Raw genomic sequence first — 72,089 nt, forward strand, 5'->3', positions numbered from 1 at the left:
ATTTTTAGCCCAAGGAGTGTTTTTCGTGAAAAACTAATGCTTGGAATGGATTCAGAATCATGAAAACACCCTAGTTTGACACGTCACATGCTACTTAATTAAATTAGGAAATGTAGAACATTTTGCCTCATTATATTGTATGGCACCCCAACTTTCAAAAATTCCCCTAGTGTGGTTGAAGAAAATTCTTGGTAAGAAATGTATTCCCAGATTGTATGAATATCCCTGATACAATAACACAGCCTGCAGGCACACCGGGTTCACTACATGGCTTTCGCTTTCCTATTTAATTTGAGTTGCGTGTTCATGATTTTCCTGGAAGTGAAACACTAAGTTTCTAGACTATAAAACGAAACTATACAAGACGTAGGCGTAGCTATCTGCACACTGAACAGCTGATCAGACATGCAGGCTATAAACAGCGGTGTCGGTCATCATCATGCCAAAGGTTTCTATAGCTGCTGCACTGATAGTAGCACTCGAGTAGAGCTCTCTGAGATCTCTCTTCGTCTTTTTCCTGTGATTGGTATAAAGATACAAATATTTTAAGGCTCCTCATTAAGGTGAGTTATTATAATTTCATTATTACCGGTAATAGTTACATTGTTGTCATTTAGAGGTAACTGAATAGATCAATGAAAAACACGTGAATAGAAAGGGATATTATAGAAACAATTATAAGTTCAACTATTGTTTCTAATATCCCTTTCTATCCCTTTCTATTCACGGTGTTTTTCAACTAGCCTACATACAACTATTATAGTTGTATTTGTAGAATTGTTAGGCTATAGTAGCCCAAGCCAATGCTGTAAAAATGTATTGTCATCATATGAAGAAAGTGCCTTAAAGTAGACGAATTATCATATGGTAGCCTATGGTGTTTTCAATGTTTTCACCTTTGGTGTACGTCCAAACAAATAATTGCTTCCGCCTTCCCGATAAGCTCGTGCATTGGTAATATATTTGCTGCTGTATCATTTGCAAGCTATTTCTGGTGAAATGAAACCTATTCACTTGCATTTACTTATGGGCTCCAGCAGGTGCCGCACATGCCCCTATAATGGTTGAGTCCAAATCATATCACTTCGTTTTTGTTATTTTTCTCTGGCATCTGGTGCGTGCAGTGCTTAATATATTTAATACAGCATAGCTGTAGGCTATAATACAGTCCACCCTCCCTGGAGTCAATTTGTTATGCACTTCAGATATAATACAGCAAACTGAGAAAGATGTTGCTCAATTGTTCAGGGACCCCATGGAATTGGGTGGCAGCCTCACCATCCACGTGCCTCCTTGGTGCCTATTGGCACTTTCTTCTGATTTAGACTTGAAAATCTGTGTTTGTTTTGTATGTATAAATGTTGAGGCTGTCCTCTTTCTTCACTCACAGATTGCCCGTGTGAGTGTCCTTCAAAGTCATCGATCTTTAAAGGTGTGGACAAACGAGCAGTGGTGAAAGTAACTGAAAAGGGGGAGAGCTATACAGATGCAGGCTGGAGGGAGAGGCAGAGGAGGAATGGACAGAGGGAGAAGCAGAGGAGGAGTGGACAGGGGGAGAGGCAGAGGAGGAGTGGGCAGGGGGAGAGGGAGAGGAGGAGTGGACAGAGGGAGAGGAAGAGGGTTTGGAAGGGGAGACAGAGGAGGAGGAGGCAGTGGGGGACGGGGAGAAAGAGGCAGAGGAGGTGCAGCGAGAGAAATGGATGGAGGATGGGGTAGCAGTGTAGCTGTGAGAGAAGGAGAGAGAGGGGGCATGGGGGCTGCAGGGGGTCGACGTGGTGGTGAGAGAAGAGATGGCGATGCGGGTGGAAGGCACGCCGGTCATCGGCTGGGCTACAAAACGTTAGAGGAACTCTCCGGGAAAGATCCAGCCCAGGTGGCCATCACCCTGTCCTCGAACCCAGCCCTCAAAGCGATGCTGGACGAGAGAGAGATGAGGCAGGACCTGGTCCAGCTCCTGTGCTTCGTCTTGGGCAAGGCCTTTCAGGCACAGACGGACAGGGCCACCCTGCAGCACCTGGCTGACACGGTGAAGAACTCTGGCTTCCTCCGCACCATTCTGCCACACTATGTGGCCAGCATGGCCTCAGAGTCCAATCCCGACCGCAGGGATCAGTACCCGCTGCATCTGGACAACATCCTGGCTGTTGTATTTGAGGTAATTACGTCCTTTGTCTTACAGAGGTTTGTAAAACGGCTGTAAAACGTGCAAAATTGACCTTACAAAACTTGGATTATATATTTTCTTTTTTGTGTGTTGAATGTTGAATTATTGTTTCTCCTTTTAAGCTTGACATCCTCTGCAGTTTCCTTAACTACATCCCCGTCCACTTTGTTCCAGGTGCTCAAAACCTTCCCTGCCAGTTCTGTCCAGTCGGTGTCCATGCTGGTCATGCTGCTTCCAAACTCCATCAACACCCTCAGGGCGTCAGGGGTGGACATCAACCCTCAGACGGATGAGAAGTTGCAGGAGCTCCAGGGCCTGGTCAACCATCTTCAGGAGAAATCCAGGGAGGGGACCCTACGCTCAGACAAAGACACCTATAGCCTTCTGCACGCTGCTGGAGAGAACCCTGGTAGGTAATGTCCCCTGCTAAGGGACAATCATAATGAACACTGCTGTACTCCTTTATATTGACATTACCGTTTCAATATAATCCTATTAAAAAGGCCAAGCTCTCTCTCTCTGTGTGTGTGTGTGTGTGTGTGTGTGTGTGTGTGTGTGTGTGTGTGTGTGTGTGTGTGTGTGTGTGTGTGTGGGCGCGTGCGTGCGTGTGCATGCGCGTGCACGCCATCATCACAGTCATAAACAAGCTGCACAAACACATCAGGGAAATGCGATGTCAAACCAGTTTAACCCATTTTGAACAGGAACCCCTTTTGGTGTTAGCATTACGTTATGCTTTAGCTATTTAAAAATAGCAGATCTACAAGCTCATATAGCGTGCCACCGAGTGGCGCGCTACGAGCTTGTAGGTCTGCTATTTCTTTTTTAATCGAAGAGCGACTGGACATAGAAGACATTTTTTTTAAATCTGATCTCAGGTCAGAATGAAAACTGTCAGGAATCTGTAGAAGACATTTTCAGAATCTGATCTCAGGTCAGAACGGGTTAAAGGAAATCTACAGTATAGCTGTGTATACCTTTTCTGCCTCCTATAGGTGCGGAGGAGGAAGAGCAGCAGGACTTCAGGACCCTGCCCATCTACCCCACGCCCGAGGAGTTCCAGGAGGAGCAGAGGCCTTTCCTCAGACCCAATCTCACCTCTCGCCGCTACGCCAGCACCCGCGTCTACCTCGACACGCACTTCCGGCTGCTGAGGGAGGACTTTGTGCGGCCGCTTCGCGAGGGCATCCAGCAGCTACTTCGGAGCCAGAGGGACGTGGGGGGAAGGAACGACGCGAGGAACGCTGCGCGCTTTGACGACATCAGATTGTACCTCGACACCCGTCTGGTGGTGCCGAAATGCACGCTGGACGGCATAGCCTTCATCGTTCAGTTTGACCCGCAGCCTCTTAAGGTCAGTTATATACCTGGATGGATTTACACAAACGTTTTCTCCTGGTGCTTAAAGGACAACTTTAGTTTTTTTTCAACCAAGGTTCATGTTTTAGGTTGTTATTAGAGAAACTAAAAGGTGAGTGTTCATTTTCTTTCATTTGCTGCTTTCTTTCGTTTTAGGGATTTTAGCAGTTTTTGACAGGGGGGCGGGGGCATTAGAGCATGGGGCTAAATATGTATTTTTTAACACAATTTTATGGTGATTTCTTTTTTTATGGTTTACTATAGTCCTAATAAACGCCAGGAAATTACATCTGGCCACAAAAGATCACGGGATCTATTGAATGTGACAAACTGACATATTGAGCCTATACACACAGTATAAGCCTTCCCCCAGTAGGCTACCTTCACATTCAGTAGATCGTGATCTTCTGTGGCCAGATGTAATTTCCTGGTATTTATTAGGACTCTAGTAAACCATAAAAAAATAAATCACCATAAAATTGTGTTAAAAAATACATACTTAGCCCCATGCTCGAATGCCCCCGCCCCCCTGTCAAAAACAGCTAAAATCCCTAAAACGAAAGAAAGCAGCAAATGAAAAAAGATTAACACTCATCTTTACTTTATCTAATAACAAACTAAAACATGAACCTTGGTTGAAAAAAACTAAAGTTGTCCTTTAAGGCCTTCGGTGGTGAGTTGACCACCGAAGCGGTGGTTTGGATGTCGCCAATGTTGTGGTTGGATGAGCGGTGGTGAGTAAAAAAGGGCTGGGGAGAGCGGTGGTTTGCTCTTCACCGTGGCTCAGTTGTAGTTGCGGTGGTCACCTCACCACCGAAAAGCCTCTATGAAAGAGCCTTTACACGTTTGTCACATTTCTTTATGGAATTGCTTATAGGGCGCCTATTGACTTTATTGTTTTTGATTAATAAAAAAAAAAATCAAGAAACACTGAATCAACGCAAAACAATGCTGATTGACTTTTAATTATATCAATTAAATCAATTAGTCTGATTATCCACTTAAGCCGTATTTCATTTATACTTTGTTGTATAATGGTGTCATGCAAAAACATACAGCAAACTGGCAACTATTTTCGGCATTTAAACATGCTCAAAGAACCCCCCAATTAAAGTTTTTGTATAATTATGAATTGAATCCGAGTTGTTCAATTATCTGTTGCACCTCTAGAATGGATAGATATTGACAGACTGTATAAATGACAATATAATTGGCTAATATGGTACACGCGCTACCACATGTTCTCTTTCTCCCGACAGTTTGTACGCTGGGAGAACTCAAAGAGGCTTATCTACGGGTCCCTGGTCTGTCTTTCGTGTGACAACTTTGCGACCTTCCTGTTCGCCACGGTGGCACAGCGCGACCCTGAAGAGCTGCGGAATGGCCGGGTCCAGCTCATCTTCTCTAAGGAGAGCAGAGACAAGCTGGTGACAATACAGGTGAGACCCTACAGTGTGTCTAATGGAGGGCAGAGACAAGCTGGTGACAATACAGGTGAGACCCTACAGTGTGTCTAATGGAGGGCAGAGACAAGCTGGTGACAATACAGGTGAGACCCTACAGTGTGTCTAATGGAGGGCAGAGACAAGCTGGTGACAATACAGGTGGGACGATACAGTGTGTTTAATGGAGGGCAGAGACAAGCTGGTGACAATACAGGTGGGACGATACAGTGTGGGGGTGTAATGAATGATAGCAGGTATTACATACATTTCAACAGCGACACGATACGCATCCCGATAACATGGTTAACGATACGATACGATATTGGTTCATTCATGGCCATATGATCCGATGATTTAAAATTGATACAGTAACTATTTAGCAAAGAAATTGAATCTGTGTGAAACGTGCGGATAGTGCTGCTTTATTTTAAGGGAAACCTTTATTAGTATGGATTCCCTGGCAAATCCACGGACATAGTATTCGAACACATATGGACAAACCCTTGACATGAACACAGAGAATACACACTATGTATCGATAGACCAAGTGGCTATATATTATTTTCTTCTTAAAATTGCTAAATACAACACGCAAGTACTTAATATCGATACAAATGATACAAGGTCAAACAATACGATATGTTGCTATTTACAGCTATACTTTGATATACTTTGATTGTTGAAATTAAAATTGATCTTTCGATACAGTATCGTTACACCCCTACAACAATGTGTTTAATGGGCTATGATAAAAGGCATGTCCGGACAGGCTTTTTGACAGTTGCTAAGGATGCATGAGGTCACCAACAAAGCACTGTATTAACACTGTTTCATTCAAATCCTGGCCCAGTACTGTTCTTATCTAAAGAAAGATTCAGACAAGCTGTGTAATGAATGTTAGACAGCTTATACATTGTAGCACCACTGTTGCCTGACAATACGTTTTCTGCTGGGGAAAAAAAAATGTCAACGCAAGCACAATGTGCCATTTTGGTCAAGTGAAAAAGTATAGCATTTGCCTTAACTGCATAAAATGCCTCTACTTGCTGCACAGTTGCTCCATCCTTTAAGATGTATTGTTTGGAATCCAGGAGTTCATATTTACCTGACTATATACAACGTATCATATAGAATAATTATGGTATAATTATGTTCCAGGTGGTCCCCAGCTAAATGATGTAGAGTTGGTAACCAAATGGAGCCTTATATAGCTTAACTCTTAAAGATGGAGTGCCACATTTTCAAGTCAAACGGGCCAATGAAATAAACAGTAATATAGTGACACCACACTATCAGCCCCTCCCCTAACCCCCCAGCTGTTGGTGCGGCTTCAGTTCAGGTGGATCATCACCCATCACCACCACCACCAGGCAAACCAGGCATACTTAATGAACTGAAAATAAAAACAACATTTGAACAAATGCTGTACACTTTTTTGAAAAAAATGATACCTCCTTATATAATAATAAGACAATGTTTGCCTGTCGTCTCCTAATGGTACCACATCAATACCGCATGGAATTAAACCTTATCCAACGACAACAACATATTCAAAGTATTGGGTCTGAGAGGCTATACATGGACATGGTCCGTGGCTCAAATGCAGAGTAAATAATGGACCTCGATATGAAAAAGGTTGAGAAGTGGCTGCTATAATATAGAGTATAACACAAATGATCTGATCCCTCAGCCAGACCAGTCGTTCCTGATGGTGGAGACCACTGCCTACTTTGAGGCCTACCGCTATGTGCTAGAAGGCCTGCAGGAGCAAGAGGAGGCCCACATGCCCTTTCAGAGGTGCGTGTGTGTGTGTGTGTGTGTGTGTGTGTGTGTGTGTGTGTGTGTGTGTGTGTGTGTGCGTGCGTGTGTGTGCGTGTGCGTGTGTGTTGCTATTATTCATTTCCATGCAGGTCTGACATTATTAAAAAAATGACGGTCTCAGTTTTCCCTCTACAAATCAAACATACCGTACACAAAAAAGTACATAAATCCTACATAAAGAGAGAGATAGAGAGAGAGAGAGAGAGAGAGAGAGAGAGAGAGAGAAGTCAAGGTCGCGGTCTCCATTATCTTCTATGCTCACTTTGGCTCTCTGGCACACATGGATGGGTTCGTAGGTTCATGCACCTTGTCTGCACTCCCTGTGCCGTCCAACAGCTATACATTACCCTCAATGAGGGAGTATCTGTGTGAAGGCAGTTCATTTGGATTCTTGTCTCCCAGTCTCTGCTCTACTCACCATAGCATGAGCCATAACTTTAAAACCACACGTGTATATTAATCTCAAAAGGAGAACAAGTTATAGCTCAAATATAATTATGTTAATATTGACTAATATTGGTTGTATTAGTGTTTTTCTCCAGTGAGCATTTCTTTAGCTAGACTTTTCCAATCAATCCACACTGTACAATGTATTCAAAATCTAAGTTTATTCTAATTCCTTACAAAAAATTACTGGAATCCAACAGCTGGCTTCGTCGTCTTGTAAAATGAGTAATAAATCAGTCATGTCCAGTTCACCAAGAGTTATAATCAATAGCCAGGCACACATGCCAGCCCACAAGTGTGATGCTTTAAGTCTCTTCATTCCCATTTCCTCATAAAATGAAAAATAGTCCAATATTTAACTTGATTGATTGATTGAGTGATTAATAGTTTGCAGAATTACAGTACATTTCAAGCACAACTCAATACAAAAACTGTGACTGGACGACACCATAATAAAGCATTACACTTGTTTACAATAGGGCCCGCCGTTTTCAATTCATCAAAACATTTAGAGGCGTATACGAAGATAACCCATACTCTTACATGTACTGCACATCTCTCACAGGTACATAGTGGACTGCAACTCCGATGTGCTGCCCCCGGCCTATCTGAACCAGAACGATTCATACAATCTGTCGGACATTGCTGTTCCTGAGTACAAGGGCACGATTCAGCCCTTCCACTGTCTGAAACCAGAGGCCTGGCCCAAAATGGAGGAGTTTGGGCTGGACGAGTCTCAAATGAGAGCCCTCCGGCTGGCCCTCACCAAGGAGCTGGCCATCATACAGGGACCCCCTGGCACTGGTACGTGGCATTACGTGGCATTTCCAAAGTTTTGGATGGGAATAATTAAGTAATGGGTTGGAAAGGTATTGAAACTGAATTAAACATGAGCCTCTGGGTTGAGTCCATGGCACTGGCTCTTTAAGGCCTCAAGAATACCCATGATTGAACGATAGCATTATAATCGTTAATATCTGCTATTAAGTTGGGGTAGTTGGAACTAGTGAAGGAACCTTTAAATATTAGATGCTTTGATGAACAGAAAGGAAATAAATTGAAACACCTGATTTTAAAATGCATGCGCGTTCACTCCCGTCTCAGCACGAATCATTTGGGTTTGTAACGAGAGGAACTGGTTGTGAACCGGTTCTTACAGGTGTACGTTATACAGTACAAAAGTTTTTACTTTTAAACAAAATGAATGGGATGGAATTCTTTATAGGGAATAACCCTTGAGACAAACCATCTTGTTTTTTTATTTTTTTATTTTTATTTTTATAATTTTTATCCCACGATTTTGTAACCCCTTTTTCACCCCTGTGTCAATCATCTAATGTGATCCTGGGCTCTACACACCCTCCACCAACCTAGTCCCCATATATGGGGGACAAGGGGAGAGCAACGGACTTGAACTCATGCTTCCTTCATGCCTGAGTGTCCAAGTTGCTCCTTTACACCTGACAGGGGGCCGTTTCCCTGGTTGGACGTAGCGCGTGGAAGGAACACGTTATTCCAACCAGTTCCTTTCCCCTCCATCAGGCCAGCCGGGGCGGCCAGGAGGAGGCAGTTTAGAGACCAGGATTACTGCATGTTTTTTGTGAGGGTACCTACCCTAGGGGACACATGCAAACTACACACACCATCTTGTTTTCAAGGGGGTCCGCATTCCGTAATACAGAAAAGAAATCACACCCGTGTGAAGTGATGGGCGCTAATATATTAACCCATTTAGGCCTGACCTCAAAATTAAAAACAAATCTTCTAAATCCTCCAGTTTTCTGAAATAAATATTTTCACGATTTTTCTAAAATAGCAGACCTACGAGCTTGTAGATCTGCTATTTTTCAATAGCTAAATTATAACATAATGTTTAAAACACCAAAAAGGGTTCCCGCCCCAAAATGGGTTAAAGTCTAACTCATGTTTAGGTGATGTAATGGTGATATAAAACAAACAGTGCAAACACAAACATTAAAAGCCATTAAACAATAAAGAGACAATATGACATTAACGACACACAGTTTCCCTTCATTGTCAATGCATTTACAAAACAAACATTGAACTAAAGACAAACATTAAACCAATAAAAGGTCACATTGCACGAGCAATAAAACAAAAGCGTATTTGTTTTACCACTGCTGAGGGCTCTTTACACAGACTAGATTATAATATCACAATCTCCCTTTATGCCCTTCTCTGACACGTGTACACGTACGGTTCAGCGTCAGAACACACACACACACACACACACACACACACACACACACACACACACACACACACACACACACAGGTAACATACTTCATTATATCATAACATCACGTAACAAATCACCCATTGGACTTGCAGTCAACAAGGTCCCGTAAAGATATCGTGTATCTCCCAAGTGTCGTTGCCGCAGTCACTTACGTATGCCCCTCCCACTAATATTGCCAGCCAATTACAATGTCGCGTCACCCCTGTGATCATGTGTAAGTAATTCGGATTTAACCCCCCCAAAAATCATGGATGTGGTTGACATCATCAAGATGTGACTCACCATGTTAAAGACTTTTTTCAGACCTCCAGTTCTAGGAAACACAGAATGGGGGGGACTATTTTTTTAATTATTTCCACACACCAGCTCTAAGGTATATTAATGACATAGTCAAATGTTGAAAATGAGTGGAATGTCCCTTTAACTGGAGGTTCGGGCCGCCCGTATATTCCCATAACAATGGGCATGCCCCCTTTTGTGCCCATATATGGAGCTGACTGATTTGTTTGCGCCTGATGCAATGACTTTGAGGTTAGACGCACAGACACTCCATATTTGGGCGTATAGCTGCCATTGGGAACTCCTTAAAGGACCACTTCACCACTTTTCAACCTATCTTCATATACTAGGTCCTCACTAATAATCATGATAAAATGGCACGATTCTTTTCTACTCAGTCTGTGTCTCATAGGAGGGCTGTGGGCAGTTCAGAAATCGTCTTCCAGTGACATCATCATTGGACAGATTTTTTTTTAAACAAGATATTTTTACAAAAATGTTAAGATTTTCATTATCGTGAGAACGATGGCTTCCATTTTCTCATTGCAACTTTTCAGGCCTAGAAAGCCTGCAGTTTTTCCCCCATCGATGATGTCACTGGAAGACGGTTTCTGAACTGCCCACAGCCCTCCTATGAGACACAGACTGAGTAGAAAAAAATTGCGCCATTTTACCATGATTATTAGTGAGGACCTATTGTATGAAGACAGGTTGAAAAGTGGTGAAGTGGTCCTTTATTAAGCCAATTTTAACATAGGATATTCCCTTCCTCCTCTGTCTCCAGGGAAAACCTACGTTGGCCTGAAGATTGCTCAGGCCCTGTTGACCAATAGCAGCCTTTGGAGTAGTGAGCTGCTCGGTAACGCCCCCATGCTGGTGGTGTGTTATACCAACCACGCCCTGGATCAGTTCCTTGAGGGTAAGTCATTCAGTGATTGGCCGGTCTCACAGCCTTTCCACGCCCCCCTTTCCAGACCTAGTGGTGTTGACGTGACGTCACTCCATAGACATTACATGTTCAAAGGCCTACATTCAGAAACCATAAACAACGCTTATTCTGAAGGTAAACTTTATTCTATTTGGTTTGGCGGTCTTAACATCTTGTTTTCTTCTTTTTTTTTACATTTTGGAAACGGCCTTAAAGGCCTTGCAGGTAGGTATGTATAGCTCTGGTCCATAGCCTTATACTCATAGACCAGAGCTACATCCCTACCTGCTTTCTCTGCACCGTTTAAGGCCGTTTCCAAATGTTAAAAGGTAAAAGACCAATATTATTATGAAGAAAACAAGATGTTAAGACCGCTAAACCAAATAGAATAAAGTTTACCTTCAGAAAAAGGTCTTTTAACATGTAATGTCTATGGAGTGACGTCACATCAACACCACTAGGTCTGGAAAGGGGGCGGGGAAGAGCTGTGAGATAGGCCTATTGCAACCAAGTGAACCACTTCGAGTACCCTTTTATGCTTGGCTGGATTCTAAAAACAAAACAAAAAATATATAATGTAATAATAATAATAATATTATAATAATATTAATATTAATAATAATGTAATATCTCACAACGTGTAAGGGGGCTAGTCGAAATAAAGCGCAGCATTGTTTTGCAAGTTCCTGACAGTGTGCGGGTCCTATTCTTTGTCATTCAGAGATCCCCCATTTACAATATAATGCACTTTGTCCTACGCAGCCTGTCACCAACCTTCCGAGGTGTGCATCAGCTGCTTTCTAATAAAAAAACATGTTGATTTGATGAGCCGTGAGCATAACTAACTTTACCTAACGTAGCCTAATACTCCTCTGTAAACACAGGTATCCATAAGTTCCTGCCAGACGGCATTGTCAGGGTAGGAGGCCGCAGCAGCAGTGAGGTCCTGAAGCGCTTCAACCTCCGGGAGCTCACCCAGTCCTTGAAGTCCAGACGCATCATGCCGCACCACCTGAGTTCTGCCTACAATGAGGTGAGTTGGTTGGCACGTGAGGACATTATTGACACAGATGATTCTGTTTAACCCATTCTGACCTGAGATCAGATCCATACGAGGTTTCCACTGGACACACACTGGTCTGATTAACCCATTCTGACCTGAGATCAGATTCTAAGAAATGTCAGTCGTTCTTCGATGTTTCAAAAATAGCAGACCTACAAGCTCGTAGCGCGCCACTCGGTGGCGCGCTATGAGCTTGTAGATCTGCTATTTTTCAATAGCTCATAACATGATGCCAACACCAAAATGGGTTCCCGTTCAGAATGGGTTAACATTACTCTACCTGCCACTGATACAAGGTCTCAGGGCTCATTTGTCCCTCAATGTAATCACCTATGTTCACATTAAGAGAGCTCACATGTTGCGAGCTAGTCGATCTTGTCAATCTGCAATTGCATTTCTATACGGTATGGCCTTGTAGGAGATTTCTTACTATGTTTTCCTTTTATATCTTTTATGGTGGTTCCCAAAGTTCCCAAGGTGGGGTCCGTGGACCCCCAGGGGTCCTTCGGGGAGTACCAGCTGGGGGGTCCCCAGCTAAATTATAGTTTGGAACAAAATGGACCCTTATATGGGTCTGTAACTCTGAGAGTGTACAAATGAGAGAATTTTGGTTCCTATACTACTGCGCTGAAACTGACACAGAGGTTATTAGTGAAGACGGACAGGAAAGTGGGAGGGAGAGACACGCAGCAAAAAGTCGCCATGAACGGGACTCGAACACGTGATGCGCTTTACAGGCCAAAGCCTATATATGTGGCATGCGCCTGGACCACTTGGCCAGCGGGGCGGGTGCCACCAGGACTTTTACTTTTAAAGGGATTGTGACATTAAAAAAAAGGTTTTGGAATTGTTCTTATTTTTTTTTAGGTTTTCTAATCTCAATTGCACCCAAAAAACATGAACTTTTAACATTCAGTAGATTTTCTGTGATCTGGGGTTTTCTGGCTCAAACAGGTGCTCTGATTTGCCGGCAGTTTGTGATGTAAGAGCCTGCAAATCCCATATTTGTCAATGGGATTTGCCAGCAGATGTCACTGTTTTCACTGTGTTGCCTGTTTTCATTGTAGCTCAAAAGGCTTCCAAACCCCAAAGAAAACTTCAGACCACAGAAAATCCACTGAATGTTCAAAGTTCAGGTTTTTTGGGTGTAATTGAGGTCATAAAACCTAAAAGAAAAAAGAAAAGGAAAAATAAATGAAAATTAATGTCATAAAACCTTTAACAGACTATACACAGCTGTATTGATACTTCCCCACCACTGCACTCAGAGCCCGTTGTGGTGTTTGTTTGGCTTGTGTTTCCCTCAGATTTACAGCGACCTGCGTCAGGAGGAGATGGAGATCCAGAGTCAGGCGGTGAAGCTGGAGTGCAGTCTGAAAGGGGTCATCAGAGAGCTCTTCCTGGAGAGGTTCATCTCCGAGGAACACTGGGGCAGCCTGCACCGCTGCCCGGCCGTGCATGTGAGTCACAAAACAAACAAACACACACACACAAAGGGAAAACAAAGGAAAATTTGCCTGATTTATAGACAGTCGTGTGGGACATTAATTAAAATTGCATTCTCTTTTGCCAAGACGTGGATGATCAGTACAAGACAAAATACATTTACGTGAAAGTCAGTTATACGATTGTAATAATATATCTGTTCAACAGAACTGTTTGTGTAATGGTCCTCTGCTTAGGACCAAGATGAGTTTGAGATTATAATTCTTTTTTTTTTTGGAATTAAAAATAGTGTGGATTCTGTCTGAACACAAACATTAGTCTATGGGCTTTAGAGTGAAGTTTACAGCATGCATTGGAGTCTATGGACTTTAGAGTGAAGTTTACAGAATGCATTGGACTCAAGTCTATGGGCTTTAGAGTGACAAGCAGGTTACATGAACCACGTGACCGGGCCGTTTTCTCCCGCATCATTGGATGGACCACATGATCGGGCTGTTTTCTGCCCCCTCATTGGATGGACCACATGATCGGGCTGTTTTCTGCCCCCTCATTGGATGGACCACATGATCGGGCTGTTTTCTGCCCCCTCATTGGATGGACCACATGATCGGGCTGTTTTCTGCCCCCTCATTGGATGGACCACATGATCGGGCTGTTTTCTGCCCCCTCATTGGATGGACCACATGATCGGGCTGTTTTCTGCCCCCTCATTGGATGGACCACATGATCGGGCTGTTTTCTGCCCACTCTCTCTTTCTGCAGAACTCTCCTTTAAATGGCTCTCTGACATGGAGTTCCACAGGGCTCCTTGTGTCTGTCATTGACGCGTTTGCTTTAAGCAGTGACGTCAAGCTCCAATGCCCAGCTTTGTGTGTTTGTGTGTACCACATAGTGATGATTTAGATTGGCTGAACATGGAATGTGTACCACATTTGTGATGATTCGGATGGGCACGGAATGTGATGATGTATGAAGATATGAGCGCCCCTATTTTCTTTAATGAATTATGAATTATGAATGAACTCTGCTTAGAACCAGGATGAGTTTGAGATCTCTTTTTATTTTTATTGAACTCTGCTTAGAACCAGGATGAGTTTGAGATCTCTTTTTATTTTAATTGAACTCTGCTTAGAACCAGGATGAGTTTGAGATCTCTTTTTATTTTTATTGAACTCTGCTTATAACCAGGATGAGTTTGAGATCTTTTATTTTTATTTTTATTGAACTCTGCTTAAAACCAGGATGAGTTTGAGATCTCTTTAACTCTGCTTAGAACCAGGATGAGTTTGAGATCTCTTTAACTCTGCTTATAACCAGGATGAGTTTGAGATCTCTTTTTATTTTTATTGAATTCTGCTTAGAACCAGGATGAGTTTGAGATCTCTTTTTATTTTAATTGAACTCTGCTTAGAACCAGGATGAGTTTGAGATCTCTTTTTATTTTAATTGAACTCTGCTTAGAACCAGGATGAGTTTGAGATCTCTTTTTATTTTTTATTGAACTCTGCTTATAACCAGGATGAGTTTGAGATCTTCGGTGAGAAGAAGAAGAAACCCTGTCTGATAATGGAGTGGCTGGGGATTGGTTCCACCGTCTTCCAGCAGAGGGCGACAGAGGAGGCAATATTCACAGGTGAGCTTTTAAAGGGCTGCCATTCCTGAACAAAGCAGGCTCATATGAATAAGGCAGGATAATTTGAGTGGTGCAACCACTCCAAGGAACAGCAATGTCCGTGTTTGTTCACCTATGTATGTGTTAATGAGCACGAGTATGACTATTAGTACTATTAGTTAGTGAAACGGAGAGAGATAGTACTGTTGCCTGCTAATGAGAGAGAGAGGAGATGGGGGGGGGGGGGGGGGTTTCACCATTTAGTTCATCTCATAAATGCTTTGCTTTCGGTTCCTCAACATTGTAGCAGTAAAAACAACAGTAAGAAAGATATAATTATAAACATTATGCAAAGTGGAAAGGAGGAAGAGCAGGAGTCCCATAATACTTGAAAGTTACGGTCATAGCGGCACCAAAGACAAATCTCTCATGACCTCTCCTTCTAATCTAAACCTTCCCGCCATCGACATGTGAAAGGGGTTCGAGTAGGGCTGAAGCTTCCTTGCTATTCCACCCATACGCCAGATCCTCCACCCATCCGCTGGACGCGATAGATATGGAGGGTTATACATATGGGCTGTATATACAGTACATAGTGTATGTATGAACTTGTGTAGTATGTATATTTATGTGTATAATATTGTTGTGGACTAACTTTCTGTGGTTTGGAGGCGAGGAATGATGCCACAACAAGGGTTTTCAGTAGCATGCTGTTTACTGGCAGAACGGCACATACAGTGTACCGGTACTTCCAACAGGTTGGCACAATAACAACAGGACTTCATAGGTCGGCAATAATACAGCAGCAGTACAGGTAAACTCACACTAGTACTACTGTCTCTTTGGTGGGTGAGTCTTGTCCGTGGTGGTCGGGTGGAGACGGAGGATTCCTCGGTACGTCTACACTCATTGAACACCGGAACATAACACACTAAACTGGCGGGCTGAACATAACCTACCCAGAACCCCCTGGGGCTGAGACCCAATCAGAACATAGGCTTAGTAACTAAACACACACAATAGGCTGTGGACAATACACTGTAGTAGCAGGGCATAGGATGGCAGTTCCCTCGTTACAATATGTTGGATGTGTGTGCAGTCTTATTATAAGGTAAAGTATCAGGGCCATGTGAGTGTGTTGTGTTTTTATCTAAATAGTGCGTGTGTGTGTGTGTGTGTGTGTGTGTGTGTGTGTGTGTGTGTGTGTGTGTAGGGGGGGGGGGGGCTGGGCCGTGGCTCAGCGGTCCAGGCACCTTGGTTGGTAATCCAGTCTGGCAGTGTGCCGCGGGTTCGACTCCCAATCCCGACGGCCTTCACTGCATGTTACCCCCCCATTTCCCCTCAGCCTACTGTCTGTCCCTCCATATAAAATAAATAAAAGCCACAAAAAAAATAGTGTGTGTGTGTGTGTGTGTTGTGGCATATGGGTAATAGGCCAGCAGTGTCAATCGTTCATAACTTGATTACCTGGGGGGGATCTATTTGCCTTCATGATTCCACCATTTTACAGTACACAGTTTGCACTATTCCCTTGCATGTGAGCTCCTGTGAACCTCCTATTATTATACAGTGTTTGTGCCGATAGTGTACTGGCGCATACCGACACACAAGCTGTGCTTGGAATGAAGTGCAAAAAAAAAAGAAAAAAAGAAAGAAAGCGACCTCGTATCAGATTTAATTTGAGATTTCTTCCAGCTATGGAGACGGGGGAGGAGGAGGAGGAGGAGGACGACGATGACATGATTGACATCGCCGAGGAGGCGGACCTGATCCAGGCCGAGCGATACGTCGAAGACGCGGACGATCACAGAAGCGACAGGGACAAAGAGAGGGCCAGAGTCATGGAGGAGACCCTCAGGGAGGTTCAAGACATGATGCTGGCCACCGTGTTTGAGGACGCCCACATACAGCTGGAGCAGAACGAAGGCGGCTTCCAGGTAAATGAAGACGTTATCCGTCTCTCAGTCTATGTTCAGTATTAGAGCGTCGCAAGTCCCTCCCCCCTTTCAGAACGACGAGTGGCCCAGGAAATGAATCGCAAATGCATTTTTTCCCATAGGCATTTCTTAAATTATTTATTTAAAGACCTTTTAAGCGTCGTTACGAAGCCAACTCTTGTCGTGACAAATCATGACAACACACAAAATATTTTGGACCAAACAAATAATTTACAAAGAAGAAAAACAAAAAAAAAAAAGTGTTGTAACCTGCCGTTTTTTTCTACTTTCTAATTCTTTGTGTGGCCCGAAAAATTGTGTTTGTCGTCATGATTTGTCACGACAAGAGTTGGCTTCGTACGACGCTTAACCCATTCTGAACGGGAACCCCTTTTGGTGTTTAGCATCACGTTATGCTTTAGCTATTGAAAAATAGCAGATCTACAAGCTCATAGCGCGCCACCGAGTGGCGCGCTACGAGCTTGTAGGTCTGCTATTTTTGAAAAATCGAAGAACGACTGTGACATTTTTAGAATCTGATCTCAGGTCAGAATGGGTTAATCAGACCAGTGTGTGTCCAGTGGAAACCTGGTATGAATCTGATCTCAGGTCAGAATGGGTTAAAAGGTCTTTATATTAAAAAAATTAAGAAATGCCTATGGGAAAAATGCATTGGGATTCATTTCCTGGGCCACTCGTTGTTCTGAAAGGGGGAGGGACTGCGACGCTCTATAGCCTTGTACTATTATATAGGCCTCTCACAATGATTACATAATCACCTAATCGCAAATTGTTTGAGATAATCACATTTTTTTCCTTTTTGCATAATCCTCCATCGTTTCCGTGTCGAAAAATGTCCATACATTTTCAAACATCTATCTATATATAAATGCACCACGTCTCTGCTGTGTGCGTCTGCAATCTTAACGTAACTCGAGAACCGTTCGCCCCACCGACTTCAAATCTGACACACGCGTTCCACACCCCGCCACAGGGGTGGTACGACAGTGCCTGGCCTTGGGACGGGTCGGTCGGACCCACGGTTGTCCAGAACCAGACATAATAACCGGGTGGGGCATGCTATATAAGTCCAGACTTATAGTGGCTTTTTCTGTTGATCTGACTTCATGATGATTATGTCATATTATTGACGCAATATTGACGTAACAAAATATGATACACGCACATGGCATAAATAAATAAAAAGGTGACCATGTTTGATGCATTGGTTTCCAAGATTCCCCCCCCCCCCCAACACACACACACACACACACACACACAAGCACGCAGTGCCCCTTCTTCTAGGCGGCTTTCGAAAACACACTGTCCCAAAATGCGAAGGCCTTTGTGTGTGGGTCAAAGTTCCAGTCACACAATGCTCCCTCCCGTATATGTTTGCCGTATAGATGCAACGGCAGCAGATCAAAAGGATGAAGAACAAGATGAAGAAAGAGCTCGGCAAGAGCTCGGCCATGAGCGACGAGGAGGAGCAAACCATTTGGGACGTTTGGGCCCTTGGACTTCCAGACAGATGGAGACTCTATCGGTAGGGACTCCGTTTCTCTATACCGCCTCCTTTCTGGATGCTACTGACCATCTCTCCCAATTGTGTCCACTATAATACTTTAATGTCTCTACCACTTTTATGTCTCGTTACCTGTCTGTCTGTCTGTCTGTCAGCAATATACTGTATCGATCAGTGATGAGCACATTTGCCAATTTTGCACAAACCCATGGTGGAAAAGGTTGGCCCCATGGGCCAAGTAGAAACGCATTCACTATTCACATTGATTGGCTTGCCAGTGCACCTGTAACAAAAAAATTAAATAAAGAAGAATGCTGAACGGATTAACATAACTAGAATTTCGCCGCTCATCCCAGAGTTACGTTGCAGCGCAATTATGGGAAGTTGCGGGAGTTAACAGACTCCACTTCATGTTGCAGCTGTGTTTGTAAACCCAGTATTGTGTAGAAACGGATGGGTTATTCATTTTTATAATGTGTTGTTGCGCGCACAGTGGTTGCACCACTCAAAAACTCTGAACTATCCCTTTGTGTAATTAATAGAGCCAAAAAAGCCTATTTTCTTAGTTTTTGCCGTCTGCAAAAACAGAGGGGTTTTGTGATGTTATTGACTCAGTTGCCACAACATAGACTAATACATATTATTTCCTGTCTGCAGGTTGTGGATCGCACGCTACCGAGTGGAGATGCGTACCAAAGCCCTGCAGTCCGAGCAGGCCTATCAGAATGCTGTAGACAGACTAGCGGATGTACGGCGGCACGAGAGTCTCTGTGTCCTCAAGAAGGCCACGGTACGGTAATTTTAATGTCACATCACAGTTAATGACAAGTAAAAAAAAAGTGGGTGAAATCCGTTTTCGTGTGTTTTTTATCAAGGAATAGAGAGAGAGAGGGGGGTGGGGTAAAGCGACGAAGGCAGGAAAGAAGAGGGTGGGTGCATGTGTTTGCAGTCCGGGGCAGCGGTGGCCGAACGGTTTGCGGAGCGGTCTTGATATCGGAAGGTCGCTAGTTCGTATCCCCGGACCGGCCCGTTAAAATTACCACCGTTGAAGTGCCCTTGAACAAGCATTATTGAACCCCTACCATGAAATGTTCTATGAGCAGGGCCTGGCTGTAAACAAGTTCTTGAGCTTAGTCCAGTTACCCTGGGTAAACATAGTACCTTTCCTTTCCTTTCCGACACCCTAACCTAAACCTATAACCTCACAGGAAGCCACAGGTTCTTTTAACCTGCCGCGCATGTCGGGAGCCACTGGTGATTTTTTTAAACCCGCAGCACGGGTTAGTTGTAACCCGCAGCGCATGTCGGGAGCGACGGTGTTGTCGAACTAATGCCTGTCGGACTGTTAGTGTGTCTAACCTGCAACGTACAGTTTCAGATTCAGATTCAGATACCTTTATTTGCCGTTGTGTAAAACACATAGGAATTTGCTTTGACATTTCACATGTGTGCATTTCTTATTCCTTTTTTCACATATATAACGAAAAAACAACAACAACACAAATACAACACCGTGCAGGAAGTATAAGTATAAAGTGCAGAGTTTATGGAATAGTGGAAAAACATGTCCGGTGACACTCCCTAGGGGGCAGGGGTGGGAGGGAAACCAGAGTCATTTAGCAGCCTGGCGGCTGAGGGGAAAAAAGCTCAGTCTGTGGCGGACTTTTGTAGCCTTCAGCAGCCGCAACCGTCTCTCCCAGAGGGGAGCAGGGTGAGGAGGCCATTATCTTTCTTCCTCTCTTCAATGCCCTGGAGTCGTGCAGGGACTTGAGGGAGGGCAGAGGACGGCCAATCACCCTCTCTGCAGAGCGTATCACCCGTTGCAGCTTGGCGAGATCTTTTGCAGCTGCAGCGGGGAACCAGGGAACAGTATGCACCCTACAAAAGGGTTTCAGATCATTTTAAAGCTTGTTTCACAAACTTATAAATGAATGCTACTACGCTAGCAACAACAGCAGCAATGTAATACTTCACTCGCTTGATTTGTTTATTTGGACGGGACAGTACATTATTGAACACAGCAATAAAACGAGCAAGATTTGGAGCATTATTTTGTACAGCCTAAATGTGGGTTATAGATACTTCAGGCTGCACTATATGAAATATGAATTAGCCAATAAAAAATACTATTCATGACTTGTTTATAAATTATTTATATATTATTGATATAAAACAAAAATAAAGTAATGTCAATATTGACCAACGGATTCGTATGAAAATCAGTCAAATGCAATCGAGCCAGTCAGGCTCACCCGTAGCCGACTGGCTTTGATTAGGAAACGCGGAGGCGTCCGTTGGTCGCGTTGTCGGAGTCTTACTAACCCTAACCCTCAGTCTTAACCCGGCCCGTAAGTCCCTAGCCTCATATCAGTCTTAACCAGCCTTCGCTTCAGTGGCAGTCATTTCACTTCTGTGTTTTCCGAATCGCAGCAGAGAATACATGCAGTCAGCTCCAGGGGAGCCTGCTGGCTCAATTCCATTTGAGTGATATTAAGTATAACCTACTGGTGATTTTTGGTTGATTCAAAGCGGGTATATTGACAGTATTAGTCGGCAAAGTGATGGTAGAATTATTGCATAATGATTGCATAATTTGTCAATAATACGTGTTTCACTGTTGGGGGCTATACAAATAAGCAAACAATCTGTACGCCACACACCAGGTCATCGGCATGACCACGACGGGAGCAGCCAAGTTCCGGAAGGCTCTCCAGGAAGTTCAGCCCAGGCTGGTGATCGTGGAGGAGGCTGCCGAGGTGCTGGAGGCTCACACCATCACCACGCTGAGCCAAGCCTGTCAGCATCTCATCCTCATCGGAGACCACCAGCAGGTTCGAAACCTCCACGAAACCAACAGAGCGAGGACGCGAGACATAGAGTGCGTGGTTCTCTCGCACGATCGTGTCACAACGCATCACACGTCCTGTGATGCGTTGTGAGCGCTAATATGGTTTCTGCCTGTTTGAGTAAATGGTGCGCTGTGACTGGCCAGTCGCTGTGATTGACAGCCTGCACCTAACCCTAACCTTGACCTCAGTAAAACTATACCTAAACCTAACCCTAACCTCAGTAAAACTATACCTAAACCTAACCCTAACCTTAACCTCAGTAAAACTATACCTAAACCTAACCTCAGTAAACTATACCTAAAACTAACGCAGTGGCTGGGGGGCGTTTCCAAGAACCCGAATCCGAGGAAGAAACCATATATTAGCGTTGTGAGCTTGTAGAGCGGATATCTTTGAATAGCCGAAAGATATAATGGGGCTATAAAGTGTTTGAGATTGTTGCAGATTTCATCATGTTATCACTGTTATAGCATCATGACTGCATGACTACAATGTTTAAATGAGCCTTCAGTTTGTGTGTGTGTGTGTGTGTGTGTGTGTGTGTGTGTGTGTGTGTGTGTGTGTGTGTGTGTGTGTGTGTGTGTGTGTGTATTCGTACTGTAAGCCTACATTATGTGTTCATGTTGCCCCGGTTTTGTTTTCCTTTTTAACATCTGTGTGCTATTTCTTTTATTGGAGAGAAGTAGGCTACAGTAATGCTTGCGTTGCCCTGTTTACACATGACATTAGCCATGCACTTGTGTAGCAACATACTGGTACTACAGTACCCTGCAGTTGTACAAGTCCAGCCAGCGTAGGAATCAAATTTGAAATCGAGTTTGTTTGTTAATGTAAGCCATGCCTTAATTCATCAATTGGAATTCAATGGTCATTTTCATACAGCAGTTGGTTTACATTTAAATGGAACTAACATGCTCTGCCATGGCCTGGAATGCTTCTTTTCATTTAATAACCTTTTTTAGACATAATACAGAATGGGACTCCTGACTCACTTTGAAATGATCCACTGTGATTGTATGAACATTCATGTTTAGTGTTTTGTTTTGTTTTGTGAAGCGTCATGCAGGCTCAGCATGTAATGGGGTGGATGGATCACACTTTCAGGGGAAAATAAGCTTTGGCATTGTTGTGCTGTTCAAGTGTTCATTAATCACAGGTTTGGTGTTGAATCAAGCGGAGGGGCGCAATGCTTCACATTTATACCAGAATTTGTCTCCCTCCCTCGCACCTCGCCCACGCACACAGGGCACAATATCATGCTGTCCCGTGTATGCATACAGATACACACATGCACACGTGCACGCACGCACACAAGCGCGCAAGGCAATTCAAAGCAGCAAGAAACTAAACAGACATTTAGGGCTCTGTTTTCGTCCATGCTAAACCCATTATCCCTAAACTACTTTGCCTTTTTTAGTATGTAGAGAATACAAGTCATCTCAATTCCACTGTTTCTCTTCTCTGTGAGAGACAGTGGAATAGCGATTGAGGGGTCCGGGCACCCCCAGTGGTCCATGGGGTCGGGATCCAGGTGGTACCCAGCTAAATGATTCCCGGAAGCAAATGGACCCTAATGGGCCTGTTGACTCAGAGTTAACTCAGAGTTAAATGAACACAGTGTAGATTGGCGTCCCAGATTATAATTCTCCCAAATGCATAATAAAACTGCGGGTCCTTGACATTTAAAAAAAAGGTTGTGAATCACAGCTTTATTCTACTGTGTGTCTCTTCAGCTACGGCCCAGTGCTACAGTATATGAACTGGCCAAGAACTTCAACCTGGAGGTGTCCATGTTTGAGAGACTGATCAAGATGAACTTCCCCTATGTCAGACTCAACTACCAGGTGGGTGCTTCTTTTTTATGAATCAGCCAATCTATAACTTTATTACTAATGCTAATTTATGAATGAACTTAAAGGGATTGTGACATTAAAAAAAGGTTTTGGAATTGTTCTTATTTTCTTTAGGTTTTCTAATCTCAATTCCACCCAAAAACATGAACTTTTAACATTCAGTAGATTTTCTGTGATCTGGGGTTTTCTGGCTCAAACAGGTGCTCTGTTTTGCCAGCAGTTTGTTATGTAAGAGCCTGCAATATGCCTGCATATAATGTCAATGGGATTTGCCAGCAGATGTCACTGTTTTCACTGTGTTGCCTGTTTTCATTGTAGCTCAAAAGGCTTCCAAACCCCAAAGAAAACTTCAGACCACAGAAAATCCACTGAATGTTCAAAGTTCAGGTTTTTTGGGTGTAATTGAGGTCATAAAACCTAAAATAAAAAAGAAAAAGAAAAATAAATGAAAATGAATGTCATAAAACCTTTACAAATATTTTATTTAAATAGAGGGATTCCAAGTGGTGTTTTTCTTTGGATTCATCCCTGTTGTATGTGTGCTTGTATACCCTCCTCCTGCTCTGCAGCATCGTATGAGGCCAGACATTGCCTGTCTCTTGACGCCGCACATCTACGATGAGCTACAGAACCACCCCTCCGTTTTGGACTACGAGAACATCAAGGTTTGCTTCGCATTCACGTCCATATATCAGTTCCCCTGGCTTTTCACAGCAGTGCATAATGAGTCAACAATGTATGAAAAATGAGTAACTAGCTTTATTCCGTCTTTGTACCCCATTTAGGTTATACCGTTTTCTGAATGTCATATAATACCATACCATCCATGAATAATATATGACAACACAAGTTCATGCTAATTATTATTGCCTTGCAGGGCCTTAACACCAATCTATTCTTTGTGGAGCACAATCACCTAGAAGAAGAGATCAGAGATGGGAAGAGCCACCAGAACACGCACGAAGCCAAATTTGTTGTTTCCTTGTGCAACCACCTCCTCTTGCAGGGCTACAAACCAGAGCAAATAACCATCCTCACCACCTACACCGGCCAGTTCCAATGCTTGCGCACACTTATGCCCGCCAAGGCCTTCTCCGGGGTCAAAGTACACGTGGTCGATAAGTACCAAGGGGAAGAGAACGACATCGTCCTGCTATCTCTGGTCCGCAGCAATAAACAGGGCAAGGTCGGCTTCCTGAACATCCCCAACCGTGTTTGCGTTGCCTTGTCGCGTGCCAAGAAAGGCCTCTACTGCATTGGCAACAGCGCGATGCTGGGCAAAGTGAAACTGTGGAGCAACATCTTCCACACTCTGCGCGGGAAGGGCCAGATGGGGACGGCTCTCACGCTCTGCTGTCAGAACCATCCGGACCGTCGGGTCACGGTCTCCTGTGCTGCGGATTTCAACCAAGCCCCGGAGGGAGGCTGCAAAGAGCCTTGCGACTTCCGTTTGGAATGTGGTCACGTCTGTGCAATGGTCTGCCACCCTTATGACCCCGAACACAAGAAGAACAAGTGTCTTAAGAAGTGTGAGAAGGTTCTATGTGACCTCAAACACAAGTGTCCGTATAAATGCGGAAAGGCATGCCCCGAGGAGTGCCCGGTGAAGGTCGAGAAGACCATAACAAAGTGTCGGCACAAGCAGACGATGCCTTGCCACCAGGACCCAGAGACGTTTGTGTGTCAGGAGCCCTGCCAGAAGATGCTCCAGTGTCTGCACCCATGCGATTCCGTTTGTGGGGCGCCATGCACCACTAAGTGCACGGTGAAAGTCCCCATGGCGCTTAAATGTGGGCACAGCAAGTCAGACAGCTGCCATTACAAAACAGCAAAAGACGAGCCCGACTGCAGCGCCCCGTGTAACCAGCAGCTAAAATGTGGTCACACTTGCAAAGGCACTTGCCACAGTTGCCACCAGGGACGCTACCACCACGTCTGTGCGCACCGGTGTGAGCGTCTTCTGATCTGCTCCCATAAGTGCCGGGAGCCGTGCCTTCCCGATTGCCCCTCCTGTACACGGCCTTGTGAAAACCGCTGCGTCCACAGCAAGTGTAAGAACAAATGTGGCCAGCCGTGTGCGCCTTGCATCGAGCCCTGCGCCTGGGAGTGCCCTCACCAAAGGTGCACCAAGCGTTGTCACGAGCCGTGCGATCGCCCGCCTTGTAACCGGCCCTGTGACAGGAACCTGCCGTGTGGCCACCCCTGCGTAGGCCTCTGTGGCGAGAAGTGTCCAAACAGATGTCGCGTTTGTCATCCCGACGAGGTCACCGAGATTTTCTTTGGCTCCGAGGACGATCCCGATGCTTTGTTCGTTCAACTGGAAGACTGTGGACACATCGTTGAGTCGTCAGCCATGGACACATACATGGGGATGGACGAAGGAGAGGAGGTGGCCATAAAGCTGAAAGAGTGCCCCAGGTGCAGAACTCCAATCCGGAGGAACCTCCGTTACGGAACTTACATCAACCGCAGTCTGGCCGAGATCGAGAGAGTGAAGGAGAAGATCAACGGCTGTCCAGCCGACGTTGCGCAGAAGAAGACGACCCTGGAGGAGCAATTATGGGGAGAGATGCGGCAGCGGGAGCTTCAGCAGTATCTGCCGAGAGAATACTTGCAGATTGGAGGTGAACTGAGCGCTCGCCATGTCACAGAAAAGGATCTGTGGGTTCTGGAAAACAAGATGGCCTTCCTTGAGAGAGTCGGGAAGCTAAAGAAGGTCCAAAAACAACAAATGTGTGTGAGTGTACAAGTCATCAGTTTTAAGGCGAAAGTTAAGACATTGGTGAAGTGGATCCTCGATGTCAGGCAGAAATTTACCGACCAGCAGGTCTCGGATCTGCAGAGTGAGCTGGAGCGGCTGACGCTCTTAGCTGAGCTAGAAGCCCGTTGCTACATGAGAGGAGGAGAAAGCGCCGTGGTCGACGACGAGATCGAAGTCATCCGGAGTGTTCTGGGAAAGCCGGGCCCGTTCACTGAGCAAGACGAAGTGCATGCCAAACGACTGTTGAAGGATCTGAGGATTCCACACCTGGGAATCAGCGAAAACGAGAGGAAGATGATCGTGTCGGCCATGAAGATGCAGCCGGGACATTGGTACAAATGCCCCAATGGCCACATCTATGTCATAACGGAGTGTGGAGGTGCAACGGAGAGTCGGCGGTGCACTGAATGCAACGCTACTATTGGTGGAGCAAATCATACTCTGGCCGAGGGCAACCAAGTAGCGTCAGAGATGGATGGAGCACAACACGGCGCTTGGTCTGAGGCCAACAACCTGCGCAATTTTGATCCAATTAACTTCTATTGAGCACATTTAAACCCTATATTGTCTGTTGTCTGTGTCTTGACCCGTTGTGAACATTTCTGCTCTTGTTCGCACGCCTATTTCAGTATGACACATGCTCAGAGTAATGATTTAAATCTTGTAATGTTTTGGAGTTTTGATTTTAATCCTTCCAAATATAACCAACCTTAGATCTACTGCTCTACTGATTTGTTTTGTTTGATTCTTGCACACGGAGGGGTGAATTGTTTGTATATACATGCACAGTGCTGCGTGAGGTTGTCATATGATCACATGAACCAAAGGCATTGCAGTGCTGTTTATCGAAAACTGTCACTGAAATTAATAATAATAAACACTTGATACTGCTTTATGAACATAAAAAGGAGTAATCACTTCTTAGCTAGAAGTGAAGGGTTTTAATATAAGCTACTACTACTTGATGTACTGTACGAACACATAATTAAATAATTAAAAACTATATCGATTCATTATTTAAATTGTCATTTATTTATTTATTTTACTATTTTATAATGTAGGCTATAGAATTATAGATGTTGAATCATTCCATTTCTTTGTAATCTATGCCCATCACTATTCTGTTTTAATATAGATCCGGTTAATTCAATGTGTGAGTTATGGATTAAATAATTTAATGATGATGATTAATTTCAGGATTTATGAAGTAATTTAAAGGATACTGTTACTTTTAAATATCTAAGAATCCACTGAAACTAAGTTTAAGGTTACAATTCAACAATAGATGGCAGTAAAGCACTGTAAAATAACATAACTACATGATCCACATGGTACTCCATTTAATTTTAACCATTATTTTTTCAGCTTTTGAAAAAGAGCAGATATACAAGCTCATAGCGTGGCATGCACTATGAAACATAGGCTTTTCAGAAAACTGTCATGATTTAGATTAGAAGACAGTATTTGATAGAAAATAGTGTTTTTCTGGGGGTGAACCCATGTTGGTCTGAGGCTGATTCCAAAAACGCCTAATAGTTTTCAGAAAAACTTCAAATATTCATATAGCAGCATCAATTATTTTGTAATTTTTCAATACTATACATACTGTACAGAACACCAAAAATAGGTTCATAAGTCAGGGTCACTGACCACCACTGTCACTGACCGGTGTTGCACGTTTGAAAATAGCTGCTCTACAAGCTCACATGACGGCTAACACATACTCATACACATGTACAGTACCCAGACTACTATATAAGTAAGTATAGCCTTGCAGAGCCATGAGGCCCCTAGGGGCAGGAGCCTGCCTATCTCCTGTTCTGTAGCGTGAGGCAGCTTGATGTACAAGTACACTCCCTCGACATGATGCTAGTATGTCACAGGGACTTACCCCCAATAAAACCCTTGATGCTGAGTGCCAAGCAGGGAGGCATTGGATCCCATATTTAGTATGACCCAGTATGACCTGGCTGGGGATTGAACCCCGACCTCCCAGTCTCAGGGCGGACACTCTAACCACAAGGCCACTGAGCTGCTAGACTACGTCTGGCCCAATCCCAATCCACTCCCTTGCTGACTCAATGAGCCCTCACTGACTTAGCTGCGCGTTCATGTGAAGTCTGCGAGGGCTTGAGGGATGTCCCATTTGAAATCGGTAAGTCAGTGAGGGCTCAGCCCCGCCCCTTTATGTGCCCTTTGCCAAAGTCAGCATCGATGCTGACTTTGGGCTGACTTTAGCAAAGAAATTACCCACAGTTCATAGCGTTACCAGGGGAATGAGGGGGATCCTCCAAACGTCAATCATTTAAATATGCAAATTAGTTATGTATCGCGATTAGAATGTCAACAAACACAATAGTGCTTTCTCACTGTTCTTAAAAGGAGACGGAATGGAAGGATATAGGCTATATATTTAATAACAATAATAATAATAAGGGAAACATGATGAGAAATGACTAATGAGCAAAGTAAAAGAATATGGAAATGAAATGTATAATGAATATTATTATATATGAATATTACAACCCATATCACACAGGAAAGTGTATTTATGAAACTAATAATAATAAAACGATCAGCTTAAATACTAAAATAGACATGATAGACATGTATAAATAGGCCAAGCATGTAGGTAGGCACTGGCTGTGAATATGGAGAGTTTTTATAAAGTGTCATGGACTCATGAATGGCGGACTCATCTTCAAAGTGCTGTCCCATTTCTTTCACAACAATGTGGAGCCCTTGCAGCCTCTCACCCTCAAGCCCTTACAGCTGACGTCACTAAAGTCAATGAGGGTCCAGGGCTCAGGGCATGAGGGAGGCATTTGGGATTGGGCCTACGTCGGTATGGTACCAATAATCACAGGGCATCACTAGCTCCTACCGGCAGGACGAAGTCGCTGACTTTCCATTGTTTTGCAACAGCTTGCATCACTTGTTTATTCCGTGATGAATGATCCAAATGCTCTGCAGGGAGAATTGAGGAACAACACAAATACAACAAAATGTACACAGTAAACACAGTATGCTGCTTTATCACTATTTATAGGGGTTCAGGTATCAGGCGGTGAGTTGTATTAAGGAGGTATAGGTAGTGCACAGAAATGGTAATATCCTGCAGTCTGCAATGTCTCATCTATCATGTCAGGTCACCTTAAAGCATAATGTAAAACTCAAGGCCCGCGGGGGCCAAATCAGGCCCGTGAATGAATTATCTTTGGCCCGCGGGATGATATTTAATTAGTATTAGAACTGGCCATCTGGTATATTGCACGGACCACCATCATACTACTATCATAGAACAGGAAACTGAGCTTAATAATAATAATAATGCATTTTCAGTTTTAAATGCATTTACTTTTTTTGCTATTTGCCTGGGACGTCCTCCTGACCAAGGTGCCCGTGTGTGTCCGGCCCTTGACTTCTACCAATTCCTTTATTTTGGCCCACCGTGTATTTGAGTTTGACATCCTTAAAGGATGCGTTACTGTCAGTGTTTTAGCAAGTCAGCCGACTTATACAGTATACATAGTTTGATCACTGCTTCTTGCAAATAGGCCTATAGCATTTGGTGGACTGGATGTGGCCTAGTAGACAGACACACACACAGACGCACATATAGCTAAAATTGAACCCTAAAACACTAAACATATTTTTATATCACTAATTATAGAATCACTCACCCAATGTAAAATATTCCAGAAAGAATATTTCTCATCAAAATATATTGCAGTACAGCAATGCATAGCAACTTGAGGTACTCTTCTTTAATGTTTCATCATGACTTCACAAAAAAACAAAAAATAGATTCCATTGGGGGCCCTATCATGGGCGTGAAAAATGTGCATATTATTTTTTAAATATTCCTAAAAAAGAATTGGAATGAAGTTGGGAACTTCTTCTTTGGTCCACCCATTCCTAAGACATGTGAGAATGGTCCAGTGAAGAGAAAAAGGGGGAAAAAAGTCAATTGTGGGAGTATTGGATTTTTCTCTATCACACTATCACTAAACACGGTTGAAATTCACCCCGAACACCTGCCTGTAGGAAAAACCAGGGATGTGGGCAGGGAAACAAACTTACCTTCTATGATGTCACTGAGCATCATGAAGGTACTGAAAGACCCACCCATCTCTGCATGCATGCAGCCACCTGAGAGCATGCACCCGGATCAGAGGCCTCTCTCTAGCGCAGGGACAGGGGCGGACCTGGACGGGGCCCACACATTACCCTCTCCTCTAGGTTGCCCTTCACTGGTAACATAATTTGGGAATTACTTTTAAATATATGAAGGTAATGTGGGCTGGGATTTTACAAAAAAGCCCCCCTTTTAAATTACATACATACATCTCAGAAGTTGGACCCACTTTTAGGCCAGTGCAATATAGCATGCTTTTGCCTTTTTTAAACCTTACCCATTTTAACCAAATGAAAATAGACAATCTACAAGCTCACAACACATGCACGAGCACGAACACACGAGCTTGTAGATCTGATATTTTCACTACTTCGTAAAGTATCCCCCCCCCCCCCCCCTCTAATTCATGTCTATCGTATATTTTTTACAAATCAGACTTTTCTTTTTACTTTACGAATTTCTTTTTGAAACAACTTTTTACATAATGATTAAAAACAAAAGGTAGGAACAAAATGAAAATAAATATAGGGTAATTTGTTCCAGACTCATAAACATTGGTCCGCGACCCTCATGTGCGTCCCGACCCACTGTTTGGGAAACAAACACACTGTTTGGGAAACAAACAGTGTACTAGTTCTTTGGCACAATAGTTCCATTCAGGAGTCACCCTTTTAAAACACATTTCATGCCATGGACGTATAATTATGACCTTTCAAATCCCACACTTTTTCTTCTTCACCCCTGCCCGCACAAAACATATGCACGCACCCTCATTTCTGACTTTACGCAGCAACACGATTACAATATTAACGTTCTCCTTATTTGGGCGAGGGAAAAAGGGAATCTCTTCAGAACAAAGCTTCCTGTCCGCCTGGCGGTCACACGGTACGGCCAGGCGGCACAGCAGTTTGAATGTTATGCTATCTATGCTGCTGCATTGTCTGTAATGAAGCCAAAACAAAAATAGGTTTTCCTCTTATGTACCTGTACACAAGAAGAAACAATAAAGTACAACCTTGAACCTTGAAGAACATATCATCAGTCTCTAAACAGTAGATTATTTGTATGTAAAGAGGTCACTCAATGCAGACAGTGCAGGAATTCACACAATGATTTAGTCATCTTTAAGGTGGTTGTGTTCCATTTGATATCCTAATCCTATCACAGCAGCAAACTCTCCTTGGGTGATTGCAATCTGTTGTAATGTGTTGATTTTGAGATGATTTGTGTACTCTCTGCCAGGTGATTGGCACAGCTGCTTCAATGTCTTAACTGTCTTAACTGATTCTACAAATGTTAAAAAAATACCTATAACGTTTTCAAATAATTGTAGTGGAGTACATGTAACATATTTGCCTCTGAGTTGGGTATCCGGTATTTTGCAACTTAACCATTTCTCTAAGGTAGCAAAAGCCTGTTGCCTAATTAAAACATTACAATATCAGCTTTAATTCCCATAGTGTGAACAGCTTAAGTAGCAGAAAGTATATGAGTTAATTTGACTTGCCCTTTATGGTTGTAAGTTTGAGTCCTGTGTGTCGCAGAAAAAACACGCAAACAATGTCTATTATGTGCATTATGATTTCATAATAAACAAATAAACAAAAATAATAATAAATCAGCATTTAGTTACAAAGGTAGTTTAGAAAAAGCTCAACCAAGTCTAGACTGTCGGTAACCACTTTAGTTAGGTATTTGCTATCTGCTACTAATGATAATGAATTTATTTATATAGCACATTTCTAGACAAAGTCACTAAGTGCTTTATACTACTACACAGTTTGCATACAGAACGCACTTCAAAAATATTCTGCACATGATGTTGTCCACGTTAATCGAGTCAATTGTGATGGGGTTTAATTTCAGATTCATTTCAATTGTTTTAATTTGATCTAGAATTTTTTTATTTCCCGTCTGCATAATCAGGAATATATAGTTTTCTCAATGTTTTCTGAGGTTTTAATAGCCTACATTTATTCATAATTGAATTCATGATTCAATCATGAGGTGATGAGGTGTTGAATAATAAGTTGATGATTGAATTCATTCACGTTTAATTCATCATCCTTCTAATATAACCCACATCAAGAGCCATGGAGTATCAGTCAGCGTAGTGCGGGCTTTGTGCCGGGTCTCACATGCACACCAGTGATCCAAACCGGGTCCACATACTTACTAAGGGCCGATTCATACTCCTATTTTAGAGCCGAATAAAAGTCGGTTCGGCTCTGTAGAGCCTACAATGTGACGTCATTTGAGGTTTCTGACGAGCTGAAATCATTTCGGCACTACAGCGGTAAAATAGGAGTATGCATCGGCCCTTACTCTGGCAAGGACACCTTCAATGTCCACCCAAATTATCCCATATTTTCCATTCTGCCTTTCTCTAGTTTAAATACATGGTGATATAAGTGACGATGAATGAGTTAGAGACGTTGCTGGTCATAGAGGTGCTTTTTCCTCTAATATTGCATGAATTTGTATCGACTATGACTGTACCAAAGCTAGAGTTACTTGGAAATCAATTTGGTATTTCCATTTAAGAATCTCAATATGGATAGTCTAGTTGACATATTGTTTTAACCCATTCTGAATCATGTTATGCTTTAGCTATTGAAAAATAGCAGATCTACAAGCTCATAGCGCGCCACCGAGTGGCGCGCTACGAGCTTGTAGGTCTGCTATTTTTTAGAAATCGAAGAACGACTGACATTTTTAGAATCTGATCTCAGGTCAGAATGGGTTAATCAGACCAGTGTGTGTCCAGTGGAAACCTCGTATGAATCTGATCTCAGGTCAGAATGGGTTCGCTCTGGGAGCCACCGTCCAAGCCAAGACAAAGGGCATCTGGATGTGGTGTGTACCTCACCCCCCAAAAAAACTGACCACACTCTGGTGCTGCTGGACACAGAGTGACTGGGAGATGTTGAGAAAAACAATCAAGTCATGGGATAATCAATGATGTTTCATAAGCCTGGATATGTAACTCTGAACTAGGTGCACTAAGTAGTTATACAGTATTACTACTGTCAACGGAAATGTACCTGAATGTTGTGTCAGTCAATCATCTGGGGTCTGGACAACCCTGCAGATCAAGTGGCAACTGATAGTGAGAATGGCATCTGATGGCAGATTATAGTAACATGCTGTAGATCTGCCCTGGTCCCCTCATACTGTATAGCAATATGTCTTGTTTTATCTGTTTGTTTGTTTTTTATTCTTTTTTTGGTATTTGGTCATATTTGCTCTGTGTACCACTAGCCGGCCCATCACACAACTTCATGCCAAAGGAAGTTCCAGGAGACAAATTGCCCTACCCTGATTGTACTTTTGAGTGGTGCACACCGCTCCAATAACCGGTCTCTATGTATGTCCGATTCGCCTAAAAACAGCTGCAATATAGGCTGGGTGACTTAAAGTATCACTGTTGAGCATCCTAACACACACACACACACACACACACACACACAGACACACACACACACACTCACGCACATTGGTTTCCAATTGCCAGGCTCTTGTGGCTACATATGCATCTAAACCGTCCCAGAGGTCATATATTGCCCTCATACCATGAAGGATGTATTCAGTGGTGGAAAGTAACTATAGTATATTTACTATTACCTATTATAAGTTATATAAGTTTTATACTTCTACTCCCCTATACTCTCAAAGACAAATACCGATATTGTCATTTGTACTGCAGGTATTAGAACACTTTACAAGTTGCTTAGATTTAGGTTATTATGACAAAACATTAACCAATGAAGTAGGCCTACTATTTTTCTATTCAAATTCGAATAGCCAATCGACAAGCTCAGAATGTGCCGCATCGATATACTCAACATCGTGGGCCAGATTCACGATGGAAATTTACGACCAGGTGTAAAGGAAATGCGCAATGATAGCGTATTAATCCGTCCGATCAAGCTCGCGAGTCATTCACCAAAGGTGGATCTACGATGCACCGCGCTGCATGAACTGGTAGATCAGCTTATTTTGACAGAAGCAATCTCAACTGACTGTCATTGAACGTTTAAGAAGTATAGGCTACTTTCATAACGTAACTAGTAAATGTATTGATTTAAGTAAATTCAAGCTCAGGACCAAGGCTACTTGGCAATTATATTATATAAGCCGTTTCTATGGAACAAGATAACTATAGAGTATAGACGAATAACAGTTTAAGTCCAAATTTTATTCTGACCACTCCACGAAAAGGCCTCGTTGTCCTGGCCCCTTATCCATAATGTATACATGTATGGATAATTAGTGTGGACTTCAACTGTTATGCGTCTGGTACTATTGCACACTCGCCTTTGCAGAAGTAAAAAAAAGCTATCCGATGTTATTTTTAATCAAAGCTGCATTGATTAATGGGAGGGAAGAAGACTGTCCCTTGGATTACTATATCTGAATCATGCCTGGGGAATTAATTTGTTCTGGACACGTAGCTATTTCATTATGTAACGAAGGGAAACGATATCCCAGTTTTTAAATACGGTGCTTGACCCAAAGCAACTGAAGAAAGTGAATGTGAAAGTCCGCACACAATATAATTCTGCTCCTCGTCCTCTTTATTTCAACCTATAAAACATACTATATATGCTTCCTCGTCAGAGGTATTAAAGTTCGACTCATGAATGGTTAATAATTAATTTGATGATGACGTCAATAATATTAAATCGCGGGACATTTGGCGTTAGTTGGCACTTGAAATAATGGAGGTTTGATGCTGAGGCACCAAACTTGATTGATCTCATGATGAGATCAATGTAGTAGCCTACAGTAGTAGCCTACAGCTACAGTTGCCTATTATAAAAAAAATATGTGCTGACCAATGTTGGGGACACAGCCTACATATTTTATTTGAGGTTTGGGGACTATTAATTGATTATTAAGTTCAAGTTCATGAACTAGCCATCTTTGGGGTCCCCAGTGACACACTAACTCTTCAATCCACCCATGCGGATGTAATCGCATTCACCTCCCTTTTGGCACGAAGGAAGGTTTCTGCTCATGTGGAAATCCCCTTCCCCCCCCACCTATATCCACCTGGCTGGTAGACGTGATGTTTTTCCTAAAACTTGAAAAATTAAAATACATAATTAGAGGCTCAACCGAGAAATTCCATGCTAGATGGCAACCCTTTATAGCACATTTCAACAACCTAGAAACACTCCCGAGCGACCCGTCGTAACTTCATCTAACCGGCATTCAGCACCAATTTTGATGTCCCAGGGAGGTATGCAGTAGGCTATAGCATATAAATGTCTATTTGGTAAATTACTTTACGTTCCTTTCTTATTTTTATTTTTTATTTTATTTTTATGTTATTCATTTATTATTCTCTTTTGTTTATCTTGCTTACTTTACGATTTATTTTTTCCTTACTGTGTTGCATTTAAATTTATTTAATGATTATGTTTTGCCTCCCCTACGACCCATGGGAGGGTGGGAGGGTGAACGGGAGGGTAGGCTGGGCAAGCGTGACCACTATTGGTCACTCTGCCCAACCTAAGGGGAAGGGGTGCACAAAAAAGCAGGCAATGCTTGTAAATGTCCGTACGCTCACGATATGAGCGTAAATGGCGTGAATCTGGCCCCTTGAAACTTGTAGATCAGATTTTCTGGGGGCATACAATCGTTTGTTTTGTACAGGAAAAGTGGTGTACACTGATGAGTAAAAAAAAAACAAGGACAATAAGTGAATGTCCTCCAAAATGTCTGCTACTTAACAAGTCTACTACAACTTAATTCCACTGTGAGTATGTGTCAACATTTTCAAATGAAATTGTCCTTTGCGGGCAGTAAGAGAAACTTAAATGACAATTTGCACACCTTGACCAAACCACTTTGTAATTATAGAGACCCCAGAGGGCTCTGTCTGGAAAGCGTGTTCAAGAATAGTAAAGGTGCACTTGGTCCTTTGGAGGGGAAGAAAGATGGGTTTTCTTTAGTCCAAGAGAGACAAGGCAAATTGATTGGGACTTGGCCGGTCTAATCGTCTCTGGTGCTGGAGGATCTTTCTCCTCCATCTTCTTCCCGTAAGGCATTGGCAGGACGGCCAGGAGAGCACAGATAAGCCCAGAAAACTGTTCTCTTTCCCCAGGTAGTGTGCAGCTGTCTCTCTCTCTCTCTCTCTCTCTGTCTCTCTCTCTCTCCCCACCACCCCTACAGAGAGGTGTTCAGTAGAGAGGCATGACTTCCACTGAAGATTTGGACCTCAGAGTGACCACAAAGTGCCAAGAGGATTGGTATAGGAGGGAAATGGATCGCTCAGAAATACTCCCAGAGATGAACTGCTTAATTGCTTGGAGGACACGCTCGGGCGGGGGGGGTGTGAGTGTGTGTGTGTGTGTGTGGGGATAAGCAACCATGGTCTGCTTTTACAGTTCCTTCCTCTTGGATTAGCCGTGCTGAGCGACGGAGAATCCTGCCGTCATAAAGCTCTTTCACTCAAAAGGTTGCGGGTGCAATTTAGTAGTGAAATGCAGCCTATAGGGGTCTCTTACGGGTTCCACACTCAAAAAAGAGGCTCAGGGGCGACCGCGCCTTTGCTGTCTCAGCCCCCACTCTGTGGAACAAATTTCCCCTCGCGGTCAGGTCTGCGCCCTCCGTTGAGTCTTTAAAATCACAACTTAAAACATTTTTATATTCACAAGCCTTTGCCCCACCGACATGATCCTGCACCTTTCCTTTTAGATTATTCTGTGCTATATGCCTGTTGTTTTATTATTGACGTCTTCTGCACTCTATTGTATTGTATTCTATTGTATTGCATTTGTGAAGCACTTTGGTACAATGAGAGTTGTTTTTAAAAATGTGCTATATAAATAAATTTGATTTGATTTGATTTAGGTTAATACCACAGATGTGCTGTGTGCGTGCAGTCAATCTGAGGTCACCATCCAAATAATAACTTTTATTTATTATTGATTATATTATATGATTATACAATATACTGTATTTCATTAAATGCACTCAGCAGGCATCATAACTATTTCATGTCACGCCAAACTATACAGTAGCATGCAAGTGAAGCCAAAAACAACACAAGAAGAATGACAAACAAACATAATTGTGCAATCTCACACCTTTGCTATTTCGTCCCTAATTGCCCCTCAATGTGACAAATTTGTTAACGCCACAAATATGAGATTCAAATTGCTATCAAGCTATTACTATGCGTCAGCTCTATTTTCGCCCTTCATCCGCCAATGAATCACAGTCATTCCTGAGAAAAAGCCTGCTGCCTAACAGATAATGTTATTGTCACCGCATGCCTTCATAAAATGTTGTTTATTCCGTTAATTACTATTCCCCTTTAATGTGTCGCGCCGTAGCCATGGGAGCTATCTGCTGGATGCAGCCAGGCAGAGCCTGTAAAAACCCTTCTGGAAGATTCATAAAAATATAAACCACAGGCAACTCCTCCTGAGGGCCTCTTAATTTAATGGGCCAGTGTCTTTCACAGAGAGTTCAAATGTAAATTATGGAGTATATTTTACACTTCTCAACAGCCTGGGGAACCGTGAGAGGTGGACCCGGTCCCTGGGTGGGTACTTATCTCGGCCAGAGCTCTCCCTTAATCTTCCACTGAGTCAGCATGTGTGTGTGTGTGTGTGTGTGTGTGTGTGTGTGTGTGTGTGTGTGTGTGTGTGTGTGTGTGTGTAAACATGCATGCACGCACACACATAATCCTGAAAACATAGTAGAACACAAAGTTATTTTTGGAGAGTTTACCTCATCTGTAACAGTATCTGAACTCAATTTCCATTTCCCACATCGTGCCAGCTCCATTAGCTCACAAGTAGGCTACATTTACTGGCTCTAACAATGCCATAACACTCAGTGGAAATAGCCTCACTTGTCAAATGAGCAGCACGACTGACTTAGTTTAAGGAGCTGTTTTTCCCAGAACAGTCTCTGATGTGTGAGTGGAAATGGAAGTCCCTCCACAGAGATATCGTTGCATCCAGTTATCAGCAGCAGTGCCATCAGCCAGCTGCCATTCGGGACCAGGTATTATTTTTACTTTTTATGTATATTATAATGAGCGAGGGACATCAGGACTTCGGTAGAGATTTCACCAACCTGTCCGCTCCACTGTAGTGCTGACATAGTGAAACTGTGACATTATTCCGATAGAGTGTCTCAGCCCTGCGGTCGCTTCTCGTCCTTTTCGCCTTTAAGGCCTGACTCACACCTTTCCATCTAGCATACAACATTGACGCATGCTAGATGTATGAGACTTGTTTACTGATGCAAGCTCCCAATGCATTTCCAATGGAAGTCACATGGTTTGACACAACATTTTAGTTGTACGGCTTTCGGCTGTGTTTTTCTCAAGCTCCCAATGCATTTCCAATGGAAGTCACATGGTTTGACACAACATTTTAGTTGTACGGCTTTCGGCTGTGTTTTTCGACTGCCCCGGCCTCCCCCTCATACGACAAAAATGTTGTGTCAAACCATGTGACTCCCATTGGAAATGAATTGCGAGCTTGCATCAATCAGTCAATAAGTCTCATGCATCAGCTATACATCAATCTGTTGTGAAGGTGTGAGTCAGGCCTTACTGGTGTATTTGTAATATCCCCCACTGTGTTGTTGTTGTTGTCGGCGGCGTTTCAAAGCAGTGTCAGCAGTGACTTGAGCCCCGAGAGGTGCGCCCGAGAGAAGTGCCAGCCGAGTCAGTGAGTGCAGCTGCCACTCACTGAGCGGTGAAAGCCCAGTGCTGCCAAATTGCATACTACTGATAAGCAGAGAATAGTATTTATAATCCTCTCTCTCTCTCTTTCTTCTTAAAATCTGATTCAAAATTGCACATGACTTGGAAATCTAAGATTGAGTCAACATTTGTGGTTAAAAAAAAACATCCACATTATACGTAGGCCAACAGTATCTTGAGATGTTTTTCAGTGCCTTTGGGGACCAGGCTGCGGATGATGAGGTTAGAGAAGTACAGGGCTGGATTGGCCTGCCGCGTCAGGCCACCAGGAAAGGTCCGGGACCGGGCGTGCTGCCATTCTACCAGTGCCATCATGATAATGTCACTGTACCTGTATCAGTGAGGGACAAATAAACCCTCTACAAAGGGTTGTGTATAGTTGTCTGTTGGTTTGTATCATTTCTGTTGTTCTGTAAAAGTGGTGGTATTAGGGCTTGTTTGTTTGTTTGTGTGTGCCTCGGCGGAGTGGGCGGTAGAGTTTCTGCTATCTGCGCGCTGGTTGTGGTCGGCCGGTCTGGGCCAAATTCACGCAGATTTAGACCAATAAATCCCCACAGTACTGTCATTATATGTATCACACCCCAGGCAACACCATCCTCCCATGCATCATAATGTGTTAGTGTTAGTGTTAGTTATTTAGCCTAAATCTGTATGGTAGAGTATGTTATGTTAAAACAATGTGACTTACTAACTATACTGACTTACAAATCAGATTCTCCAGCTTTAGTTTCTTTGGTCCAGGCATTATTCTTTGGCTGCAGCAGAAAGGAATGAGCTAGGACATGCTATTTATTTTGGGAGCCTAGCTGCGACAGACTATATGGTGAGCAAAACGAGACATATAGAGATGAAAGAAAGAGATTAGTTTAGTATGCTTAGTGACAAGTGATGAAGTGGAGTTCATCCTCTTGCCAACATGCTGTCATTCAGACGAAAGGCTGAAAAAAGGTGTCTGCTAAAACTATTTTCCCCCAGTGAAAAATATGTCATAATTTCTTTGTAAAGTGACATTTCGCATGACTTTTTGGTCAAACCATAAATGTAAGCATGAGATGTCAGATGAGCAGGAAAATGGAGAAAAGGGAAAGGCAAATCAATTAAACAGACTGAATCATAGGCCTATAAATATCATCCCCATAGGCTGTGATCTGGCCTATAGTCCTGAACGTAAAGATCATCCCATATGTGCTGTGATCTGGCCTATAGTCCTGAACGTAAATATCATCCCCATAGGCTGTGATCTGGCCTATAGTCCTGAACGTAAAGATCATCCCCATATGGGCTGTGATCTGGCCTATAGTCCTGAACGTAAAGATCATCCCCATATGGGCTGTGATCTGGCCTATAGTCCTGAACGTAAAGATCATCCCCATATGGGCTGTGATCTGGCCTATAGTCCTGAAAGTAAAGATCATCCCCATATGGGCTGTGATCTGGCCTATAGTCCTGAAAGTAAAGATCATCCCCATATGGGCTGTGATCTGGCCTATAGTCCTGAACGTAAAGATCATCCCCATATGGGCTGTGATCTGGCCTATAGTCCTGAACGTGAAGATCATCCCATATGTGCTGTGATCTGGCCTATAGTCCTGAACGTGAAGATCATCCCATATGTGCTGTGATCTGGCCTATAGTCCTGAACGTAAAGATCATCCCCATATGGGCTGTGATCTGGCCTATAGTCCTGAACGTAAAGACCATCCCCATATGTGCTGTGATCTGGCCTATAGTCCTGAACGTAAAGATCATCCCCATATGGGCTGTGATCTGGCCTATAGTCCTGAAAGTAAAGATCATCCCCATAGGCTGTGATCTGGCCTATAGTCCTGAACGTAAAGATCATCCCCATATGGGCTGTGATCTGGCCTATAGTCCTGAAAGTAAAGATCATCCCCATAGGCTGTGATCTTGCCTATAGTCCTGAACGTAAATATCATCCCCATATGGGCTGTGATCTGGCCTATAGTCCTGAACGTCACCGGAGGACGTCATCATGATGTCATTTGGCTTGCTGGGCTGTAGCAGTTTCTGAGGACATTATTACCAACTGTTTGATCTCAGTAAGGGGTACTGTTATTGATACAGAACAAACACCATATATCACCAGTCAATGCACGGAGGTACCTTGTAATGTTACAACAGCAAAAACCACAACACTGGACTGGACTGGTTTAAACTACAGGGGAAGCTAGCTTGTCTTCCCAAAAATGTGAATGCAAATAAAGATGTTGGAAAAGTGTGGAGGGGGGGTTGTGAAGAACAAGATACACATATGGTGCAAGTGTTTTTATTACATGATTTAGTGTAATTTTAATGAACAACAAAATCGATTAATAATGACAATAATAATAATTAATTAATAATATATCTATTTATGTAAAAAATATATAAATGAGAAAATATATTTCACTACAAAAAATGTGGTGCTTTCCCCTAATATAACAATAAAACTGTGGATTAGGCAATATAAAATATTCTTCAGAATGAAAACATTGCGTTAATCTATAATAAAGCCTTGATAAGCTTGATTGGGAGCTTTTTACTAAGTCAGTGTGGACTTTTTGAGGTGCGCTATACTAGCCCCAGCCCCCTCAAAAAGGACATGGCTCAAAAAGGAAATGTACACAATATCTATAGGCCTAATATTAAATATTGGAAGTTGAGGTCCAGCTTGAATTTCCCCCTTGATATAGAGGAATATTGTTCATTTATTATTTCATGATCACCATTTTGCTGTAGCATATATAGGCTACAAATCAACAACCTTTTTTGTTTGTTTGATTTTGTTGTTTGTATTTTGAGTGGTGCAACCACTCCTACAACCAGCAATGTACGTGCGTGCGTATGCCTGTGTATCTGAGCACGAGTATATGACTTACCAGTAAGACGCGCAAACGCGGGAAGCGAACGCAGCTGAGACCCTGCAGATCATGTCTGTCTGTCTGTCTGTCACTGTATATGTGGACCTGGCCCCTTTTCTGGCCCCTTTTGTGCCCATATATGGCGCTAAGTGATTGCTGATGCAACACACTCCATATTTGGACGTATAGCGGGACAGACACACACACAGACAGACACACAGACAGGATCTGCTAGGTCTCATAGTAAGTGCTCACTGCATTCGCAATTAGTAGCAGTAGGGGGCGCTAGAAACAGAGAGAGGGGTATAGTGCTGCTCTGTTGCCTGCTAATGAGAGAGAGAGAGAGGTGGGTGGGGGGTTGAATTGCACCACTCAGTTCACACGGGTGTGTTTTTTTAGTCCTGTATGCGCTTTTCCATTTTGAGGATGGTGACCCTGGACACCTTCACCACCCACCCGGGAGACTCTCCGGTGGTGTGCGAGAGCGTATGGCGGAAGCCCATCTTCCGGTACAGAGCCACCGCGGCGGCCTGCGTGGAGCTGGTCTCCAGCGTCACGCGGGCGAAGCCGCGCTCCTTGCAGAAGTCAATCACCGTCTGGGTCATCCGAGACGCCAGGCCGCTTCGCCGGCAGGACGGAGAGATGACCATCCTGAATAGCTCGCCGCACACCTCCTCCTCCTCCTCCTCCTCCGTCGTCGTAGTCCCGCTCCGTTTGGCCACCACGGCCACTATGCCGACGAGCCGAGGCGCTCTCCCGCCGCCGCCGCCGTCGACCTCGGCCGCCTCCGCCACCCAGAAGCAGTCGTCGGGCCGAGCGAGGTAGCTGGCGGGGATGTCCCGCATGTCCGTGCGGAGCCTCGCCCCGACGTAGTCGCTGTATAGCCTGTGGCAGCAGTGGTAGACGAACCCCACCCAGCCTCCGGCCAACAGCAGGGCCCAGGGCGCGGAGCCCAGGAGGAGGTAGCCGGCGGAACAGATGCCGAGGCTGACGGCGAGGTAGAGGGGGCTGGTCATGGCGTTGTAGAAGCACGGGTTGATGTGCTCCAGGATGCCGTGGCTGAAGAGGGCCCGGACGGCGTCCTCGTCGGAGGAACCGCGGTACCGACGGATCACCAGCTGCATGTCTGTATAATAGGAGAAAAGACGAGATCGTGAAATGAACGGGGGGGGGGTAAATGTTCATTTGCGTTTATGCATGTTTTCTTTTGTCCTCCCGAGTTCAGTGTTGAGTTATATGTGAACGTTAAATATGTACGCTGACGTCAGGGATCTCAATATATGGGTGTGCTTTGCATAACGTCTGTGCCACATGAGTCAATATAAGTGAGGTATCCACACTTTTCCTGGGCTGTGTGCTCCAGTTCCTGTTGATTTCATTGGATATCATTGGTCATCTGACCAGTTTCATTGGCTTTCATTGGATCAAATCGACAGGAACTGGAGCACACACAGCCCAGGAAAAGTGTGGATAGGCCAGGGGGAGAGAGAATGGGGTGGAGAGGGGCATAGAGGGGAGAGAGAGAGTGGGAGGTAGAGGGAGGGATAGTGGGGAGAGGTATAGAGACTCAGAGGGGAGGGGGGAGAGAGAAGCGAGGCAGGAGAGAGGGGAGGGAGTGAGAGAGGGAGAGGGGAGATAACCGAAGGGCAGGGTAGAGGAAGGGGAGGGAGAGAGAGAGAGAGGGGAGATAACCTCTAGTTCTTTAGAAAGAAAATGTGTCAATGTTCTGATACGCTACTCAGCATTGACATGGCTGTGTGGGTGAAACAACAGGCTCTCACTCAACAACTCTTTCCCCCCCTCAACAGGTTGTTGAGGGGGTACCCAGCATTGCCAGGGTTAAAGCATGGGTCAAATAGGCCCTCTCTTCCTCTCTCTCAAGCTTATATACAAATTGACATAGATTTCGGTCTTCAAGGGAGAGGGGAGAAAGACAAGGAAAAATATGAATAAAAGGGTTAGGGTTAGGTTAATAATAACAATACAAAGTGAATGTTATGGTAGACTGTATGGTAGACCTATGTGGTGCATCATTAGGGCACGCCATTCCAAGATACATAAAGATGTATTATTTATTCCGTTATATTTGTGTGCATTAGGTTCTATACATTTCTGTATTATTCCTATGTATGCCCAGCTTTTCCGGGTTTGTGTGAACACAAATATTGGCTTGTGATTGCATGGCTGATCACTTCACAGTGGTGATTTGATTGGCTGAGGAAAGTATATACATATTGAAGATAAAAGTGAGGGCAGAAAAGTGAAGACGGAAAAGTGAGGACGCAAATTGTGATTGGCCAGAATGAGATGATGATGTATGATAATGAGAGTGCCCTTCACTTCACACTGAGTTTGGGTAGTTTTCAATAGTAAAATGTTTGGGGTTTTTTTCATGACGTTTCCGAACTCGCCAGCACTGCAGGAAGTATAATTCATATCTGTAGCAAAAACAAGTGTTACACTGTTATTGGTAATGGTGTGGGAGTCAGTGGGACGTCTGTGTTCCTTTATTAATTCCGTTATCTATCGTGCAGCCTAGCCCCTTTTGGAACCATCGAGTCCCGAAAGGGGCTATCGTGTAGCCCACATAGTAGCACCAGTCTGTATAGGTAGGCCTACTCAATTCCACTTATCATTAATCAATCTAACTGTAACACGAAACTGCCCTTTTTCGCCTGAACGCAATTGTTTTATACCTATTACTTTAGGCGGCGGCCTACTTACTGTAGTGTAAAAGTAGGCTATACGAGCAGTCTCGTATTCCTACGAACGAGCCCCCAGACCCACCAGTCCCGTCAAGTGAATTCAACAATAAACTCAATTCTGACCGAGTGGAATAGTGAGAGAGTGGCGACACGCTTTGATCTCGCCGCAAAGCGCGGGTGCCCATTAAGTTCCAAAAATTGGAACTATCCCACTGAGATAGGATGAGCACTTCCGCATTCCATTGTTACAATGGGAGTCAATGCTAGTGTCGCCACTCTCGTACTAGATTACTTAGTTCTTAGTTCTGAGTGCGGCTAACCTCGCGTCATCAGGCTTCATAGCCTGGCTAAATAAAACTGACTCAAATCCATCCACAAATCACAGTGTGTAATCCGCCGGCAGGCAAGTTTTTTTTTTTGGCAACAGCTGATTCGCGTCTGGCTTTACCCAGGCTACAGGAAAGGCAACCCATAGTAGTCAGGAGGAAATTCAGAAAAATTGCCTTCTAGGCCTATAAGGAGGTTAGAGCCTAGCAGATCTAATATAGAAATGTATATTATGATCTGATGTACAATTCCTGTAATTAGGTTACTCCTAAATATGCAAATTAGTGGGCACCATTACAAAAACTGTTTAGTACTTAAAGGGGCCAGGGGTTGAAACACCTGCCCACCTGTCCATACGGAATGTCAGAACAGGAAGGACAGGTGGGGGGGGGGGGGATCAACATATGGAATGTCAGAACAGGTAAGCTCCATATATGGAGATATAAGGGTTTGAGGTCATATGACCTCAAACCTCAAACCCTTATATCTCCATATAATGTGTAGAGTTGCTGGCCGGCTCCATATATGCCAGATCTAGGTGATGATCCAGTCTTCTCCATATGGTTATCCAAGGTTAGATGAGGTCAGTGTTGTGATCTCCATATATGGAGATGGCCATATATGGTGGCGTGACGTGTCACAAGGCACCACATATGGAGATCTAAGGGTCTTCATGGTGTCACGTGCCGTGCCCATATATGGAGACGTGATGTCACGAGGTGTGACCATATATGGAGGCATGCGTGGGTGATGGACGGACGGACGGGAGATGCATAATAGTAAATGCGACCTACAGTCGCAATAAGTCCATAGACTTGGCTGCCACATGTACGTCACAAAAAGTCCATAGACTTGGCTGCCACATGATGTCACAGGGGAAAGCCATATGTTGGAGGAGTTAGCTCCCCTCAAAAAGTTGCCTGACAAACAAATCAATCATGGAATCAATGGATCGTGGAGTTTAGTTTGACCTTGTAAAATCTCATTTGCTTTATGCCGGTATAGATTTGAAAAGATTTGTTTAGCTTCAAACCACAAAGGACTATATTGTAAAAAACACAACTTTAATATTGCAGTAATGTCCCTTTTTACCATAAAACAAAGCAATCCCTTACTGTATTGGTGGCAGGCTCACGCAAAACAACTCTTTCTGTCGTCTAGGATTGTGCCTGTGGGGCAACTGAAAGAAGCATGTAATATTGAATTTGTTATTGCTGTAATAACTTATGGGGTAATTGGGGTTAAAGTCCAAGAAAAAACGCAACACTCACAAGCATGCATGATTGCACACATGACAGAGATAGGCCTGACTAACGCAACACCATAACTTCACTGTCCGTAAATTGTGCTGACTCTGAAAAGTGCAACTAGCTCACTTGTGTAGAACTTATTTACCTTGCACAGTGTAGCCTATCATTGTTGAGAGTGAACAGGGTTAGTCCATAGGGTTCAAAGTGCACTGGAACTGTAAGCGTCCCTATTCTGGGAATCTGATAATAGACGAACATTCAGCACACAAAGTGCACATATGTCGTCATGGTGTGTTGTGAGCTTATAGTCATTTTCAGCGAGGAGATTGAGGAGAAAAAGGGAGGGAGCCAAGGACAGACCCCTGGGATACCCTGGTCACGAGAGGGGGTGGTTTAACGTCATTAATGCGCGCCTGCGATGCTGCAGGTATATCGAAAGCAACGTAGAAGTGCATTAATTACGTTAAACCACCCCCTCGAGTGTAATATTGCAATTATACAACAGTTACCCTTAAAAACTAAGAGAATCGCTGAAAAAATATAATTTTTCAATGACAGATGTATAGTCACTACGACCACAATTGTCCCAAGAAACTAGCTAGCCTATAGCCACCGAGTCTGCTGCGCTCTGAGAAAAAAACACGGCTGAATTGTTTGTTTTGATTAGGCATTGAAATAATGTGGTTTGAAGCACGGCTATAGAAAGATGTTCAACCAAAACCAAGATTGCTTCCTCAAAACGACCTGTTGTATAATGGTTAACTGAAACTATACAATCATCTCAGGGGCTGCCAACATGAAACAGCATGATTTTTTTTCCCTCACCAGGATTTGTGAGACTCTTAATCTGGAAACATTCCCAACTAGAAAAAGTGCCCTTCTGGGCACAGGTCTCCACCAGGAGGATAGGACTGTGTGAGATGTTTGGCAAAATGTTTAGGAGTAATATGTACATGTTTTTTTGTTTTTTTGCAACAATTTTCTTCATTTTGTTGAGGAAATGCAGAGCCAGATCACTCATAGCATCTTCTGAGGATATAATTCTGGATGAGCAGGACTAGCCTGGCTAATATAAAGCCAGACTCAAATCACACTGTCGTGTGGCAGGCAATTATTTTTTGCCAACGGCTGATTCGGTCTGGCTTATTAGCCAGGCTACTACTCCTGCAAACTTTGGAAGGCAATGTTAGCCAATCAGTATAACATCTGAGAAATACAACAGACTCGTCTTGATCACATGACTACAGAGATCATGTGTACCGATTTGCGTGAGATTTGGATGAAATCTGTGCGACTAACATAAGCAATGTGTTTTGCAGAAATCGTCCTCATGGTGGCGCTATAACCGGCAGATGTGGAGGGATGCAGGGACAATAGTTTTCCCATGGCCTAGGGAGTGCGCATATATAAGTTGTATACAGATCATGCAGTTATAGCTAAAAACAGGAATTATAGCGCCACCATGAGGCTGATTTGGAAATCAGGAAATTCACGGAAATTGCACACGGTTTGTGATTTGTGGCATTTTGTTTGAAACGGACCAATCATGTGATCTTTGTAAGCCAATCTTAGCCAATCAAGATGGAAGATGGGAAATGGTGCAGATCCGTGTTGATCACATGACTATAGAGATAGTGTATACCGAATTGTGTGATGTATGGATAAAATGTGTACGAGTAATCTACAGAAATGTGTTTTGCCTAAATCGGCCTCATGGTGGCGCTATAACAGGCCGTTGAAGAATATTTTGGGCCAACGTGGCCGAGATTAGCTGGTAACGGACGGACGGAGTGCAAAACATACTCTCTCCCCATGCCTTCGGCCTGGTGGAGACAATAATGGATTGTTAAATCTATAGGGATAGACCTATAGCTCTGGTCCAGAGCATTGGCGAGTTCTCTCTAATTACAACATGCTAACACTTTGAGTCTGGACCACAGCTAGGGATATACCCAATATTTAACAATAGTTTTTGAAACATTTGTCTTCATGTTGTGTAAATTGAATGTTATGAGTCTGAGCCTTTTACTGAGTCTGAGCATTCAAAAGGAGTAGGTGATACTGTCATGACTGCTCCTATATCCAGCAGATTACTCTCCCTTCATGGTCTGCCCCATCTTTATATCTTGTCACACCTGTGCTGAGTCTGGTTGTGTGTATGCGTTGCCCTTGAGCTGTGTTCTTTATGTCGGTGTAGTAAGCTTAGCCTGTTGATTACTGTAGCCTCTTTCATTCTAGTTTTTTGTATAATCCTGCATGTTGTTCGATCCAATGTCTTGCCTTTATTGTGTCCTCCGGTTTCTGTATTCGGCCTGTTGTGTACATTTGCTTTACTCCACAAGTCCTGCTGAAAAACTGTTACTCCTAAATCTTATGAGCCTCAACCTGATATTTAAATCTCGGCTAGAGAGATGCAGGGTCTGGAGCCAGGCTATAGGGGTACAAGGTTCACTAGAAAAACAAACAAATCTTCTTGGAAAAAAAAAGGGCAAAGGAGAATATCGTGAGGTCCGGTAAGTGTAAACACAGCTCTTTGTTTTTTGAGTAAACAACATGGTGAAATAGTTGTTATTATGTGCCAAGATGACTGGGGGGTGCATGGTCCAGTGAAGCGCACATATTATTGGACAGTGACACAGTATAACAGCCAGAGAACCTGAGAGTGCTCGGCAGAGAGGGATCTCATATCTAATAGCGTGATGAAGGCTGTGTGTTTTAGTGCCGTTGTGCTGAGTCTTCTCGCAGTGGGCTGGAGCGCTCCAATGGTCTGTGAGAAGCTGTCCAAGCCCGTGGAGAAAGAAGTAGATGTAAGTCGCTCGATCTTCTCCTGATCTTTTATACTTAATTGTATGATGGCGCATGAAATAGAAATGCAGCATAATGTGTGCAAAGTATAAGTAGGCTAAAATAATATATAACATGGCTCTAACAGAGAGTTTATACGATCAGTCGAGGCATTTAGCAAATTATTGGATGGGAGCGAATGGAATTCGCATGCATTCAGCACAAGGTAATACAGGCAAGGTTTTGGTTTAGCTCAGCCTCAGCAGGGATGAGACAATCCTTTTTCTACGTATCCTTTGCAATTGAGTATGAGAGAAATAGAAACCACACACCCTTTCCCTGTTGTGTGTAACCTACTACCCGGGCCTGGACATTAAAATATGCACATAGATCTACATGCATCGATTGGTAAAGATATATACAGTAGCCATAGCCAATTAAGCACATTCAAAGATTAAGTTAACATGATTGCATCAAGGGGATATCATTAGACACAGAGCTGTGCATATAACTGATAACATATTGTGCAACACATTGATTGAACACAAGCTCATGCATGCAGATGATTCCAGGAGGAACTATAGTCAGGAGAGGAGGAGAGAAGAATCTCAACCCAATCTGTGTGTGCAAGTGTGTGTGTGTGTTTGCAAGCTATATAAAAACCGTAATAGATGCTTCAGAAAGTGATTTTTTTTTTTAATTTCAGTTAAAGGGGACCTGGTATGTGATAGCTATGTCTACGGAGAGCTGTTGGCAGGCACTGTTACTGAAGTTGTTTCTGTGGCCAAGTCTTTCAATGGACGTCACCTCCAAAGGCACAGTGGACACAAGTTATAATGCCATTCTAAAGATGAAAATGTAGGTATATTGTATATTGAGCTATATTGGTTCTTCATTTGTTTTCCGTGCTTAAATATTTGCCGCTGAAATTAAAGCTATGAAAACCTTTGCTTCTCCTTGACAGGTATGGATATTGTATGAATGAGACTGAGAACCTTACAGGTGGCAAGGGTATGTATGTGTATATAGCGACAGTATATATGTACACAAAGTATACAAACATTATGTACTGTAACTGAGTGTCCAGCAGTGGTGGGAAAAAAAATGTTTTACTTAATTAAAAGTATCAATACTGCAATGTGGAACTACACGCCGTCACAAGTAAAAATTCAAAATGTATTCAACTTTACTTCATTCTTTCATTTCCATTATCAGCTTCCCTTGATGGCACTGTTCCTGACGAAGTATACCTACATACAGGTTGCCCTGACTGTGTTGTCATAAAGTCGAGCGGGAGCATCATGTTCATGAGTAATATAATAATATAATATAATATAATAATAGGGACATGGTCACAAAACCAGACAAAGAGGAATCACCAACGTAGAGTTGAATATTAGACATTTGCCAGAACAGAAGAGGTTTCTGATGTTTCTACTGTCACTTGGACTTGTACACTCCGTCGAGTGAAATTGGATAATTAATCAATTACGGCACAATGTATAACTCGTAAATTACTCAAAATACTATTATAACTACATAACATTCATTGATTTCCAATTGAAGGGAATAAGTATTACATTGCTAAACGAACAATGATGGTCATATTGCAGTAGTATGTTGTTTCGGGAGATGTTAGGTTTGATGTAGGCCTACTGTGTATACTAGTATATTTTAAGCTCTAAATTCTTCTTCTTTACACTTACAGTATGTGACAATTTTTGTTGACTAGGGTTCTTGCCATTTACTGCAATCTCACTAATGTACATCATCACATGGCTAATGTCCATATATATATATGTACTGTATCATATCGTATCATATCATCTCTTCACCAGGTAGGAGAACAATTGTCACCGCTGCTGAAATGACAGAGTTTGAGAAACAGGCGGAATGTCTTGGCTGGCCAAAAGTACAGGTTTTGAACACAGATCATGGTGAGAATAATTCTGTTTAGTTTTTCATTAGGCTGACAGACAGACAGACATACTTGGAATTATTTTGTAGCAGTCCATACACACAGCTAAGACAATATGAGCAGACGCTTGCTATATCTTTGTGATTAGCCAAGCATAAATAGAACAAGCAGCACCACCTGATGTTCTTTTCAGAAGTTTACCTAGTGACCTAGTGTTGAGATATGCTGCTGTAGAAATGTGTGTGTGTGTGTGTGTGTGTGTGTGTATGTGTGTATACATAAGGCTTTAAGTGAAGAAAGAGGCCGCACTGCTTGCTTGTAGCCACGATACAAACATTATTTTAATGAAAAACAACCAACATTTGGGCCAGATAAGGTCTTCTTATGGCCCCTACACACTGTAGGAGTTTTAAAGTTGTCGATTTACAGACGGAATGAAGGTTATATATCATATGACAGACAGATCAGCAGTGCTGTGAGCAGTGTGCTCTCATTGGCTGTAATACAGGCCTTATCGGTGCGAGTCAAATATCAAACGTGCTAGATATTCAGAAATGGTCGGGGAGTTGTCGGGCGAGCTTCAATCCCTGAAGAAGAACTCATCTGGTCAAAACTGTGGTGGTTTTTCATTAAAATACTATTTGCATCATGGCTATGAGCAGTGCGGCCTCTTTCTTTCTCATTTAAAGTCTTCTGCACCGTGGTCAGCAACTCAGTAACACTGGTGTGTGCTCTTTTTTCTTGTTATTTTGTCATAATCATTCCGTTGTGTTTTTTGTGAAACATAACCGGTGTTTTTCTACCACACAGGCACAGAGAACTGCAAAGACTATACGTGGGATCAGGAGTTGAGTGAAAAGGAAATGGAGGAAATTGGAGAGTCATTTGGCAAAAGGCTGTGCGATATGTTTCTAGACCTTCTCACGTGTTTTTTCAGAATCCTGGGTCTGACCTGCATTGCATAACTATTATTATCATGGCATAATTATCCTTATTCAACCTCAAAACCAGTTTGCTTATGCTTGGATTGACTGAATAAAACACTCACACGATGAGGATCCTCGTTAATTTGCCTATAACTCATCACAGTGATTTTGTATAGCAAACACTTTAGCGTTTTGCTTTGATATGTAAACTGTGGACTCAGGAGTTTGCATTCCATTCCCAGCTGACCGGACCATTTGCTGCATGTCACTCCCTTGCTCTCTGTCTGTATTTCCCGTCTCATTCTTCACGGTATCTGTCTGAATAAAGCATGATTGAAAATGCCAAAAATAAAATAAAATAATAATAAGTAAATAAATAAAATAAGCATTTTAATCGGATTTTACTGCACTTTTATGTGCAGTAAATTCCAGGCACCTTGGCTGGTAATCCAGTCTGGCAGTAGCCTACCCTCAGCAGGAGGGGATCGACAATAATACAAATTTTTATAAAAACAGATTTCTGTTACTAGGCCTACTAAATATGTATCGGTGCCTTATCCTTGTTAATTGCCTGTGTCAGTTTGCTCATGCGTGTGGAGACTGGAGAGGGAAAGTAAAAGCCACTTTTCTGTGTGAAAATGCGCGTGCACAAGGTGTGTGCACGTGCATTTTGCAGCGTGCACTTACATGCGCTCACCCTCTACTAAACATTCAGCACCTCCTACTGTAAATATCTTCCCACGGCCATGTATGTATGGTGTTTTTCTTTATTTTTTTATCTTTTAAGATCTTCTTCTTATCGTGTCCACAAGACAGTCAAACCACAGCTGAACACATTGCTGTCCCTTCTCATTAAACTCTGCCAAGAACGATGCGGTGCATGGTGTCTTTTTGATTGAAATGAGGGCATGAACACAGACAGACAGACTATTAACTATTAACTATTATACAGGTTCTCTATCGTGGTCGACGATGTGGTCATGGATGTTGTAGTTCTCATAATGTGTCATATATACGGACATCAAAACGTTCTTCTAGACAGAAGTCTTAATATTAATCAGGAAAAAGAACAGACAACAATGCTTTTCAATGTATTTATTGACAGGATGGATATGAACATTATGGAGGCTCTTTAACGTAATGCTTCTCAAACTTTTTCATGTCAAGGACCCCAAAAGTATATCTATTTGTCTGTGGACAATTATTTCATATTATTTTTCTTAAAGCAGTCAGCTGGAATTATTGCTCATCCTATATAGAGCACAACACTCTCACTATAAAGTAATGGTACCAGTAGCAGTATTACATAGCATAGACCAGAACACCATTGAACACAGTGCGGTTGGCAAAGTCATCATAGAGCTTGTTCCCTGCAGCTAAACGCATGTCAACAGTGTCCCCAGCCTGCAGCTCTACCATCGATCCATTAGATGACTGTTCATGACCTCCAGTAGTGTATCCACAGCCGACTCACACCTTTCGATCTAGCATACAACATTGATGCTGTCAAATGATGCTGTGTTTCGACTGCCCCCACCCCCTCATACAACACAAATGTTGTGTCAAACCATGTGACTCCCATTAGAAATGCATTGCGAGCGCCGAACTTGCATCCGCTATACATCTCATACAACAAGGCAACAATCAATCTGTTGCGAAGGTGTGAGTCAGGCCAATGAGCATTCTTATACATGGAGACACAGACATACTCTAAAGGCCACAAGTGATGCGCAGTATAAATGTGAAATAGTCCTTTGACCGGCGCAGAGAAGAGCCACAGGGAGACACAGGATGAGAGAACACATTCAATTAATATGAATTAAAATGAAAAAATGCACTTGTAAAACTGAAAACCTTAATTAAAAAGTGAGATCTACAAGTTGTGTGAGACTTAAGAGGTTACTTTAATCATCCCCTCTGGACTGTTGCTTTCAATGTGAAACACACAGTGCTGGAAAGTATCCAATTTCCCTATACTTTTACTCGGATCCAAATATTGTACTTTTACTTCACTACATGTATTTGACAAGTTTAGTTTTAGTTACTTTGTAGATTTGGTTTATTATTACTAAACGTACATGAACCACTTCAGCCCTATATACATTCCAGCCATTTGAAAATAGCCGATCGACATTTGTATTCATTTTTAATCTTGAAATGGCACTACATTTGTTTTCCAAGACACAAACTGCCACCCACCCCTGCACTAAATAGTAGGAAGTCATCACACATTGACTTGTGAACTATTCTACATTAATATAATTAAGTTGCTTCATTATCTAGAAGAGAGTTTTCTGGTTTCACAGGACTGGTTGTACAGAAGATATATATCTTGCCTGTTGTCTCTCCTAATGAGAATGGTATACCAACATCAATACAGAAGGGAATTGTGGACAAAATCTAATCCTACGACAACAACATAATATTTAGTTTGGGGTCTGTGAGGCCAAATCTCATCAAATGGTGGTCCATGGCTAAAATGCAGAATACATACTGGACCTTGATATGAAAATGGTTGAAAACCACTGTACCACGTGGTTCTAGGCAAATATTAACTTTCCCAATATATATTCAAATAAAATAATGAGACTGAGAGAAATCAGTAGCCTATATGTTCACAGTGCTTTAGGATCCCTTTCTTTATGATGTGGAGTTCCTGCTCCATTGTAGTTTTTCATTTCGGCATATTTGGTTTATTTATATCTGCATTAACTAACTAGTGGTTGTGAGAGCACACATTCTACAACAAACAAACCGACCCTCCCACTGGCAGTGTTGCCAGGTTTTAGAAGAGAAACAAGCAGCCATGTCTATGAAAACAAGCCCAAAATAAGCCTGACTGGGCTATTATAAAACAAGCCCAAAGTCGCTTATAATAATCCGACATGGCAACACCCCAACGCCTGCTCTGTCTCTGTGACAGTGGGAGACTGGGAGCTTGCTGTGGAGCGGAGCAGTGCTGCAGAGATTTTAATACCGAGACGACGTAAATGACAGTTATGACACAAGCTGCACTGTAGGCTATATCAAGAAAAAACGGACATTGATGTGTCCGGCCAGAGGTTGAGGTGGGAGGACAGGTGGGTCTAAAACCGGATGTCTGGCCACCCTACGAGTCCACGACAGTAACGAAAAGTGCTTTGCTGCTGCTGATCTGACACCGGTTTGACATGTTCTAGTCCGCGAGTCAGCTAGTGCGTACTGCGTTGCCAGCGCAACATCAGTGTTCATGTTCAACTCATCTCCGCATTATTCTCAAAAGCAACACTGCTGAAAGCAGCCACATGACGCAAGTAAGTAACATTTCTACATTTAAGACCTTTTTAATACCAAATGGTCAAACATTGTGTATGAAAGAGGAAAACATGAAAATGGCAGATCTACAAGCTCAGAACTGAACCCTTACGCAATGCAAACAATGTTACTACTTTGAACTAACACCATAATTATGCTCTTGCAAGACCGACGTTCAATAAGTCAAATATGTTATGATAAACTATGACCCATTCTTACATCTGTTCAAGTCTAATTCCTACTGTAACTGTACAACAACTATAGAATGTAGTGTTTTCTTGCATTCTGTGGTTTGGTTTATGGGTGAGGGGAATATTGTGAATGGAAGGAAAACATGTGATCTATTATTCTGCATATTCTGCTGTGAGTTACATTTGGATTACATTTAAACCCATATTCATGTCATTGTATGAGTCTTCCTCACGTTCCACTTGCTATTCAAGCATTCAGATAGATGTGACAATCAAGTACACAATTAGAAACCATTCAGATATATGTGACAATCAAGTACACAATTAGAAACCATTCAGATATATGTGACAATCAAGTACACAATTAGAAACCTAATTTGCACTTTATTGCTCCAAATGAAGCTGTTAAATTGTGTTTATAGTCGTTATTGTTCATAACAGAACCTTCATTTATCTTGCCGTTATTGCCTTCTAAAGGGTATTTCATGTCAGTGACTGGAATTACCACACAGTACAAAATATGTTAATAACAAAAAAACTAAAGAAAAACAGAAAACACCTCTGACTTGTTTGCCTTTACTTGTGACTGCACAACCATTATTTATGCTAAGTTTACTTGCAATTAATCAACACATTGATCAAAAAATTAATCATCATGCAACCCTTTTACGTAGATGTGCTGAAATGTACCGGCCTCTATTTAATCAAATTGATGTTCAGTGCTTGATGTAGTAAAACTATTTCCACATCGACCACAAGGGAGCAGTTTAAATCCATTGTGTACAACCTTGTGAAAGTCTACATCTTTTGAGCTCTGGTGTGAATTTTCTGGTGCGTTTTAAGGCTGGACATTTGAGAGAAGTGTTGTCCACACTGATCACATCCATAGGGTTTCTCTCCAGTGTGCATTCTCTTGTGGTTTTTAAGGCTGGTCATTTCAGAGAAATGTTTTCCACACTGATCACATCCATAGGGTTTCTCGCCAGTGTGAATTCTCTGGTGCTTTTTAAGGCTGGACATTTGAGAGAAGTGATGTCCACAATGATCACATCCATAGGGTTTCTCTGCAGTGTGAATTCTCTGGTGGCTTTTAAGGTGGTGTATTTGAGAGAAGTGTTGTCCACACTGATCACATCCATAGGGTTTCTCTCCAGTGTGAATTCGCTGGTGTGCTTTAAGGCGGTGTATTTGTGAGAATTGGCGTTCACACTGATCACATCCATAGGGTTTCTCTCCAGTGTGAATTCTCTTGTGTTGTTTAAGGCTGGACCTTTCAGAGAAGTGTTTTCCACACTGATCACATCCATAGGGTTTCTCTCCAGTGTGAATTCGCTGGTGTGCTTTAAGGCCTTGTATTTGAGAGAAGTGGTGTCCATACTGATCACATCCATAGGGTTTCTCTCCAGTGTGAATTTGCTGATGGCTTTTAAAGTGGTGTATTTGAGAGAAGTGTTGTCCACACTGATCACATCCATAGGGTTTCTCTCCAGTGTGAATTATCTGGTGTCTTTTAAGGTAGGATTTGTAATGGAAGTGTTGTCCACACTGGTCACAGTCGTGCTGTTTTGGTTTAGCCAAGATTCTATGTTAATTTACTGTTGGTAAGACAGGGAGGCCAGGCTGATGATGCAACACTGGATTGGAAACAAAGATAAAGGAAAAACACATTGAGAGGTTGAACGACTTTTATGGACTGAAATGTACATTAACTATTACACAATAATAATAAATTACAGGATTATATAATGATTCAGTGGTAAGTAATAGGCCCACTACAAGCACTTTTAGAGTGAATGAACCTGTGAGACAATATAAAGGCAAGAACACGATCTGAATCAAATTACAATGAAAAAAAAGCGCGGAATATTGAGAATGCAATGTTTTAATTATCCAAATATGACAGGTGAAAGGGGCAAGTAACATACCATGGTCTTTGGGTTCCTCCTGTTCAGCAGAGTCGAGGTTGACAGAGTTCATCTTCTCCTGAAGTCTGGGGTCCAGTCAGATTTGATCAGAAATGATTGATGTCCTGGAGCAGTTGTGGAGAACGGACACAGAGCAACTCTTCTTATTCTAGAGAGCCTGAGGTGGAGCCACTAACTGTGGATTAGTGGAAGAGGAGAACAATAGAACCATCTCTTAGGGCCGATTCATACTCCTATTTTAGAGCCGAATAAAAGTCGGTTCGGCGCTGTAGAGCCTACAATTTGACGTCATTTGAGGTTCGGGGGGGCGGGTACCGTCCTAAAGTCGGCGCTTCGGTGCTACTGAAAATTTCTGACGAGCCGAAATCATTTCGGCACTACAGCGCCGAAACAGCGGTAAAATAGGAGTATGAATCGGCCCTTAGCCAATCACAACCTAACGAACTGCTGCATGCCCCACCCTCCCTCCTCCCACAGGCATGCTCTATCTATACCCAATACATATATGTATGTCCATACATATATGTACTGTATCAGTACAGTGACTTGTTACTGAAGCAGAGACATATTCCTTCAGTCACAACAGAACCAAGTAGAACCAGCTCTGGTGAAGAAACAACTGCTCCTTATACTGTGGTCTTCATTTATCTTACAAAATGTTACATGCTTTAAAATTACAAAGTTTACTATTGACTCTCTATTTTATGTTACTCGCTAAATGTGTGAACACATGTGAACACACAGCACTCCTACAAACCACAGATTAACAACTCTGAACATCAAACCAAGATAAATAAATCTAAAGTAAAGTCTACCAGTTATTTGTTTTCCAAGACACAACTGCCACCCATCCCTGCACTAAATAGTAGGAAGTCATCACACATTTACTTGTAAACTATTCTACATTATTATAATTAAGTTGCTTCATTATCTAGAAGACAATACTTCCAATACTTACTTTCACTCGGATCCAAATATTGTACTTTTACTTCACTTCATTTAGTTTTAGTTACTTGATTTTGATTATTATTACTAAACATACATTAACCACTTCAGCCCTATATACATTCCAGCCATTTGAAAATAGCCGATCTACAAGCCAATCTAAATTTTTATTCATTTGAAATGGCACACATTCTGCATGAGTACTTTTACTTTTAGTATTTTAAGTATATTTGTACATTTACTCAAGTATATTTTGAATTCCGGACTTTGTCCCGACTCACACCTTTCGATCTAGCATACAACATTGATGTATGCTACAGTAGATATATACAAAGGGTGTGATACATCTTGCCCCAATGCATTTCCAATGGAAGTCACATGGTTTGACACAACATTTGTGTTGCACGGCTTTCGGCTGTGTTTCGACTGCCCCCCACCCCCTCAAACAACACAAATGTTGTGTCAAACCATGTGACTCACACATTGTATTGTGAGCTTGCATCAGCTATACATCTCATACAAGCATACATCAATCGGTTGCGAAGGTGTGAGTCAGGCCATAGACTTGTAACAGAGCAGTTCTATATTGCAGTAGGCTATTGATACTTTGAGTACTTTTTACACCACTGGGAATTAGTTGGTGAGTGCTAATGTTTCTGTAAGTGTAATCACCAACTACCTGTAGATGGATTGTAGTTTAATCACCACCTAGCTGTAGATGGATTGTAGTTTAATCACCACCTACCTGTAGATGGATTGGCGTTTCCGATGTTAGCGATGACTCTCTTGTAGACCAGAGTGGTATCAGAACTATACGGCCCAACTTGTCCTCCATTAGCCAAACCAGCAGAGCAGGCCACCTTGGGTGTGTCTGTCAACACACAGGAGCAATATCAAATTGTTAAATAGAAAAAGTGCCCTTCTGGGCACAGGTCTCCACCAGGAGGATAGGAGTGTGTGTGTGTGATGTTTGGCAAAATGTTTAGGAGCAATATAAACGTGTGTGTGTGTGACGTGGCTTGGCCTGTTGTAGCGCCACCATGAGGCTGATTTGAAAATTTCTTCCAAAGCCTAGTGGGAATATGCATGCACAGTTTCACTACAATCGGACGCTGTGTGGAGTAGTTGTGGCGATTTGTACAAAACGGGTACAAAGCGGGCTACTCCTGAAAAGATCACATGACTACAGAGAGCATGTGTACCGATTTGCATTAAATTTGGATAAAATCTGAAGGAGTAATATTAGAAAATGTGTTTTACATATGTCGGCCTCCTGGTGGCGCTATAAAGAGCAGATGTGGCAAAATTCCAGGCAAAGGTTTTTCCTTGGCCTCTAGGGTGTTGGCATGCACAGATCCACAGCTAAAAACACATTTCGGCCAGTTATAGTGCCACCATGGAAATCACACGATGTGTTCATGATTTGCAGCATTTTGTTTGAAACTGAGCACTCCTGCGAACTTTGGAAGCCAATCTTAGCCAATCAGGATGGAGTCTGAGAAATCTGAAAGACCCATTTCGTTGAATGGCTCTAGAGCAGGGGTGCCCATTACGTCGATCGCGGTCGACCAGTCGATCGCAAGCGCTGTGCAAGTAGACCGCATGGCCCTGACATGGAAAAAAAAGAAAAAAGAAACAATCATCGAGTCGCCTCGGGCAGGCGGCGGCGGCTTTAAAACCCCCCACAATGCAGTGCCTTGTTTTCAAGTGTGGGGAACGTACGTCGGGTCTGTTATGTTGTTAAACAAACAAATTAAAAGGATATCTATCCATCATTGTTAATTTGTTCATATAGCAAGATGCGCGCAGCAAAGAAGCCTAAAACATATCACTTCCATGCAGAGTGGGAAGAAGATTATTTTTTTCACGATGTCACATTCCAAGTCCAACTGCGTTTGCCTTACTCGAGCCCATCGCTACATTCATGTGCTTCCCATTCAGAAGCTGATGTTGATTCCATTGCCTCGAAAATAGCAACACTTTTTAACATGAACTCTTCTGCGTTGGAGAATGAGATCATGGCACTGCAGGCTGACATGCAGTTAAAGTTGCGCACCCGCGATGGAGAGTTTTTTCGTGAAGGAAAAGTATCCAAACATCAGGACTTGTCACAGCGTTATTTGGCTCCACATATTTATGTGAATCAGCGTTTTCCCACATGAAGATAATTAAGTCCAAATATCGTTCCACGTTGACGGACGATCATTTGGAGGCCTGTTTAAGACTAGCTGTCAGCAGTGACTGTCCGGATTATGCAGCGCTGACGGACTCCATTCAGTGCAAGGCTGAAAGCAGTCATCTGATTAAAGGGATAGTTCAGATTTTTTTTAACATTGTATGAAATACTTTCCATTAATATAGTGGTTGCAACTGTAGGCTATATTGCCAGAGTCCTGTGGTAGGAGTTCTGCTCTGGTTGAGTTTAGTTGCATTATTCCTTCATGTGATTGTGTATGCTTTTTATGTGTGATACTTTTAATATTTGTAACATTTTATGAGCAATATGTTATTACAAATTGAAATTGATTGACGTTATTACAAAGAGTAACTTTAACAAAATAAAGGTGGTAAATAAATAGAATTGATTGATTGAAACAGTCCTAATGCCTTAATGTTATTTATTTTGAGTATTTTAAGCAATGGGATAATATTTGTTTGGTTGGTAGATCACCTTGAGCTGGCAATTTTAAAAGTAGACCTCAAGTCAAAAAAGTGTGGGCACCCCTGCTCTAGAGAGACTGTGTGCCAATTTGCGTGATGTTTGGACAAAATCTGTAGGTGTACTGTCCAAAAACTTGTTTTGCACAAAGCGGCCTCCTGGTGGCGCTATAACAGGCCGTTCTGGACGGACGGAGTGCAAAACATATTCTCTACCCATGTCTTCGGCCTGGTAGAGACAAAAACATAATATTATACTATTAGGCCAATACGTCATCAATCTTGTTGTAAAGCAGCTTACTGTATCAGCTCCAACAAGACAAAGTATATACGGTAGGCTATTAAAACTAAACGGTCACTAACAATACTCTATTCATATTAAAATAATATTATTGTCTGTCAAATACAGAGACAGGATTTATTATCATTAATTACTTGAACCCTAGTACCTCTGTTCTGGTCTTCTGGAGCAAAAAATTGCAGATCTCAGGTAATGTGTTGAACTAGGCATTGTTGTGCACTTGTATATCTGCTATTTTCAGCAAAGATACAAAACAGGGTCCTTGGGGATCCAGAAAACTGTAAACCTAAATATTTCATTCACCTTAATGGTCAGATCCTCACTGACATTTAATAGTGGAAGACAGTAAAGTCATTACTTTGGTTAAATGTAGAGTGTGACCGTGTGACGGTACCATCAATATTTACACATAATCACTCATTCATATCCACTTAAACCTCACCGGGGTCCCCCAGGGCTGTATTCAAGGTCTTCTAGTATATATTTGACAAATATAGCAGATCTACAAGCTCACAACATGTCACACTTATTTGTGAGCTTCTCCTTTGTGTGTGTGTGTGTCACACAGAACTAGTTTCAGTTCATTTAATTTCCTATGCATATGTTGCCCGCCTCTGTAGAATGTATAAGAAAAGACAACAGGCTCTGATGTCGCTCTTTTCACTGCTGGATTTATTCTGAGAAATCTCCATTTCAAATATCAAAATGATAGGACATAACAATCACTTCATATATTCAATTTATTAGGCTATCAAGAATATATATTGGCTTGGCCATTTGAACACATTTAACACAGACATTCCTTCCCAGTATTTCCACTAAATACAGTGCAGCATTATCCAACAACAATACACATCACCAAAAATATACAATGCTTTCTCTCCATAAAGGCACTTAGTTGTACTGTATTCACGTGAATACTCACGGCATTACCAAGAAGATACAAATAAGAAAACAGTATTTGTCTTTTATGCAATAAACCTCATCTGTCATTGTCCTTGTTGTGCTTATAACCAATCATCTTCATGTTCTCTCACAATAAACACATTGCTAAACACGTAGGCCTACATTACTGACTGCATGCGTTCATATTCATAATGTTTCACCATCTATGCGTAGTGTCCATCCCACCATGTGACAACATGCTAACAGTAACAACAGTATTAGTATGGGACACCTTAGCATTAGTATGCTACACAGCAGCTAGGCAGCACAAACCAGTGTTGTACAATACTCCTAGTCAAAACGTATTTTCTTGAGACCATACATGAACTTATAGTTCAACCCTTTACAACACATACATGTTTAACATTCATATCATTCATATCCTGATCATTATATTCGTTTTACTAACCTGTAGAATGTATAAGAAAAGACTGAACAGGCTCTGTTTATATGTCGCTCTTTTTCACTGCTGGATTTATTCTGAGAAAGAGTCCGCAGGCACGTAGCATAATTATCCCAAAACCGCAGGCGCCCTCTAGCGGCCTGGGTGTGAAACAGCAACCACACTGAAACCATAATCACCAACGCAAAGGCAATGCAAATATCTGTTACCTTCTGTGAAATTAAAGGAATGACTAAACTCAATGGAACTTAAAGAAATAGGGGTACATGTTTTTCTTTAATCTATTTCCAACCCTCACATATTTGTGGAATAGTGCTTAGTATTCAGTCTTCATACATAATGAAGACTGAACATAATGTTTACTAAGCATTCGTATAGTATTTCATATTAGTATATCATACTTACAGTATATTAGTATATAAACATACTTACTAATCGTTTGTTCGTTGTTAAAGTCTTTGTAATCCATTTAATTTAATCTTTTGGGGATTATTTTCAATTCCTACCTTTGATATACATGTATACTATACTTAATAATATGTTAGTAAAAAATATATTTATACAACATTTACTCCCCAGTTGGTGCACTAGGCTTTCGGCAGCAGTCAGCCTGGTGTCTATGGTGGTCAGCTGAGCAAGATGAGCTGAAATCAGTACATTAGCAATAAGTCAGTCAGAGTCATATTTAAATACTCATGCGGTTTCAGTGTTGAGTGAGTAAGCTTTCCAGTATGGATTATATGGATCAACTGTACAGTAAATTACATGATCAAAATCTATTATCTGAGATAAATTAAAGTAATTAATTGAAAACTACCGCTCATGACCACTGCCACATAGATAAGCACAGACATTGCTGGTTGTAGGAGTGGTTGCACCACTCAAAAAGATTGAGAAAGGCCGTCATAGGCAGACCTGTATCCCGAGAGAAGACAGACTATGCACCCACTGCACACTAAATGAAGTGGAAACCGAGCTACACTTCCTAACCATTTGCCCATTGTACCAAGACATCAGAGACACATACCACAGATTACAACCACACACGGAGATTTTGAAAAGATGACCAATGACAAAAAACTCCCATATCTGCTGGGGGGGGGGGGACACTTTGGGGGCCTTTACAGCAATTTCACATGAGAAATGTACCATCTGATGTTATTTATATTATTAACTTCTTCCCTCCATTAACATAAGACACACAATGTAGTTGTGCTGCAGCAACACTGCCTGAATTGAATTGAAATTGACTGTGGCTGGCCTAGTGGCCTGAGCTTAGGAGAGATTTTTTTTTTTTGCTGGCCTGACCTGATGATTTTTCTTTTCTTTTTTGGACAGCCAGGCCACTAGAAGGCAGGCCACCGGGAATAGTCCTGGTCCTCCCGACGGCCAAACCGGGCCTGGCCATAGCTTAAACTTTCATAGCATGCCAAGCCATCAGCCATTCATATTTTTTTGGCTTAAATGACAGGCATGGAAAGGAGCATAAACAGTCAAGAATCATTAATTTAACTCTGAGAACATAAATATGGATGAACCCACGAGGGTGTGACTTTGTAGGCATTTAGATAATTCTGTGTTTGGATTTGCAATAGGGCCTTTCAGCATGCAGTTAACCATGCATGTGAACACTATAGTCTATATTCTGGGCTTGTCAGGCAACATTCTGCCAAAATAGGTACAGCTCATGGAAAAGGATTTGGTGTATAGGGAATACATGTACAGTATTAAGGGGCACTTCCCCATACGGTTGAGCAGAAGTCCCTCGCTCAGGACTCTAATGTATCTTCTGTTTTCTGTTATAGAGGGTATGCGTGTGACATCATCATCATACCCGGAAACCCCTACTAGTCCTTGGGCCGGACGAGATATCGGTACCGAAAAGGCGGCAAAGTTTAGTTGTGATTTTTTTATTCCTATACATCCCTAGATTAGGTTTTGATATGATAGACCTTGCTGACTGGCAGCTTTTTAGTGGTTATCACCTCAAACCCCCCTTTTTGGTATATGGCTCTGGCGAAATTGTGTAAAGGCATACATTAATCCACTAAAATTACAAAAATCGACTTGGTAGTCTAAAATTTGTCATGTAGTATCTTGACACATAGGATAGGGGTAAGTATCAGAATAGGATTTTGGGGCTATCTACCATTGTATTCTTAAATATGACCTACATCATCCTCAGAAACACTATACAACAATATACACTGTCCGTTTAACAAATAACAACAAAGATGGTTATTTTCCAGCACATTAGGGTGAATATAACTGCCTCACTTGTATATAGAAAACTTCCCATATCCTTAAGCTTCAATTTAAGCCCAAGATGACCTTTCTATCTTGAAGATTACTCTTTCTGTGGCCAAAATGCTGCACTATACCTCAAATCGGAGACATTTTCATTATCAGTCCTAGAATGTAACAATAGGTTCACATGTTCTGCAACTACTGCTGTCTGAAGTTAGAAACTTCATGAATACTACAGCAGGAACACAAATGCCTTTTATTATATTTATATTTATTTATTATATTATATGCACATAATAGCTTGTTTCAGTACATAGCCTATCAATAGTCACCCAAATCAATGTGCACCCAAATGTTAATAGAAAATAGGAAAAAAAAATAGAAATGTTGAATGGGAGAAGAGGTAGAAACCTGATTGTGTCCACCTTGATGCATTAATATAATTCAACCATCATCACTCCATGTCACCCTCAATAAATATATGTGAAACCACAAGCCGACTATGGTCCTGCATGGTTCTCTAATAGGCACACTGGTGTAAGGGTGATATAGCCTACAACCAGCAAACCCCTTCGTACAGTATACAATTCTTTCATGGTCCTTCGAGCACGGATCACCCTGCCATCAGAGATGGACCGGAGTCCCCCTCCCCAGCTCCACCGCCACCATCCGCGCAGCAGCGACCATGGGCCCCAGCCCCCCAGCAGCCATGGCCCTCAGCCCCCCAGCAGCCATGGCTGTACTGTACTGTACATTATGTGTCGCATGTCGTTAAGGTGAGCCGTACTGTACTACATTATGTGTCGCATGTCGTTATGTTGTCCAGCATTCACAGCATGTCAGGGCCCTCAGCTCCACAGCAGCAGCCATGGCCCCCACTCCCCCAGCTCCCCAGCAGCAGCCATGGCCCCCACTCCCCAGCAGCCATGGCCCCCACTCCCCCAGCTCCCAGCAGCAGCCATGGCCCTCAGCTCCCCAGGAGCCATGGCCCCCACTCCCCCAGCTCCTAGCAGCAGCCATGGCCCTCAGCTCCCCAGCAGCCATGGCCCCCACTCCCCCAGCTCCCCAGCAGCAGCCATGGCCCCTAGCTCCCCAGAAGCCATTTCAGGGCTCTATAGGGTCCAGCATTCACAGCATGTCAGAGCTCTATAGGGTCCAGCATTCACAGCATGTCAGGCCTCTATAGGGTCCAGCATTCACAGCATGTCAGGGCTCTATAGGGTCCAGCATTCACAGCATTTCAGGGTTTCTATAGGGTCCAGCATTCACTGCATGTCAGGGCTCTATAGGGTCCAGCACTTTTGTCATGTAGGTCTATAGGGCTCTGAAATAGCATTCAGGGCTCTATAGGATTCAATTAAATAGGTATCAATTCAATCCTTACATTAGGAGCATGTCTGGGCTCTATAGGGTCCAGCATTCACAGCATGTCAGGGTCCTCAGCTCCCCAACAGCAGCCATGGCCCCCAGCTCCCCATCAGCCATGGCCCCCACTCCCCCAGCTCCCAGCAGCAGCCATGGCCCCCAGCCCCCCCTAGCAGCCATGGCCCCAGCTCCCCCAGCTCCCCAGCAGCAGCTGAGGGCCATGGCTGCTGGGGGGCTGGGGCCCATGGTCGCTCCTGCGCCGATGGTGGCGGTGGAGCTGGGGAGGGGGACTCCGGTCCATCTCTGATGGCAGGGTGATCCGTGCTCGAAGGACCATGAAAGAATTGTATACTGTACGAAGGGGTTTGCTGGTTGTAGGCTATATCACCCTTACACCAGTGTGCCTATTAGAGAACCATGCAGGACCATAGTCGGCTTGTGGTTTCACATATATTTATTGAGGGTGACATGGAGTGATGATGGTTGAATTATATTAATGCATCAAGGTGGACACAATCAGGTTTCTACCTCTTCTCCTATTCAACATTTCTATTTTATTATTAACATTTGGGTGCACATTGATTTGGGTGACTATATTGATAGGCTATGTACTGAAACAAGCTATTATGTGCATATAATATAATAAATAAATATAAATATAATAAAAGGCATTTGTGTTCCTGCTGTAGTATTCATGTTTCTAACTTCAGACAGCAGTAGTTGCAGAACATGTGAACCTATTGTTACATTCTAGGACTCTGGAAGGCTATAGTGACTGATAATGAAAATGTCTCCGATTTGAGGTATAGTGCAGCATTTTGGCCACAGAAAGAGTAATCTTCAAGATAGAGAGGTCATCTTGGGCTTAAATTGAAGCTTAAGGATATGGGAAGTTTTCTATATACAAGTGAGGCAGTTATATTCACCCTAATGTGCTGGAAAATAACCATCTTTGTTGTTATTTGTTAAACGGACAGTGTATATTTTTGTGTTTCTGAGGATGATGTAGGTCATATTTAAGAATACACTGGTAGATAGCCCCAATGTGTCAGGATACTCCATGCCAAATTTCACACTTCCATGTGTATTTATGTAATTTTAGTGAATTTTTATTTGCCTTTACACAATTTCGCCAGAGCCATATACCAAAAAGGGGGGTTTGAGGTGATAACCACTAAAAAGCTGCCAGTCAGCAAGGTCTATCATATCAAAACCTAATCTAGGGATGTATAGGAATAAAAAAATCACAACTAAACTTTGCCGCCTCACCGGTACCGACATGTCATATCTGGGCACTTGGCCCAAGGACTATACTGAGTAGCTATACTTTATGGCCTTGACAGTTGACAGCCCATACATCCAAACAGACAAGTTGACAGCCCATACATCCAAACAGACAAGTTGACAGCACATACATCCAAACAGACAAGTTGACAGCCCATACATCCAAACAGACGAGTCTTATCTGATTGCATTAAACAACGTTAAACTCACTTTTCCACTCCATTTTCCACTCACTTTATGCATGCACATTATGCATGGGGGAAAGCTGAAAATAGCCGATCGACAAGCTTACAACGCGAAGCAGTCATGCAGTGTCACGGTTTGAGACAGGAAGGTGTATAGGACCCAAATGCAGGACAGACAAGCGGACGCAGAGCAGTACAATGCAATGTTTTAATTGTAAAACCCACGAGAGGGAACAAGGAGCAATAGGTTCTAGAAATAGTTGCCCAACGCATGAAGCTCTCCCCTTCCATGACTTTTCCTGAATATTCTATTCAAAATCATCTCTGTTTTTTTTCTTTTTTTAGGGGCGGGAACCCATTTTGGTGTTTTACCCACTCAGATCGGGAACCCATATTTGGGTTCTGTACAGTATACGTACAGTATTAAAAAATGTAAACATTTTGATTCTGCTATATAAATATTTGAAGTTTTTCCAGAAACCTTAGGTCAGGATTTAGAGGCGTTTTTAGAATCGGCCTCAGGCCTAAATGGGTTAATAAAACTAAGAAACAAGGAGGGTATATTACTTCAATAATAAAGTATGGAACACAACTGAAATGTAGCCAATACTCATCGATGTACTCTGTTACCCTGGGTCTACTGGGATACAGTACAGTGGGGGCACCATGGGTTTCCCCCCCGGTGTTTTGCTTGTTGCACACAAGTAGGCCTACTAGTACGGACATTTCTTGTATTGCAATGTCTCATACATGCCATGGTAATATTGTAGGGTAATTCAATGCCCAATTAAATGGAAATGCATATACTGTACCACCATGCAGTGTCTGAGGCATTACTGAGGCTGGGGAATGAAGACCTGCTTGCTCGTCTGATTTTTCATGCAGTTGCAGTCATTTTTATTTATTTTTTGTCCATGATGCAATACATACACACCAAGAATGAGCATGTCCCATTAAGAGTGCGAGTGTGTGTGTGTGTGTGTGTGTGTGTACTGTATGTAGTTGTACATGCGTGTGCGTGGCGTGCACATGTGTGTGTGTTCCATGCCGATGTGCTGTGAGTGATTCCTTTTGTAAGGCATCAATTTTAAGACAATTAATCTGTGCTGTCACTCATGCCTAGAGTGTCATTGGACTTGGCTCGTCATGTTGTGCAGAAACTCTCGTCAGGAAATCCGGTCTAAAATCACTGCACAGTTGATGTCAGGCCATGTGGCACATATGGGGGATGTACGGAGCAACCTCACTGAAACATGAGTTCATAAAAGAAGCAGACACTGGACTGCTGCACTGGAAAACAGCAATTCCAAGTGATCTTTTAAGCTTCCGTTTGAAGAGACCTGCCAGAACTGTCCTGCACACAGGTCCAATGTTATGTAAATATCCTCTTCCCTGAGAGTGTACATCACACCAGTTAAAATTAATAAGTATAATTTTAACATTCCAGATGTATGCACCAGATGCGGTGAAGAAAGAGGCACATTGTTCCACTGTCTAATGGTCCTGTCCAAAGTTGATGGAATTTTGGGGGAAGGTCGGGCAGGAAATACAGAAGATTTTGTCAATAAATATTGTACCAGAACCAAAGTTCTTCCTGCTCGGTCTATACCCAGAGGGACAGAAGATAAAGCGTAATGAACAAATATTTATAGATACATGTCTTTTACAAGCTAAGAGAATGATAGCATTGACCTGGAAGAGACCAGACAAACCAAGTATTACACAGTGGTTCAGGGAACTGTCTATATGTTTACCTTTGGAAAAGATTGCATATATTCTCAAGGACAAACAAGAAGTGTTTCAGGAGGTGTGGGGCTGTTTTATTAGATACATAAAGAACAATCAATTGTCACACTTAATGGATGGAGCTGAAGAAGAGTAGTGCTGTTGTTTGTTGGTTATTGTTTTGCTTTCTTTATATTAGTAATTGTATTGTCTTGTAATGTTCATTGTTGTTTTCTGTATGTTTGAATTGTCATTTCTGTGTAAAAAAGGAAAATAAATACATCGTTTAAAAAATATATATATATCCTCTTAATGTGGGATCAACCAACATCAAGAAGAGATCCTTCAAAAAGTGTGCTGTGCTCGATCAAGGTTCCTCTTGTGGAAGAAGGCCTTTCCAAACTCACAGGCTGGGGCCACTTTGATCACCCTGGGCAAGAGACCTACAGCACAAATGAAGAAGATGTACAGTCAGTACACAATCAAACTTTGGATCAAATTATATGTGTACCGGTAGTGGTACATACATTTCTTTATAATGCATTTACCCAGCAGAAGTGGTTCAAGCCAAAGGTTAGTTAACTTAGATCCTCTGGGTTTCTGCACCAAGTGTTTGTTCCCAGAGAGTGAACAGGGAGCTAGCACAAAAGGGCACTGCTCCCCTGCCTCACTGAAGTTCAATCTAGCAACTGGAATGGAACCCAAGTTCATAATGGGGTGTGAACCAGGTTTCGAACAGTGCAGGGGTTGAATGCATCTGAAATATGATACTAGATTTCTATAAATAAAATAGAACAGTACTGGCTATGCCATGATTTTATGAAACAATTTTACATGGATGGACTGCAGACACTTATGCAATTACATTTTGTGAAGAATCGTGCCGTACTAGTTGGCCGTCCATTTTTTAAAAATATTTATGGAAAAGACGAGAACAATATTCACATTCACGAATCATGCAGTTAAGCAGTCAGTTGTTGAAGCCAGTGACGAATAGTAGTGTGCAGACCTTTTAGCGTCACAGGTGTTTACTCGCCACCGCCGGAGGGTCTGACTACTAGAAGTAGTTCTGGGGTGTTTTGGATCTTCTCCCGGTGTTTTTGTTAAACTGGCTGCTTTCTTTGCTCCGAGTCTGAAATAAAAATAATAATATAAATCAATATTATGTCAACAGTCAATTCTACAGAAAATCAACATTACCGCAATATAGGTTCTCTTTACCGCAACAGGCTTTAAAAAGTTGCGGTGTGTGAGAGAAGGTGTTGGGAGGATGAGAGGATTTAGCATTGTATGCCAACAATAACACTTAATATTATGACTCACAAATGTTGTCATTGTCTATGTTTGGAAATTAAATGTATTTACTGTACATTGATGAAGAAATTATGATAAAAGGTTTCCAAACATGGAATATTTCACATTGCGGTAATGACAATCACTGTTGTGTTTTGTTGGCGTTAGGAGAGAATATTTCATTTGAAAGTTTCAACTTTGTAAGACAACAGCTTACCTTTCAGCCATCCTCTTGGTTTGAAATGTTGCATACTGTGAAATAAAAATGCCAATCAATGAATTAATTAATTGGTTGATAATTATATGTATGTATGTGGGTTTCCATTTTGCTGTTATCGCACGTTGGTTAGAGGTGTGACAACGCAACAAGGAAGCCTGCAGCCCAGTAGCTATTATATATACACAGTATATAACTGCTTTGATTGTCTACTATAGTGAAGCCATACTTTTGAGCGACAAGAGCGATTACCACGGTCCATTATGTTGCTGGCTCTCCGAGTAGCATGATCTGATTATAATCAGCTGTTTTATGTGCGTGTGTGCAGGGTGTCACCCAGGAACCGATAGAGAGAACCGAAATTGAATTATTGTAATGGGTACCCGGTACTCGAGCATGTTTGGTTCGGTACCGGATTGGTCCCGAGGTTCGAAGGGTCTGCCTGGGTGTAGCGAAGAGGCGTCTTGTAGCTGCAGTACGGCCAATCCTTGATGGTCTAGTGGTTAGGAAGGGGGGGGGGGGGGGGGGACCCAGGCCAGGCCTCATGGTTGGCTGACCAGAGGCCTGGCCCATGTGGGTCCCCAGGGGGGGGGGTATTAGTATTTCTGGCCTCTCGCGGTCCTTCCTCCTGTACTCCTCCTGGAGTTCTGGGTTGTTTTTTATTTATTCTCGGAACCTTTTCATTGCGGCTGCAGCTGCAACTTCTTTTGTTTCTGAAATAAAAATAATTATAAAATAAATCAATATTATGTCAACAGTCAATTCTACAGAAAATTATCATTAACGCAATATAGGTTATTTACCGCAACAGGCTTTAAAAAGTAATAATAATAATAAAACTGTATTTGTATCACCTTTCATGACATGAAATGCAGCTCAAAGTGCTTTACAGAAAAATGGAGAATAAAAGAAAAGCAAGGCAACAACATTAAGAACAAGCAGTAATGCAATACAATGAGGACATTAATAACAATTAATTTACTCACGAGTGCTGAAATCGTGAAAAGGAGGATGTAAGTTGGCTTGTTTTCTTAGAGCTGGTAGCTTGTTGCCCTTGCAAAATGGCTGTGCTTTATACTAGGGTGTGGTGATTACTAGGGTGTGGTGATGATTGCTGATTGAAACTGGTGTGACTGAGTGAGTGAGTGATCGGTGTGATGAGCTGCATGAACTGATGCAGATGGTACATGTGACCATACAAATGCATGCATACTGATGCATACAAACAGATACAAATACAGACATACAATTATAAACCTGGGTTACAGATGACTGATTATGCCAGGGGTCTTTCTCTGCATGCTGGAAAACTGGCTAGTTGGCCATAGCCAGGCCCGGAGTGGAACTCCAAATCAGGCCGGGAATTCTACGCCCTGGCAGGCCACACCGCGAGCGCGCACAGCCCTGGCCCTTGGGGGACACTTTGGGGGCCTTTACAGCAATTTCACATGAGAAATGTACCATCTGATGTTATTTATATTATTAACTTCTTCCCTCCATTAACATAAGACACACAATGTAGTTGTGCTGCAGCAACACTGCCTGAATTGAATTGAAATTGACTGTGGCTGGCCTAGTGGCCTGAGCTTAGGAGATATTTTTTTGCTGGCCTGACCTGATGATTTTCTTTTTTTTCACCGGGAATAGGCCTGGTCCTCCCGACGGCCAAACCGGGCCTGGCAGCAAGATTCGTGAGTTGCTGTGATAGGAGCTAGTAT

At 42.6% G+C, this 72,089-nt stretch overlaps 2 protein-coding genes across 4 annotated transcripts; one reads left to right on the forward strand and one right to left on the reverse strand.

Moving 5' to 3' along the window:
• Nucleotides 1-1,750: 1,750 nt before the first annotated feature.
• znfx1 (zinc finger, NFX1-type containing 1) lies at nucleotides 1,751-26,611 on the forward strand (the record flags this gene model as incomplete). Its single annotated transcript, XM_080791171.1, has 17 exons — nucleotides 1,751-2,155; nucleotides 2,339-2,573; nucleotides 3,160-3,518; nucleotides 4,783-4,962; nucleotides 6,659-6,765; nucleotides 7,802-8,040; nucleotides 10,561-10,695; nucleotides 11,589-11,737; nucleotides 13,075-13,225; nucleotides 14,724-14,846; nucleotides 16,521-16,762; nucleotides 18,169-18,308; nucleotides 18,945-19,077; nucleotides 20,951-21,118; nucleotides 22,870-22,980; nucleotides 23,559-23,654; nucleotides 23,867-26,611. The coding sequence occupies 17 exons, from the start codon at nucleotides 1,751-1,753 to the stop codon at nucleotides 26,294-26,296; spliced, it is 5,403 nt and encodes a 1,800-aa protein (XP_080647297.1). The 3' UTR covers nucleotides 26,297-26,611.
• A 15,230-nt stretch (nucleotides 26,612-41,841) lies between these two features.
• On the reverse strand, nucleotides 41,842-62,117 carry LOC308324527 (putative N-acetyltransferase 8B). Of its 3 annotated transcripts, none has more exons than XM_080776588.1 (4): nucleotides 62,062-62,117; nucleotides 58,494-58,619; nucleotides 45,631-45,695; nucleotides 41,842-42,609 (listed from the first exon to the last, which is right to left on the reverse strand). In XM_080776588.1, the coding sequence occupies exon 4, from the start codon at nucleotides 42,605-42,607 to the stop codon at nucleotides 41,879-41,881; it is 729 nt and encodes a 242-aa protein (XP_080632714.1). In that variant the 5' UTR covers nucleotides 42,608-42,609; nucleotides 45,631-45,695; nucleotides 58,494-58,619; nucleotides 62,062-62,117; the 3' UTR covers nucleotides 41,842-41,878. The 3 variants fall into 3 exon arrangements, 2 of the variants coding, with proteins under 2 accessions (XP_080632714.1, XP_080632713.1); XR_013964926.1 differs by lacking the exons at nucleotides 41,842-42,609; nucleotides 45,631-45,695 and adding exons at nucleotides 52,552-56,512; nucleotides 56,804-56,978; XM_080776587.1 differs by lacking the exon at nucleotides 45,631-45,695.
• Between the last annotated feature and the right edge of the window lie 9,972 nt (nucleotides 62,118-72,089).

Source organism: Protomyctophum bolini (assembly GCF_963924005.1).
Source record: "Protomyctophum bolini genome assembly, chromosome: 2".
NCBI lineage: Eukaryota > Metazoa > Chordata > Actinopteri > Myctophiformes > Myctophidae > Protomyctophum > Protomyctophum bolini.

Bases quoted from the DNA above. Each gene is read 5' to 3' on its own strand.
- LOC308324527 (XM_080776587.1), bottom strand. From the start codon at position 42,607: ATGCAGCTGGTGATCCGTCGGTACCGCGGTTCCTCCGACGAGGACGCC.